Source organism: Dama dama, chromosome 30, assembly GCF_033118175.1.
Source record: "Dama dama isolate Ldn47 chromosome 30, ASM3311817v1, whole genome shotgun sequence".
Classification (NCBI taxonomy): domain Eukaryota; kingdom Metazoa; phylum Chordata; class Mammalia; order Artiodactyla; family Cervidae; genus Dama; species Dama dama.
Window position 1 is genome coordinate 31,518,763 of NC_083710.1, and position 72,089 is coordinate 31,590,851.

The 72,089-nt window shown below is 41.8% G+C and overlaps 1 protein-coding gene across 1 annotated transcript; it reads right to left on the reverse strand.

Moving 5' to 3' along the window:
• Positions 1-13,023: 13,023 nt before the first annotated feature.
• Positions 13,024-52,531, reverse strand: KL (klotho). Its single transcript, XM_061133192.1, has 5 exons — positions 51,710-52,531; positions 24,358-24,868; positions 23,092-23,360; positions 15,513-16,614; positions 13,024-14,967 (listed from the first exon to the last, which is right to left on the reverse strand). The coding sequence occupies exons 1-5, from the start codon at positions 52,529-52,531 to the stop codon at positions 14,630-14,632; spliced, it is 3,042 nt and encodes a 1,013-aa protein (XP_060989175.1). The 3' UTR covers positions 13,024-14,629.
• Positions 52,532-72,089: the final 19,558 nt, after the last annotated feature.

Consider the following 72,089-nt stretch of genomic DNA (forward strand, 5'->3'; position numbering starts at 1 on the left):
AAGTTCACTTTAAATGTGGATTTATCGTGTTGCTTTAATATCTCCTCTAACATTTCCTCCGACTTGTAGAGTTGCCTGTTGCCAGTTCTGCCGTTGTCCCTGTTATTGCCACTAAGTGGGCCCCTGTACTGACCTGGCCACTCCCTCGGGACCCTGAACTGCCCGAGTCACGCATGGGAGTCCTGAGCCAAACGTGCGGAGCCCAGACTGCTCACTGGACCCCAACTACCCACCTCTGTACGCTGCCGCCTGGCGCATCTCCATGACCTGTGTGGAGCACTGGCCCATCAGCCTCCTCACAAAACACAAGTTCAAAGATAAAATTATATTAGGGATTCCGAGACAGTCCCAGAAGAACATCAAACTAAGTGCTGGGCCCTTCTCAACACAGGCCCTGCCCAGGAATCCAGACACATAGCAATGGTGATTTCTGGTTTTCCACCCGCTGGTGGTTTGGATTGGAGTGTTTAATGCACTTTTTATTGCCAATCTAGTCAGTAATTTGTCTCATAAATCTGCCATTTACAGTCTGTCCTACTAGAGGCTTTCGGCAGCTCTCTAAGCCAGCAATCATCTCTCTTCTTGTAAATCAGTTGGCACCTCTTCTAGGAAACCAATGTGAACCCTAACTCTAAATAGTCACTAATGACTTAAATTAGTGGCTGTCTCTTTCTGAGCCCCTCATTTTCCCTGAGACTAATTAGCTCAGGCCTAGGGAAGTTCTGGATTCTTGCAGCCATTTACCACGTGATGGAAATAAATTCAGTCCATACCATAATTCAGTGTGCAAGTTCTGGAATAATCCTGCTTGTTCAAATCCTCCACCTTCCTGCTGTGAGCCTTAGGCAGGCGATTAACCTCTGCAAGCTCTGGTTCTTTCATTTATAAAATGGGGATAATGGCATGCTTTTAAAGATAAAGCTTGACAAATGTTTATTATTACTATTCAATTCTAGATAAGCGGGGCTCAGTCTCTTAGCTTACAGCAGGGATGTTCCTAAGAGGACAAAAGGGCTAGCTTTGACTAACAAATTTTTGGTAAAATATAGAGGATATTCACTACTACTTTCTGAAAGAGTCCACAGGGGAGCAGAGACAGAATCTAGTTTAGGAAGGTCGTTCAGAAAGTACAGCTGGGAGAAGCTACTGCAGAATCAGCTGAGGGTGTGGAGGGTGTGTGTGTGTGTGTGTGTGTGTGTGTGTGAGTGACCATGAGTTTGCATGTGATCAGCCCTGTGTTTACTTGAAAACAGGCTTTGAGTGTCCGTGTATACAACCAAGAAACACAGATGGCTTTTCTTTGATGTCTTCGATTGCTCCACTGGGTGATGTAGGCAGAGTTCCAAAGGGACGACACTCAGAAGTGATACACACAGAGACAGACGACAGGCATTTTCTGAAGTTGGCTTCTTTTTTTTTTTTTTAAACTGGGATGAGCCTTTCAAACACCTGATGTTTGGTCACGTATTCCAAGCACAAGCCAACAGCAGGGTTTGGTAAAAAGGAATTCTGAATTTAAAAAGAAATTCACAGTTAGGTGTTTTCAGCTTTACCACTACGTACTGAAAGGGTAACCATCATTAGATGGTAACTGGTAATATGCCAATAGATGTTGTTGTTGTTTAGTCACTTGGTCATGTCCGACTCTTTGTGACTGCATAGACTGTAGCCCGCCAGGCTCCTCAGTCCATGGGATTCTCCAGGCAAGAATACTAGGGTGGGTTGCCATTTCATTCTCCAGGGCATCTTCCCCACCCAGGAATCAAACCTGCGTCTCTTGCATCTCCTGCATTGTCAAGTGGATTCTTTACCACTAGTGCCACCTGGGAAGCCCCTAAAATACAGTTTTACAGAGTCATATTTTGTTTAATGGCTACCGAAAAAAGTGATTAGATATCGCACTGTGCATCAATTACAGCAAACCATTATCTAGCACAATGGAAGCACAAGGCATTTCCAATACACATAAACTGACTAAAGTAGAACCTCCTGCTTAATAACTCTATTAACGTGTACATATTTAGTGTGTGCTAATTATTTGTTGAATGAACTAATCATCAAAGGAAGATTAGTGTTCAGTGTGATATTATTATGAATTTTAATTGCATTTTAATTCTTTTTAAATGGATAATCCATGATGATACATATAATGAATCTGTTAACTAGAAACAAACATCTTAATATGATCTTCTTTTAAATAACTGAGAAGTCATTTCAAGATTTTGTACAGCCCTGGGGTAATCACTACAAACACCAATTATCATTATAAATATTACTAAAAAGAAGTCTGATTGGCAAAACTCCAGGTAATAGAGTTCAACTGAGCCTCAGTAACTGAGAAAAAAAGTGAACTCTTTTCAAATAACCATCTATAATGCATTCCCATCCCTTTTCATTAAGTATTTATTCATGTAAGAAGTATTTCTTAAGCAACTAATATACATGCTAGGGAATAACAAGTCAACTAAGATGCAGTCCCTTCCTCAGAGCATTTTATAATCTAATGGAAGTGATTAGACAACCACGCAAGTCCTGGTAAGAGGTGGTACGTGCTGATTCTAACCTTTAGCAAGGTTGAGGGTGAACAAGCCAGAGGACCCGAGAAGAGAGACTGGACAGCAAATGTCAGCTGACTGTGGGGAGTCATGACACACATTAAAAGTATTTAAAGAGAAAAGTGACCGAATCAAAGTGATGTACAGAATGGACACACGCCAGGAAACCATTTAAGGATTACTGGAAAAATCTAAGTGAAAAGTTCAAAGAGGACAATGGTAGCAAGTATCTAAATGAAGGTGGATGCTAGAAATATCAGAATGAAAAAAAATCCATAGAATTTCACACCTGAATATCTCCACTGGCTGACTGGAGAAAACGAAACAAAAGAGAGAGTTCATTGGAAGGAAAAGAAAATGAATAGAAGGCTACAGAGATATCCACCAAGAGACATCCACTACGGATGCATGGAGAACACTCACTGTTTGCAAAGTCATTTTATGATGTTGTTGACATTGTGTAACGGTATCCAGAAATAAAACATGCACTTGTCATTTGCATTAAAAATATTGTGGATAAAAATATAAATTCATGTTAGCATGATATTCTTAAAGACTTTTAAAGACATCAGTGCAAGTCATCTTTGTGTGTATGCTCAGTCACTCAGTCATATCCAACTGTTTGTGACTCCAAGGACTGCAGCCCACCAGGCTTCTCTGTCCATGGGATTCTCCAGGCAGGAATACTGTAGTGGGTTGCCATTTCCTCCTCCAGGGAATCTTCCCGATCCAAGGATCGAACCTGCATCTCCTGCTTGGCAGGCAGATTTTTTTACAACTGAGCCACCTGGACAGCCCACAAGTGATCTTTACATGCATCAAATATGCACAGTTCCCATTAACTTTAACAAAATCGCAAGGGTGAATCATGATGATGAATGTTGAAGAGAACCAGATCCAACTGCCCAGAAGTCCATCATACAAAGAGTTATGATCCTTGGTGGACTTTGTAGACTTGTGCTTTACTGCCAGGGTTGGAGAGATTGCTGAGATGTTCAGCTCAGTTCAGTCACTCAGTGGTGTAAAACTCTTGTGACCCCATAGACTGCAGCACGCCAGGCTTCCCTGTCCATCACCAACTCCCAGAGCTTACTCAAACTCATGTCCATTGAGTCAGTGAGGCCATCCAACCATCTCATCCTCTGTCCTCTCCTCCTGCCTTCAATCTTTCCCAGCATCAGGGTCTTTTCAAATGAGTCAGCTCTTCGCATCAGGTGGCCAAAGGATTGGAGTTTCAGCTTCAGCACCAGTCCATCCAATGAATATTCAGGACTGACTTCCTGTAGGACCGGTTTGATCTCCTTGCAGCCCAAGGGACTCTCAAGAGTCTTATCCAATACCACAGTTCAAAAGCATCAGTTCTTCAGTGCTCAACTTTCTTTATGGTCCAACTCTCACATCCATACATGACTACTGGAAAAACCATAGCTTTGAGTAAATGGACCTTTATTGGCAAAGTACTGTTTTCTGCTTTCTAATATGCTGTCTAGGTTGGTCATAGCTTTTCTTCCAAGGAGCAAGCGTCTTTTAATTTCATGGCTGCAGTTATCATCTGCTGTGATTTTGGAGTCCAAAAAAATAAAGTCTCTTACTGCTTCCATTGTTTCCCCATCTATTTGCCATGAAGTGATGGGACCGGATGCCATGATCTTAGTTTTCTGAATGCTGAGTTTTAAGCCAACTTTTTCACTCTTCTCTTTCACTTTCATCAAGAGGCTCTTTAGTTCTTCTTCACTTTCTGCCATACGGGTGGTATCATCTGCATATCTGAGGTTATTGATATTTCTTCTGGCAATCTTGATTCCAGCTTGCGCTTCATCCAGCCTGGCATTTTGTATGATATACTCTGCATAGAACTTAAATAAGCACGATGACAATATACAGCCTTGACATACTCCTTTCCCAATTTGTAACCAGTCTGTTGTTCCATGTCCAATTCTAAGTGTTGCTTCTTGACCTGCATACAGATTTCTCAGGAGGCAGGTAAGGTGGTCTGGTATTCTCAGCTCTTGAAGAATTTTCCACAATTTGTTGTGATCCACACAGTTAAAGTCTTTGACTTAGTCAATGAAGCAGAAGTAGATGTTTTTCTGGAATTCTCTTGCTTTTTCTGTGATCCAATGGATGTTGGCAATTTGATCTCTGGTTCCTCTGCCTTTTCTAAATCCAGCTTGAATACCCAGAAGTTCTCAGTTCACAGACTGTTGAAGTCTCACTTGGAGAATTTAAGCATTACTTTGCTATCATGTGAGAATGAATACAATTGTGTGGTAGTTTGAACATTCTTTGGTGTTGCCTTTGAGACCTGGGTTTGATCCCTTGGTTGGAAAGATCCCCTGGAGAAAGGAATGGCAACCCACTCCAGTATTCTTGCCTGGAGAGTTCCACGGACAGAGGAGCCTGGTGGGTTACAACTCATAGTGTTGCAGAGTCGGACATGACTGAGCAACTTTTTCACCTTTCACTTCCTTTAGGATTGGAATTAAAACTGACCTTTTCCAGTCCTGGGGCCACTGCTGAGTTTTCCAAATTTGCTGAGATATTGAGTGCGGCACTTTCACAGCACCATCTTTTAGGATTTAAAATAGCTCAGCTGGCATTCCATCACCTCCACTAGCTTTGTTCATAGTGATGCTTCCTAAGGCCCACTTGACCTCGCATTCCAGGATGTCTGGCTCTAGGTGAGTGATCACACCATCGTGGTTATCTGGGTCATGAAGATCTTTTTTGTACAGTTCCTCTGTGTATTCTTGCCGCCTCTTCTTAATACCTTCTGCGTCTGTTAGGTGCACACCGTTTCTGTCATTAGCCGTGCCCATCTTGCATGAATTGTGCCCACCTTTGCTGGGATGGTAGGGATTGTATTTTCCAACTGTACTGCAGTTGGGTTGACAATGGTCTCCCAGTTTGATTTATAAACTCTACAGCATTTCACGGACTCTTTCCTTTCTTTCTCTATCTCTTTAGTGATGATGGGCAGCAAGTCATTGCTCCATCCTAACAACAGGTAAAAAGCTGAACAGACTGAAAAATCAATAGTTGTTCTGGGGTCCATAAGACAGGGTAGGACATGGGGCACACTGCTGCCCCCAACTGGAGAGATAAGACAGACACACAAAGGACATCAAGGCTTCCCAGGAAGAGGCTCATAAATGGAAACCACCTCAGGAGTCAATACAGGGTAAGAAAACCTGAACTGTAATTCATGAATTGCCAGAGGTTCCGTGTGGACAACTCAGAGATAAAAACTTGCTGGTGGTCCGTAGTTAAGACTCCGTACCTCCACTGCAGGAACATGGCTTTGATCCTTGGTCGGGATCATGCCACACAATGCAGCCAAAAACTAACCAACCAAACAAAAAACTCCAGGCAGACCCAGTCATAGGAGAAAAGAAATCATTTTGAAACATGCCAGAGCACTCTGGCATATTAAATGTAAGACCAGATAACTATAAAACTTTTAGAGGAAAATATAGGCAGAACATTCCTTGACAGAAATAGAAAGAATGGATCCACTTTCTATTTTGAATCCACCTCCTAGAGTAATGAAAATAAAAACAAAAATAAACAAATGGGAGCTAATTAAACTTAAAATAATTCAAAAAATACATACACCCCAGTGTTCACTGCAGCATTATTTACAATAGCCAAGACATGGAAGCAACCTAAATGTCCATTAACAGAGGAATGGATAGAGAAGGTGTGGTAAATATATACAATGAAATATTACTCAGGCATAAAAACAAATAAAATAATGCCATTTGCAACAAAATGGATGACCCTAGAGATTTTCATACTAAGTAAAGTCAGCCAGAGAGAGACAAATATCATGTTATATCACTTTTATGTGGAATCTAAAAAAAATAATACAAATGAACTTCTTTATAAAACAGAAACAGACTCACAGATGTTAAGCAGAAACTTATGGTTACCAAAGGGGAAAGATTGGTCTGGGGGATAGATTAGGAGTTTGGGATTCTTACGAACTGGTTTAATAGATGTTGGAGGGGAGGTTCCCACATGGTGGTTTGAGGGATGGATATAGTTTGAGAGTAACACATACACACTACTGTGTATAAAATAGATAAGCAATAAGAACCTACTGTATAGCACAAGGAACTCTACTCAATATTCTGGAATAACTTACATGGGAAAAGAGTCTGGAAAAGAATGGATCTATGTCTCTGTATAGCTGAGTCACTTTGCTGTATCCCTGAAAATAACACAGCATTGTAAATCAACTATACCCCAATGTAATAGAAAAATTAAATTTAATAAAAACATAATTTGAAGAGCAAGTATCATTTGATTCATCATTTTAGATTCTTTCCTTAACTGTGTCCAGTCTACTTTACAGACAGGCTTAAAGCCCATCAAAGGCATTCTTCATTTCTGATACAGTGTTTTTGATCTCTAGCACTTCTTTTAGGTTCCTTCTGAGACTCCCATCTCGCTCCTTACCCTGCCCATTTGTCCTTGTATGTTGTCTTCTCTATTCGCTAGAGTCCTTAGAATATTAATCATAGCTGTTTTATATTCCTGATCTGATAATTCCAAAATTCCTGACCCCCTTCACTCTGCCTGATGACCATGACACCCTGCCTTCTTCACCTATTTGGAGCTGAGCCCAATCTCAATCCTCTATTGCAGTAATCATGACCCCTAGTCATTTGTCTTTAATAATAACGTTGGAGAGGTACTGTTGTTTTGTTCTGTTCCTGTTTGCTGGAGGTTTCTACTGAGATATTCTCAAGCTCAGAGATTTCTGGTTCATAGTTTTAACTTTCCATTTTAATCACCTGGGAGCTTTAAACAATACCACTGTCTGGATCCCACCTCAGGAGAATCGGATTTAATCAGTCTGGGGATATTTTAAAGCTCCCACATGACTCTAACGTGTAACCAAGGTTGAAATCTACGGGTGTTGATAACTCCTGCTCTATACATACAAGAACAATAAGACTCCACGGACTTGGCGGCTTGCTCCAGGTTATAAAGCAAATTGAAGAGCGGGACTAGAAACCGGAAAATCCCAATCTGGTTTGGGGCCGCCTCCACCCTCCTGGAGCCCTTTCCTTCCACATTGAGGCCTCTGTTCCCAGCTGAGGAGCTGGCGTGACCCTTGTTCCCCGGAGACATCTCCATTCACCTGCTCCTGTTTCTCATCTTAGGAATGTTCTGGTTTTCTTGCTCTTGTTCAGTTGCTGTCATGTCCAACTCTTTGCGACCTCCGTAGACTGCAGCACACGAGGCTTCCCTGTCCTTCACAAAGTTCCCAGAGTTAGCTCAAACTCATGCCAAATGAGTCTGTGACGTCATCCAAACATCTCATCCTCTGTCGCCCTCTTCTCCTTTTGCCCTCAATCTTTCCCAGCATCAGGGTTTTTTTCACTGAGTAGCTCTTTGCGCCCATGGCCAAAGTATTGGAGCTTCAGCTTCAGCATCAGTCCTTTCAATGAATATTCAGGGTTGATTTCCTTTAGGATTGACTGGTTGGATCTCCTTGCAGCCCACAGGACTCTCAAGAGTCTTCTCAAACAACACCGTTCAAAAGCACCAATTCTTTGGCGCTCAGCTTTCTTTATGGGCCAACTCTCACATCTGTACATGACTACTGGAAAAACCATAGCTTTGACTAGACGGACCTTTGTTGGTCTGGCTTTCTGGACACACCTTAATGCCTCTCTCACCATCGTTTTTGTTTTTGTTTTTGTAATTGAAGGATAATTGCTTTACAGTATTGTGTTGGTTTCTGCCAAACATTAACATGAATCAGCCTTAGGTACACATGTGCTCCCTCCCTCTTGATCACCCCTCCCACCTCCCTCCCTGCCCCACCCCCCTAGCTTGTTACAGAACCTCATTTGAGCTTCCTGAGTCTTACAGACAATTCCTACTGACTATCTATTTCACAAATAGTAATATATGTTTCCATGTTCCTCTCTCCATACATCCCACCCTCTCCTCCCCGTCACCCCACTCTGTATCCATAAGTCTATTCTCTATGTCTGTGTCTCCAATGCTGCCCTGCAAATAATTTCATCAGTACCATCTTTCTAGATTCCATATATATCTCTTAGAGGAAAACACAGGCAGAACACTCTATGATATAAACCACAGCAAAATCCTTTGTGGCCCACCTCTTAGAGTAATGGAAATAAAAACAAAAATAAACAAGTGGGATCTAATTAAACTTAAAAGCTTTTGCACAGCAAAAGAAGCTATAAACAAGGTGAAAAGACAAGTCTCGGAATTGGAGAAAATAACAGCTAATGAAATAACTGACAAAGGATTCACTTCCAAAGTATACAAGCAGCTCATACCAATCAATACCAGAAAAACAAACTACCCAATCAAAAACTGGGAAACAGACCTAAACAGATATTTCTCTAAAGAAGACATACAGATGGCTAATAAATACATGAAAAGATGCTCAACATCACTCATCACTAGAGAAACGCAAATCAAAACTACAATAAGATATCACCTCTCTCACAGTTTTCATCTTTGTTTTACGTCCCTCCCCTCCTTCACTGGGCCCACTCTCATAAGCACTGAAATCATTCTCAGACTTTCCAGCCTCTTTGTAAATAAATGCCCTTCCCTGTATCCTGGACTAACATTCTCTGGGCAACATCACCTCCAATGGCATTGCTTCTCCACATGACCCTCTTGATACGAACCCAAAACTCATCGTGAGTTCTGACATTCCAGGGACTGGCTCAGTCCCTTTCTCCTTCTGTCTCCCTCACCTTCTTGCACCCACTTCTCTCGAGGGAGCCCCTTTGCCAGACCACAGGTGCTGCAGCCATCTTCCCAAGGGCACTTCAGAGAGTGGGGACTGTAGTAAAAGTCATCTGCATTTTGAAATCACACCCCTTGATTCTGAGGCCCAGCTCCACCCACAGGCTCTCCCGAGTCCTGCAAGCCTTCCCAGGCTTCCTGGTTCCCTCACCTCAGCCCTTCCTGTCTATGAACCACCACCGCCCAGACCCCTGCACTGCCAGGAGCTTGCAGCTCTAACCTTGTCAGTCAGGTGGACCAGTAACCCCCACTGTGTTTGTTTTGTTGGTTCATTAAATCCAAGACAGTCACAGATAAAATAAGGACATTTTAGAATGGTACCACTTTGGAAGAAAATCTGGTCGTGTTGTCCTTTGCTAATGGAATATTTTCACCTGACTCGTCAATCTTTAGTTCTAATTATATCTCCATTTCACCGCTCCGTGGCTTACCACTACTGCCCCTGTCGATTGAAATGTTTTATTTTGAAGTCTTTGGACTACTTGCCAGAGACTTATAATACCCATAATTTAAAGAGGGAAAAAAAAAAAAAACTTACAAAGCCTTCATGTCTTAAATGAAACAGCAACAGCCTTGAAACACTATAGAAACTTCAAATCTAACAACTTGAAACTAAATTAGCTAAAGCTTTGATTCACATACAGATGGAGATCAAAACAGGCTGAAATGCTTTAGGCAACATTTATGCTTACAGCCATAATTAGACAACCACTATAATATTGAAAGAAAAACGAATTTTACAAACTAATCAATTGAGCCTTTCAAAAGAAAAAAAAATGTCAGCTTATTCCAGCAATTTATTAAGGGGTAATGTTTCAGTTGCAAATAATTTATATCAAATAAGTAAACACATTTAAAATTAATTAGCATTACCATAAATAAACATATTGAAGACTATACCAAAATCTGAAACTCACCAAACATTTTTGAATCACATAAAAATTTAGCTAATGGGCCTCCGATTATTACCAACTAAATAGCAAATAAACAAATTTCAGCATTTTGCCTGTGTCATTAGATTATTTCAAAAGAGCAGATGGCACAACAAACTGATATAGAAACATCTTTTGCCAAATTATCTTCAAGATTCTATCAATCCAACATTTGTAAAATTCAAATACAAGAAAAGAATCTAGTATTATTAAGTAAACGTGGGAACTGGTTTTTGTTTGTTTATTTAGTTTTACCAAGGACATTTTATGAAGATGTATATTCAAAGCCACAAATAAAATAACTAAAGGGCTTCTGGGTGTATCATTTGCCTGTAATAGGCCCTGGTTTTATGTTACTGAGCTCTAAAAATCTGATTAACAAGAAAACACACACACGTTAACAGTAAGTGAAATCAGTCTAGGAAAAATTACTTCTAGGGTAGGTGCTTTATTTACTGAATACTTACTATGTTCACCACTGTGCTACAGCAGGTTATTCCCATTTTACAGATGAGGAAACTGAAGCTCAGTGAATTTTGAACATGGGTCTTGCTGACTCTTTCCCCTATACTTTTCTGACTCCATTAATATGTAGGTTGAAGTGTTTTTTCTTCTCTAACCTATTTGATCAAAAAAGGAGCTGAATATCAATCACCATGTCACAGTCATGTTGTGAAATGGGATTTCACCATATTTTAGGTGTCTTGTCACTGGCATTTCCACTCTTTACTCAAGGTTCCTTGTAGTTCTTCTTGACTTCTTTCTACTTGATATCAAAGGGCATTTACCACAAAGGTATGAAACAAAAATGGTTTAGGAAATGCACTATAACAAACAAAGCTCCAACAATATTTAATGGTTATAAAAACTGATAAAGGTAATGGGTCTGAGCAAAAAGCTACATGTTCTAGGAGATTACAAGTATCCAGAGAGGATGTAAAGAGATTCCTTCCAAATGAGCTCCCTATTTTTATTTACAGATAAAGAATTTAACCTGATAACAAGTCTTACAAACAAAAAAGGTTACTGAGTAGTTGAGGGACAGTGTGAATGATGAAGAAAAGAGCTATAATCCTCTCACCTAGTTATTAGTCTAGAGGTGATGACAGGTTAGCTATTTACTGCCTTGCCACCTAGAAAGACAGGTTATCAAAGGTTATTACAAGTAAGTCATCATTCGCTCCTCTGGATACAAAGAACCGAGCTGTGTGTCACCTAATACACAGCAGTTTCTCTTTCTTGACAGATGGTTTCTACTAAATCAGTCTCTGGACAAAGGTGGTATCAGAGAGCTGATTCTATTCATTCATTAACTCCATCATTCCTTCCCACATCTTTTGAACTAATAGTGTCTTTTTATATTTTTAATGTGACTACTAGAAAATTTAAAATATGTGGCCTGTATTATATCTCCATTGGAGGGCTCTATAAAAAAATTAAAAAAAAAAAAGAAATGCTTCTGAGGCATTAGTAGATTCTAATTACTATCTGTGGAGTCAAAAAATAGAATGAAAAATGACCTTAAATGAATCTGAAAGTCCATCCTTCCAAACTAAGGCAAAATGAATGGGGCATAAGTGCAGGGCCCCCTACCTCCATTTCCTCCCCACCCCACTGTCAGTTCAAAGGAAGGAACCAGGGGGGCAATATGGAGGAAAAGTAAATACGACAGAAATTAGCCCAGAGACCTTGGAAGCCATAGCTTACCACTAATGCCCCTGCAGAGCTGACCCCAAAAAGTACTAAGGGATGCAGGACTTCCAGGAGAATGGTCTCTCTCTCTCTCTCTCTCTGTCTCCTCTCTCTCTGTCTCTGTCTCTGTCTCTCCCTCTCTCTCTCTCTCTCTCTATATATATATATATGTTTTAAAACACATGTAAAGTGGTGAAAAACCCAGTATTTATGAAAGTAAAGCATCAGTGAAGAATGTAAGGCCCAGAGAGGCTGGTGAAGAAATGAGGATTCTTCACCCCATTGGACCAGAAAGGCCTTCTAGCCCCTTCCACTGCCCCCAGTTTCCAGCCTCGTCCGGGAAGTGCCCTGTCTTCTTTACCGCCCGTGGGGAACCACCAATCTCCCACTGGGGACCAAAGGGTCTCAAAGTTAGCCTGATGCTCAGCTGATAACTTCGCTGAGTGGTGCTGAAGGATCATTTCCCTTTGGTTCTTTGGCATCTCTTTCAGGGTCTGAAATTCCCTCTCAGATCAGCCGTAGGGACTAGCCTGGGGCACCCTCTTCACCCTTACCTTATTCCAGCCTCGAAGTTCACTCCTCCTGTTTTCAGACCCCCCTTCTTCACGACTCAGATCATATTCTATGTGGTTTAAGTAACTCAAAAGAAAAACACTTAAGAAATTTATCTAGTCATTTGATCATGTAAGAAGACAAAGTTGAGAGTAGATTTATTATAAGACTTTATCAAGGGACAGGATTACTTCTCTCTACTCTCAAGGAAATTAAATATTGTAGCAGGAAAATTATTTTTAAACAACATCCATTATTTCACAGTAATTAACAATAAGAAACTGGTCCAACAAATAGGAATGATTAAATAAATTGTGATAAATTCACATAGTGGAGTTACTCTATAACTATTAAAAATCATGCTTTTGAAGACTAATGACAAAGGAAATGCACACAATGAAATTTAATAAAGACACATAACTATTTACAATAAGATCTGACTATACAAAATATCATACATACACTATGTTAACAGTGGCTATCTCAAGGTGGTGAAATTACAGGTAATTTTTTTTCTTTACATATAGTTTCTGTGATTTTAAATTTTTTACAATGAGCATATATTACTATTATAATCAGAAAAATATACACATAAAATAAACTATTATTCCCTAGTTTGTGATTTTAACAGTAAATCCATTTTTAAGAGTACCACCAAAAAGCTTATCTTTCATGGAAAAAAATCATATCACCTCTAAAGATGATATATAATACAGTACAGTTTTTTTTTAATTCACTAGAACCCTGTGTCAGCAAGATTAGTTATGCCAGATATGATATTGGTTTATCTTGCTTGATATCATTTTGGCTTATCTATAAAATCACCCTCAACTCCAGTGTAATAGACTTCCCTGTTTGAAAATCAGCAAGATTTATTTAAGGGGCATTAAAGGATAAGACCCAATTAGCCCTTTCTAAAAATCAGTAGCCAGTTTCAGTATAAAAGTTCAAAGCAAAACTCATGTAAAGCTAGCTCCACAGAAGTAGCAGCAAAAAATATAAATGGACCTCAGCAATTATAGAAACAAACCTTCCAGTGTTATTAGACCAAATGCTTTTGAACCTATTAAGAATTTTTAAAACTCAATTCAAAGAAATTATGGCACATTCTAAAGAACAGAAAGTTGAGTCACTCCTCATAAAATGAGTTATTGTTTCATTCTTATTCTTTCAGAAAAGGTCACCTCATTCATTCCAAGGTCTGCTCTAAATAAAAGAGTTTGTAATCAAATTAATTGCAATGTTGCTTATAACAAGGACTTTTTCCTCCTTTCTGTCCCCTCCAGCCACTGCGCTATAATGCATTTCACAGTCGGTTTATGCTTTCTTAAGGGCCCAATATTGCATAATTCATGCTTATTTTTCTGCACACATTTAGTAAAAGTCCCCTATGTGCAGGCCCTCAATAGTGACACAAATCCCTCAAGGGCCTGGGGCTTAGAGAGTGTCTCAAAATACAAAGAAATATATTTTATACTTATATAAGATACAGAATTCTGTAATTTGCTCTGCTAAGCATATCATTAAAAAGACATATAAATTAATATTAACAGTATTTGATAGAAACCTTGCTTTTAAAAGGAACATTCCAACCTAGGGCCCTTTGTCATCTATTCTATATTCTGCCATCTTCTTTTTCAAGGGAAACTTGGTTCCACAAAGACCATCAGGCATATCATGGTAGTTCAGAATGGTTATTCAGGACTTAACATTTGATTCCAATACTTGCAATTATAATTTAAAGGCAAACATTACACACAGGAATGGGCACAGATAAAAATAATCTTAATCTTAATGTATATAGAAATGTTACGAGATGGTTCCCATTCTTCATGCTTTGTTATAGAATGTGTGCAGAAATGATGGCCCTTATCAATCTTTTTTAACATACCTCCCCTGGAAATAGAACAAATTCAGGCACTATTCACATTATTCAATAGTTTACAATCACGCTCATTTCAAAACCTATCACATGCCATGAAAAGGTTTTCTAGAAGTCAGATATATAAAATCTACAGTTCACAACACTGAGAAGTGCAAATGTTAACAGCTGATGTGTGTGTACAATTATTTCAAATAAGAAAAGTATCAAGACTATTTGTAACCTCTTCTGCCTTTCTTAGAGTAGTAAAAAATCAGAGAAAGAGAAATAACAAAGGCAAAAAGTAGAAAAGCTATGAAAGCCAGTAAAGACTTTCGGGTATGAAAAAAGCTGCACTCTGCACACAGGGTGAATTCTTCTGGACAAAATCTTCCCAGAGTTTCAGGACCTGGAAAGCCATTGTTGTCTATAATTTTCCTGTAATATTTCATGGACGGTTTGGGCTCAAACTGATTTGCCGCATAACGATAGAGGCCAAACTTCGGAGCTGTGCGATCGTTAAATGAATAAGCAAAGTATCCACAAAGATTGATACCATCCAATATATAGGCTAGAAAAACAAAAGGACAGGAGAAAAGTTATTAAAATATTTTGCCCACAACATTTTGCCTTTACCGAGTCCTGGTGCATCAGATAAAGTGTCAATACCATTTCAAACAACTTCCGATTAAATTAGATTTCATCAGTAAAGCTCCTTTTATCCGAAGACAAAGTGACGACCATCAAGACAAATACTTAGCTACATTTAACATAGTAGGTTTTACATACTTTAAACCTACTTTGATGTACTTGGGTTCAATCTTTAAGTGCATGAAGTAGGCAAGACTGCTATGAAGCCATCTGATGTGGAGAAGAGATGGTCCGGGCTCTTAGCCACCTAGAATAGGTTTGAGGAATTTTTTTCATCTTCCACTTTTAGTCAAACTCCTCTTTCCTCAGGGAAACTAGCTAGCACTTGGGCTTTTTCAGTGTTATCAAGGAATGGATAGCACTTGCTCTGTGGGTGACAGTCTGTGTATATGTTTGAGAGTTTCTATGGATCAGGTTCTCAGGTGGCATAAACCCCAAGAGACCTCCGTACTGGGGGCGCCTTACCTTTCAGAGCTTCGTTCACATAATTCTGCATGTAATACACCCTCAGACTGTCCTGGGCTGCGTGCGGATCATCATCGATGCCGTTGGATATGATATACATGGGGAGGTCTCCGTACTTGGCCTTCAGCCAGTTCAGGACCTTGCGTAAGCCCCAGGGCACCACGGCCACCTGGCCGGGGGAGTTGAGCCAGGTGATGTCGGTCATTTCTTGCACGGCCAGGTAATCGTTGTATTTTATGGGATCTTCTTTCTCCCAGTCTACAAGGATCGTGGTGTAATGGCTCAACGCCAAAAAGTCAAAGGAACCCCGGATTAGCTTTTTTTCCTCGTCAGTGAAATAAGGGAGGAGGAAATTGTTTCTCTGGTTCAGCCAGTCTCTCATCACGCGTGGATAATCGCCGGAGCCGAAAATGGGCTCGGCCAGCCAGCCGATGTCAAATTCCAGAACTCGCTCGGCCACCTCGCGGTCCTCCGGGGAGAAAGGGCAGGCGGGTTCTATCCAGTCCGCCTGCAGGGCGATGGATATTTTTCCTTTCTGCGAGCGCCTGAACCTCTCATCGTAGGTGCGCCAGGCCAGCGCGTGCGCCTTCAGGAGGTTGTGCCCCGCGCTGTAGGTCATGTTCCGCGTGGACGGCTCGTGCATCGTGATCCAGAACTTGACGTGGCGGCCGAGGTCTTGAAAGCACAGGCTGGCGTACTCAGCAAAGGCCAGGGCGGTGTGGGGGTTCTCCCAGGCGCCGTGGCGGGCCAGGGGGGCCGGCAGTCCCTGGTGGGGGGCGGCCGGGCGCCACAGCGCCACCACCGGGGTGATGTTGGCGCGCACCAGCTCGCTGGCCACACAGCGGTAGAACCGCAGGACCGTGAGGTTGACCTGGGACCGGTTCCCCAGCGGCAGGATCAGCGCCCAGTCCAGCGAGAAGTGGAAGTGCGTCACGTGCATTTCCTGGAGTAAGGCGATCTGGGGTCGGATGGCGGCGAAGTCCACGCAGTAGGATTTCCTCGTCTTGGTCACAGCCCCGTCCACCTTGATGAGCCTCTTGCTGTGGTGCACGTCCCACAGGTAGACGTTGGGGTCGGTGAACTGAGACAGGGTGGTGTCCACCTGTCAGGAGGAGAGGAAGCGTTAGCCTCACCTGGTCAGTCCTGCAAAGTCGTCCAGTGCGGTTCTGGTTCTGTCAACAAAACCAGCCAGCACAGTGGGCAAAAATACTGTAGAAACCTTCCTAGCTGAATTTTTAAACTGTTTTTCATAAATAGTTAAGTTCCTGGGGAAGAAAATATTCCACTTTGCTCGGTGCACATTTGTTTCACCCACAGTTCTCTGTAAGCCTGGAACTGTTACTTTAAGAAATCTGAATTTTGGAGGTCACTTCAGATAACAAGCATTAATAATCCTCACACATCTCTGGTCTGTGTTAAGCAAGCAGAGTATTTTGGACATTTTTCTTTTAGAATAAGAAATCGCCAATGATATGAGACTTTCAAATTTTAAAAAAAAGACCAAAAAAATGATAAAGCTTAAAACCTGAGTGAGAGTCAGAAAATGAAATGATACTTAAAATTAAATTGTGTTTCTTAAAATCACATTCTAAATGGAGGTTTGCTAAAGGTCACGGACATGGGAAGTATGCAAAACTACTGCCTTTTATTGGCATTAGTGTCCATAACAGAATTTAGCAAATTCACTCTGACTGATGGTAGAAAAAGACAGAGAATGTGGAAATGATACTGTCATCCACGTATAATGGGATATTTTAACATCACTTTTAAAAATTTCTAAATTATTTTTCTGTGATGATCATGAGAATGATGATTCTCAATCTCTGATCTGTAAGACTACAAAATGAAAATAAGTATTTAGGAAACCTAGACAAACTGCAAAATCAAAATCACAAAATCCTCCCTCCACTTGCAAACAAAACTTTAAGTTTATCCCAAGGTGTGTCTGTGTGAAAGTCGCTCAGTCATGTCTGACTCTTTGCGACCCCATGGACTGTACATGGAATTCTCCAGGCCAGAATACTGGAGCGCGTAGCCTTTCCTTTCTCCAGGGGATCTTCCCAACCCAGGGATCGAACCCAGGTCTCCTGCATTGCAGGTGGATTCTTTACCAGTTGAGTCACAAGGGAAGCCCAAGAACACTGGAGTGGGTAGCCTACTCCTTCTCCAGGGGATCTTCCCAACCCAGGAATCAACCCAGGAATCGAACCGGGGTCTCCTGCATTGCAAGCAGACTCTTTACCAACTGAGCTATCAGGGAAGCTCTTAGTCCCAAGGACCCATCACCTAAGCCAGTTTTCTTCTCAGAAATAATCCTGTCAGAGTTGGTTCCTGGGTTTGACCCTCTGTATAAAAGCAAAGGTCAAACTCTGGTTTTGAATCTCTAGCAGAGGTTTCCTTGCACTTTTCAGGCCTGTTGCAAATAAGCTTCTGTTTCTCTAGCAGGGTCAGTGCTGTGTTTATAAAGGAAAGTAATAAAATATAGCATGTCAGAGGGAAATTGCTTTTTCTGGAGAATTGTCCCGTGTAGATCACCCACGCATACATTTCCTCTAATTTGTGGGAATGCTGTCAGAAGTATTTTTCCACTGTGATGCACCCACAAATCATGTTTCCTCAACTTCGCAAGAAAAATATTTGCATGCTCTTTGGAAGTGAAACTGTTCATAGCTTGAAGGAATTCTCTGGATTATTTTTATAGAGCTCTGAGTTGACAAAATTCATAACTTTTCTACCATAACAGTTCCAAAACAACAGCTCTTATTCAGTCCATCTGAAAACAAACATGAGAGACAAGGGTGTAATTTCTGAGCAAAAAGTCTATTTCTTAAAAATACAGGTCATTTATAAATGGGTGTTTAGGCAAAATTCTATAGAATCTCCATTAATTTGCTTGACTTATTTATTAATAAAAAAATAATTAAGTCGAACCTTTCAAAAGGGTATGATGTTATGTGTTTAGTATATTATGGAAGAAATGTCTCCCTAACAGTAGCCAATGTTAAAAAAAAAGCTGTCCGTCCCCAGTACATAGCAGATTCTGTGTTTACTATGAACATTAGTGATTATGGAAAAACAAACCTCTCAGCTGGGAAATTAGGTCCAAGGACAATGATAATCCATGTGAATAAGCCCAAGATCAGACTTCAGACAGGTCTGTCATCTCAGAGAGGTGAGATATAATTTAAAATTTTTTTCAGGTGAAATGCACGCCTCATTCATATTAAGAATTCTTGAAATACTAGCCAGAAGTGAAAAGATAAATTTCAATGGTTTAAAATTCACTTTTCAGAACTCTAATACAATGCATTAAAAGTATAGAGACTCACTTGTAAATTAAAACTTATCCATACACTTATAAGAACTTCCCTAAAAAAAACAAAAACAAAAACAAAACCTCATTTTTGCTCTGTCAATTAGGAAGTTAGCTTGGAAAGCACACTGCCAAAACAGTACAAAGCTCAAGGTGAAAAGCAGAGAGAATAAAATAGCAACTGCAGCCTTTTTCCACTGGCGAGCTCCTGGAGGAGTTCACGGTCGTGGTGGTTTGTGTCTGGCTGGGTCAGCGAAGGAGATGACTGTGCGGCTCTGCGAGGTGCAGGCGCCATGACCCTGAGCGGTGCAACCCGAGAGCAGAGCCCCCGGGCTGATGAGTGGCTGGCACTGGATCAAAGTCTAAACAACTGCTTCTAGGAAGCAGAAAAAGGAATTCTCTCCTCATCTCCCTTCCTCTTTGCTGCCATACTTGTTGCTTCTGATCAGTTTTCTTCTCTCTGGAGGAAACAGGATGTATTCTTAAAATGTTCTCACCGCTGACCAGTTCCCAAGACAAACACAATCCCTGGATGGGGAACAGAGCAGAAGTAAAAGACCTCCCCACAATATCCCCACTGCTCCCCGAGTTACACTGCCTGCACAGAAACACTGGCGGAGCCTTCTCTTCACGAAGGATGAAGCTGGGAATTATCAGCCCTGGCTGGGCTACTGTTGGAGATAGGACAGAGCACAAGCCCTAGGGTGGCCCAGGACCCAGCAGGAAGCAGGGCTCAGCAGAAGGTCGAGAGGCAGAACAGGGATGCGGGACCAACCAGGATGGACTGCGGGATCGCCTTCCTTCTCTCTCCTCCATCACTAGCACCTCTTCTGTCCCTTCAGATCCCACTTGAACCCCACCATGGATCCCACTTGCAGGAGAGAAGTTAGAATGGGGAGTTTCTAAATAGCAGTGGGTTAGCTTTATTGACTATGCCAAGGCCTTTGACTGTGTGGATCACAATAAACTGTGGAAAATTCTGAAAGAGATAGGCAGACCAGACCACCTGACCTGCCTCTTGAGAAACCTGTATGCAGGTCAGGAAGCAACAGTTAGAATTGGACATGGAACAACAGACTGGTTCCAAATAGGAAAAGGAGTACGTCAAGGCTGTATATTGTCACCCTGCTTATTTAACTTACTTGCAGAGTACATCATGAGAAACGCTGGGCTGGAAGAAGCACAAGCTGGAATCAAGATTGCCGGGAGAAATATCAATCACCTCAGATATGTAGATGACACCACCCTTATGGCAGAAAGTGAAGAGGAACTAAAAAGCCTCTTGATGAAAGTGAAAGAGGAGAGTGAAAAAGTTGGCTTAAAGCCCAACATTCAGAAAACTAAGATCATGGCATCCGGTCCCATCACTTCATGGGAAATAGATGGGGAAACAGTGGAAACAGTGTCAGACTTTATTTTTCTGGGCTCCAAAATCACTGCAGATGGTGATTGCAGCCATGAAATTAAAAGACGCTTACTCCCTGGAAGGAAAGTTATGACCAACCCAGACAGCATATTGAAAAGCAGAGACACTACTTTGCCAACAAAGGTCCGTCTGGTCAGGGCTATAGTTTTTCCAGTGGTCATGTATGGATGTGAGAGTTGGACTGTGAAGAAAGCTGAGAGCAGAATAATTGATGCATTTGAACTGTGGTGTTGGAGAAGACTCTTGAGAGTCCCTTGGACTGCAAGGAGATCCAACCAGTCCATCCTAAAGGAGATCAGTCCTGGGTGTTCACTGGAAGGACTGATGCTGAAGCTGAAACTCCAATACTTTGCCACCTCATGCGAAGAGTTGACTCATTGGAAAAGAGCCTGATGCTGGGAAGGATTGGGGGCAGGAGGAGAAGGGGATGACAGAGGATGAGATGGCTGGATGGTATCACTGACTCGATGGACATGAGTTTGAGTAAACTCCTGGAGTTGGAGATGGACAGGGAGGCCTGGCGTGCTGCGATTCATGGGGTTGCAAAGAGTCGGACACGACTGAGCAACTACTGAACTTAACTGAACTGAGGGAGATGGAGGAGCGAGAAAAACCCCAAACAGAACCAGGTAGAGCTATGAAGACAAGCTACTGGGCTCAGATATCCTTGAGAACATAGCGTTCTTGGTTGCCTTTGAAATGTAAGGTAGGGGGACTTCCCTGGCCATCCAGTAGTTAAGACTTCGCCTTCCAATACGAGGGGTGGGGCTTGATATATGGTCAGGGAGCTAAGATACCACATGTCTCATGGCCAAAAAAGCCAAAACATAAAACAGAAGCAATATTGTAACAAATTCATTGAAGATTTTTAAAATGCTTCATATTTTTTAAAATCTTAAACAATCATAAGGAAGGGATTATGATGGTTGGATAGCATCATCAACTCAAAGGAAATGAGTCTGAGCAAACTCTGAGAGATAGTGAAGGACAGGGAAGCTTGGCATGCTGCAATCCATGGGGTCACAGAGTCGGACATGATTTAGCTACTGAACAACAACAACAAAGGAAGGGATTAAAGTCAAGATTGTCCTTAAAACTAACTGGAGGTCTGAATAAGATGTAAGCATAATATGACTCAGCAGGGGAAAAAAAATTTTAAAAGGATCGTGTTGATTTATTTCCTAATGAATCAAAGATTTCAACTAGATATTTACCAGGAAACAGCAACTCATCTCAACTAGAAGGCCTTTCCCCAGATCCAAGCACTCTCTCCAAATACCTTTTTTGAACCAAAAAGTAACAGAATATGATGCCCCAAAATACAACTGTAGAAGTCAAGGCATGCCACCCCTAAAATGCCCCTTCAGTATATTATTTTGAGCTTCAGGCACTTGAAAAAATAGCAAATCCAAGGGAAGGGCCTTCTCTGAATTCCCCTTATCTGCCTAGAGATGAATCCTCCAAAAGAAACTCAAAAAGACTGTCATAAATCCCCTTTGTGGGAGTTTTGCCAATGAGGGAAGCCTGACTGTTATCACAGAGGAGGGCATTCGAAGTCAACATCACATTCAGGCAAACTTTGTCACAAGCTATCAGAGCTCTCATGTCTTCTTTTAAGGGCCTATTCATCTCTTCTAAAAATCACTTACTTTTCCCCTTTTCTAATTAAGGTGCTATTTAAGCCTGAAATTTTAAGCCACCTTGGTGAGTTACTCATTCTTCTCAGGGTATCTCCCATATATACATGAGGTATACATACTAATAAACTTCTGTTTGTTTTTCTCATGTGAATCTATCTCTTACTACTGGGGTCTCAGTTAAACACTCATAAGGGTACAGGGGAAGTTATTTTTCCTCCCCTGCAGAACCAACAAATTGTGTAGAAGCACCCAACGTGCTAAAAAAAGTTCTGTTTGTGGACACCAAACTTCGTTTCTATCTTGGTCTCTATTTTCACACACAGACTCTGTTCAGCAACACCTCCATCCCCTACCACCCTGCTCACTTGCCACCATGCTCTGTTCACACTCTTATACTATTTGTGACCCATCATTTCCCCTCAATAGACTCCTCTGAAAGCAGGAATCATATCTTACTCATCTCACTGTGTACTCCCCTCAACTGAGCCCTCTTCCCTCCAACAATTAACAATATACACACGAAGCTTCCAATAAGTGCTCACTAAAGTATTTAATCAAACCCTAGAAAACAGATTCTTTTGAAGCTGGAAAAATGAAGAAAGATGTTGAGGGCTAACTGCATATAGGATGCTCAATAAATACTTGGGTGACCATTTTGAAGAACTTCCTTACCATTTCAATTCGAAAACTGTTGTTAGAAATGGCATTCTGATCAGTGCATCACTGAGCAAGGGCTCTCATTCCGGAGATATTTCCACAATCTTGGGGGTTCCACAGTTATGGTCAAGAGGGCTCTGCCTAATGTCCCTGCCTCCACCTCAGCAGCTCCAGTGAGATCTCAGATAGTGTGGAATTCTGTATTACGTCTTGTTTATGGAAGAACTCAACAACTACTTTAAAAGGGATTGAAAACCATGGTATTAAAAGAGAGTGTTTTATCTTTTAGTATCTTATCAGATCTTAAAGATGGATATATTTTAAATCTGTTCCCTTTCGGAGCTGATTTAAAGTGCAAGATGAAGCCAGGAAGATTTTTGGAGAGAAGTGTGCAGCATTCCACATGATGCCTTTCGTGCACTTGCTGAGGAACCATGTTTGGCCTGAGGAATGGACCATGTGCCATGACAACCTAATAAGGAAGCACTACTTACTAGAGATAGGGCTGGTGAGACTGCGGATTGATTTTGTCAGCTGACTTACTTGAATGCAGTTGTCAACAACTCCCCAAGCAAAGTCACAGGGAAATGTCCCTTCTAGGGGTTGGTTTTCAGGTAAAGGAGGGAAGCCATTGTTCTCTATCAGCTTTTGGTAGAACAAGGCTGAAGACTTCGGCAACAACTTCTTGTCCTGGCTTAGAAAGTCGACGTAGAAGAGTCCACGTCTGATGCTGTAGCCCCGGTGCCACTCGAAGCCGTCCATGAGTGACCAGGCCGTGTACCCAATGACATCCACCCCGTCCAGCCTGATGGCTGCAAAGGAAAGAGGACAAGAGCATCGTGACCCTGTGATGGGCACTTGCTACATGATTCAAGAGCATTTGAGGATTTTACTATTTCAGGAAATAAATTTAGTATAATGTTTATTGTTTGGTAAACTGATGACCTTTCTCACAGATGAAAGGCTCTGATAGGACCTATTGCATGCATGCTCAGTCCTGTTCAGCTCTTTGCAACCCCCATGGGCTATAGTCCACCAGGCTCCTCTGTCCATGGGATTTCCCAGGCAAGAATACTAGCGTGGGTTGCTATTTCCTACTCCAGGGGATCTTCCTGACCCAGGGATCAAACACATGTCTCCTGCATTGGCAGACAGATTCTTTACCATTGTGCCACCCGGGAAGCCAATAGAACCTAGAGAACTCTGCAAATAAATGTCCTCAAAAATAGGCTTATCTCCAAAACTTTTTATTTGGATTTCCCTTCTTTCTAATGGACACTCTTTGGGCCAAGGTGTCTTGTTCTACTTTTCTATCCTAAGTACCTACCTTTGTGCTTGATGCAGTAAGTAAATTAAGTCTTTAAAGACATGAATTACTTACTCTTTGCCAGAAAGTATTGATATTCCTTTTTAAAAAAAAAAACAAATACAAAGTGTTTTATTCAGTACAAGCAATCTAAGCCAGAAAAATGTGTACAGGGATCTAGATATCTTGGGATTTACTTAATCTTTAATATAATGTAAAAATCTAGAGTAGTAACTCTGAAAGTCAAGTAATTTCAAACATTATAACCTTTATAATTGTATAAACATTATAACATTTCTCATTTATGAAACAAACTTAAAAAATTAAGCTCCTCAAGTCCCCAGATGAGAAAGGTGCTATATAAATGCATTCCTACTATTGCCAAAATGAATTTCTACATTCTGATTAAAAACTATAAATTCACACAGTTTATTAAGATCATCTTAAGGATTGTTTTTCCAGTGGATTTTGACAGGAAATTAGGATTTTATCTTCAATCCTACCTTTTAAGGTTTCCATTATGAATTTTTTGAGGTAATACATATATTTGGCATCATCTCTCTTGGTGGTCCCTGAAACAAACCAGCCATTCTCCACAATAAATATTTGAGGGTGGTTATACTCAAGGTCAATCCAGGAAAGGAGTTGCCTCAGGCTGGGAGATTCCAGTTGGCGGAATTTCATCTGAGGGTCCAACAGTTGAAAACTCAAGGTTGGGCCAAAGGAAAGAGCAAAAAAGTCGGCTGTTCCCTTGATGAACTTTTTCTCAGATTCAGTAAAATCAGGCAGAAGAGATGAAAGGTTATTCTTCATGCTCTCAGGATAGTCTCCATCAATAAATATGGGTTTGGCAAACCAGCCCAGGACAAAGTCAAGAGATTTTTGACATTCTTTGATGCTGTGTTCAGTCATTCTTCGAGGACTGATCCAGTGGGAGCTTAGGGCAATGGACACCTGGCCTCCCTGAGTGGGGCGGAAAGAAGTATCGTAGAGATGCCAGATTTTGGCATGAGCCTATAAAGAGAAAAACCATGGTGAATTTATCTCTGATTGTGAGCAGAAAAACAACACATATTTGAAAGTCCAGTTCTAGTCCTGTTTCTCATCAAGTCTAACTAATGACTAATCCCTCAATGTAAAAGTCACCTGAAACCAATAAAAAAATTCCAGCGGTAAGTCAGGTCACAGTGAGCTGCTACCATAACTGGAATCATTGTCATGTTTTTCAGAAGCCCATGGAAAAAATATGAATTTCTAGTATTGAATGTGTTATTATTCATACTTTGAAAAGTTAATGGAATAAGAATTTGTAATATCTTACTACTTAACTGACTTTGGATTATGTACTTTTTAATTAATAGGTTTCATGAAAAGAACCAATTCCACATCTGTGATTACATCAGGAATTTCTAAATAGGATTATATTTTTTTTTATCCTAAGAGACAGGGAGTTTTCAAGTTGACACAAGTTGCTGGAGTCAATTTAATATTTTGTATTCATCTCTCATAACAAAATTCTAACACGTGTTCTCACAATCTTTGTTCTTCTCTTTAAGAAGAATCAGTGCGTTAAATTAAAGAACCAACTCCAATATCTAACCTTGGCCCACTCTCCAGAACTCTGGGACACTGCTGGCTTATTGCCAACCCTCGCAGAGTATAAGACACAAGCCAAAATCAGAAAAAACTTAAATGCAGCTTCAAGGAAATCAGATGTCCACAGTCAGCACTCAGCTGGGAGTTTCCTACAGCAGTGAAATGGGCTTTGCTTCCATAAGATCAGCTGAAGACTCCCATAAGATCTTGCTGACTTCTGATATCTTATTTTCATTTGTTTCCTTTCTGTTTACAAAGAATAGTGTTTTTTTCCTTCCTTAAGTTTCTCTTACTTTTGAATTCCTGATCTACTCCCCCTGTTTGTATCTAAATACAAGAACTATTTATCAGCCTTTTGCTCTCCTAACATATTCTCTTAGAAAACTCCATTTTAATTCTGTTTGATTCACATTCTCCCAATGATCTTGCCAATTTTCATTCCACTCCCTGCCCCTGAAGAAGCTCTTGCACTCATATGCCAAATATCCTCTTCCTTGTCCTTTAATATTTTTCTCTTGGTTCATTTCAGTGCAAGTGTCCAAGAATGGCCTTATCCTCATTCTTATGGGTTCAGCCAAACATTTCAATGGAATAAAATAATGCATTCTTTCATTTTTATTTTCTTAGTAAATACCTGCTATTCTCCATTTAATGAAATATATTTTATTTATGACCTGAGGCAGCTATCTATATGCTAAGAAGAAAAAAGAGAATAAAATATTGATCAGAAGAATAATGGCCTTTGCCCATGTGATTCAAGGAACTAGGATTTGATTGTACTATGCTGCTGGATTTGTGAGGTGTCCCACCCTTCTCTGTCTTCCTCACCTCTATCATCCTAGCTCACCCTTCCCAGCTGAGAAGAAATCTCATCAGTTAAAGAGTTAAACAGAACAGAAAGGGAGAAATTCAGGCTACAGTAGGCAGAATATTAGACTAGAGGACTTTCCTAATTTGGCTGGTATGAAGCCTACAGAGAGTCATCTAAACCTAACAGACATACCTCCACAGAACAAGTGCTGTGATGGGGAAAGTCAGAAGGCCAGGGAGAAGTGTGAGTAGCCAAGAATTTCCCAATCTGGGTCCGTTTAGCAGGCAGCTGAGTCAGAGCCATACAGTAGAACATCTACAATCACATACCACTCTTCTAACCTTGAGTGCTTTGACATGGCTCAGAGGAGGTTTAGCAAGGAAACAAATGACCTTGGCTATAGGAAAGTGCATATGTGGTATTTGATGGCAGATAAAATTCCTGTGCCACCACTTTCTGTGTGTGCCTTTGACCATATACCTTAACTTGAGTAGGTAAGACTAACTTTCATGTGTCTCTCATAGGCTATGCATGCATGCTAAGTGTGCAACCCCGTAGACGGCAGTCCACCAGGCTCCTCTGTCCCTGGGATCCTCCAGGCAAGAATACTGGAGTGGGTTGCCATTTCCTTCTCCACTCATAGGCTATAATGAGGATTAAATGAAATACTTCATGTAAAACACCTAATAGAATTTCCATACGGTAGGGTCTCCATGAATGTTTATTCTTTCTTTCCCTAAAGGATCAACAGAACAAAAAGAAAAACACGTTAAGGCAAAGGAAAGTCCACCTGCTAAGGAATTCGGCCCATAGCAGTGGCATGATACGACCTGGAGTCTGGGTTAGAAGACTCTTAGGTTGGGCTCCCAAATCCTCTTCCCATTATCAGTATGAGCCTCAGGTATTTCTTTCTTTTTTTTTTTAAAATTAATTAATGTATTTTAATTGGAGGCTAATTACTTTACAATATTGTAGTGGTTTTTGCTATACATTGTCATGAATCAGCCATGGGTGTACATGTGTCCCCCATCCTGAACGCCCCCCCCACCTCGCTTCCCTTCCCATCCCTCAGGGTCATCCCAGCACGCCAGCCCTGAGCGCCCTGTCTCATGCTTCTTTGTACAAACGGGATCTTTGTACAAATGGGAATAGCATCTGTTCTCCTGCAGGAATGTGGCAAGGATTAAATTATATGATACAATTCCAAGTGTTTTTCTAGTGGTCAGTTATCTTAGAAAAGTGTAGTATAAATTTGTAACATTGGAAAGTGTGATGATTAGTTTTATGTGTTGATTGACTGGGCTAAGGGACCCAACCAGACTGCTGGTAAAATATGTGTCAAGAGTTTAACTAAGCTACTTCTTGGTGTTCTGCCTTGGCATCCCTTTTGTTGAACCTTGTGTCCTGCAGGTACCTTGTGTCCACTAGCCCCATCAAGGTAGCACATGCCCTGGATAACAGCCCACAGTCACAAATTACTATGAGTTCCTAATATGGCTTCCCCACCAGCCCCTGTGATCAACAGTTCTCCCCTGTCTCCCACCATCTACATGCCTTATGCACCCCTGAGGTGAGACTCCCCTGGGGCTTACCAAAAGCCCGCTTTTGATTTGAATTGACCCAGGAACCCCAAAGCACTCACACATGGACCCTCTTAAAGGCATGTGTCCAGGGTCCTGTCTCTCTGTCTCTCTCTCTGTCATCCTGTGTGGTCCCTCAAGGGGTCCACATACTTCCTCCAGGACCTGTCAGTAACAGACATCTCTATTTCAATTTCCCTTTTGATCTATTATTAAACCAAGGCTCAGCTTAGGCACCCTGTGTTCCACTTAACAAATTAGGTTCTGTTTAGGTCATGGGTTCATCTCAATGAAGATGCCTGGTTGGCAGCTGGGTAAATAAGTCTGAAGTTGGAGAAAACATGGGTGATATTAATCACTCAAATGTACTTCAGAGGTAATACTGAATGGGTCACTTTTAAAAATCATTTTTTAAATTTTAAAAAATTGAAATGGAATAATTCTTAAAAGATTAATTTAATCCTACAAATAATGTTAATTAAATGGACTGAGACCAATGGTGAAATAACTGAAATGCAGGCCATAAGCAGAAAATCATTCAGTTCAGTTGCTCAGTCATGTCCAACTCTTTGTGACCCCATGAACTGCAGCATGCCAGGCCTCCCTGTCCATCACCAACTCCCAGAGTTTACTCAAACTCATATCCATTGAGTTGGTGATGTCATCCAACCATCTCATTCTCTGTCATCCCCTTCTCCTGGCTTCAATCTTTCCCAGCATCAGGGGTCTTTTCAAATGAGTCAGTTCTTCACATCAGGTGGCCAAAGTAAATCATTCTGATGGCTAATTTGTGTCCACTCCCTACCCAGAAAGAGCCCTCAAGATGTTGTTTTGGTTCTAAAATAAAGGTGTACTCTTCTGAGAAAGGTCAAAGGAGCAGACAGATTTCAGAGAGCACTGGAGATTTTTTTTTCCCCCATTTGGCATCCTCTTACTACTAAGAACAGTATCACAATTACATAGCTAAGGACTTTTTCTTAAAAGTCATAGCTACCCTGCACTGTTATACAGGTACACCAACTAACCTAATATTCATGATTGTAGACCAAATTATTACTCTTACTTCTATCAGTACAGCCTCATGGATTGTAAACTGAAGTTTATAAAGATAGAATTTCAAGCAGCCTCCCCCCAAAAGAACCATTTAATAGTGCACATAAATAATTTCCAAAAAAAAGCCATCTATAGCTTTTATCCCCCCAAATAGCCAGTAGCTCTGTGTGCAGTTGTCAAAAGTTTCCTGGAACCTGCTTCTATCACCCAGGCCCTAACCTGTGCCCAGGGCCTCAGGGTGTCACCCTCCCTGACACCTTGTCACACAAATCATGGATATAAAAAGCATCTGAGCTGGCTTGACTTCATTTTGTACTTCATAGGCCATTCCCTTCTCCCAGGGATCAAACCTGGGTCTCCCACATTGCAGGCAGTCTTTACCATCTGAGCCACTTGAGAAGCCCTCTTAGGCAATTGAACAAGTAAAATTTCTAGCTCAGTCACCAAACCATACAGCCTCCCACAAATTAACACTTTCCTATCAACATATACCTCATCACTCCCCAACTCGGTTCTTTGGTTACAGTCAGGTCAGTTTCTCAGCACCCTTCATCCAGGCCTGTACCTAACTTGGATGACAATCTGTCAATCCTGAAACAACATTCTACTTTTTCCTCTACATCTATATCCCCTTCTGCCTTCTGTTTAGACTTGCCTCTTCCAAGAAGCAGTCCCTCATCAATCCTGATCACTCTTACTGCCGGGCTTCCCTGGTGGCTCAGTGGTAATGCATCTGCCTGATGCAGAGACCTGAGTTCAATCCCTGACTCAGGAAGATTCCCCAGAAAAGGAAATGGTAACCCACTCAAGTATTCTTGCCTGGGAAATTCCATGGACAGAGGAGCCTGGCAGCTACAGACCACAAGAAAGCAAGAGTTGGATGCAACTTAGCAACTAAACCACCATCACCACTACCACTCTACTGCTGCTTTCCCGTTATTACTTCTTTGATGGTAATGGTACTTTACAAGATCAATCTCCAAAGTCTTTGGAGCTCAGTTCTGTGACTCATCCCAGCATCTTTCTAATAAAGTTCCTTTGCCTCTTTAACCTAGTATTAGCTGGGCTTCAGTTCAGTTCAGTCGCTCAGTCATGTCCGACTCTTTGCGACCCCATGAACTGCAGCATGACAGGCCTCCCTGTCCAGCACCAACTCCCGGAGTTTATTCAAACTCATGTCCATCGAGTCGGTGATGCCATCCAGCCATCTCATCCTCTGTTGTCCCCTTCTCCTCCTGTCCCCAATCCCTCCCAGCATCAGAGTCTTTTCCAATGAGTCACCTCTTCGCATGAGGCGGCCAAAGTATTGCAGTTTCAGCTTCAGCATCAGTCCTTCCAGTGAACACCCAGGACTGATCTCCTTTAGGATGGACTGGTTGGATCTAGTTGGGCTTAGTCATTTGCAAATATAGAAGTCCTTAATATACATGTAACCAAATGAGAGTCTATAAGAACTCACTCAAAGGCATGCTTTTACATCTAGACAAGATAGAGATCAAGGTAGATTTTTTAAAACCATGATGTAGTTTTGGAGTTTTGTTACTTATGATCAATTTGTCTGGATTTTTCCAAAGTAGGTTACAGAAAAGACCTTATTCATTTGTTTTACTTCAAATGAAGTTAAAAATTATTTCATAGCTCACTCTGGGAAAATATGTCAATAAATCAGAGATTAGGTTTTTTGCCTCATTAATTTATCTGTACAGAACCAATCAACACCAGTTAAATCATTCTATTTAATACTAAATCATGCTGCTACCAAATCCTTCTAAATCACTGATACTAGGTTGTTAACAAAATATCCGGCTTATGACCAGAATCTGTCTGGTCCATTAATCACAGCATTATCAGAGACACAGAGGAGTTTCAGTTCCTGGTGTTTGCATCTGTTTTTCTAACAGCAACAAAATGAGAGCTGAGAAAGGAACAGGTAGGGGAGACATTAGGCTAGATGAGAAAAAGCGACAAGAAAATCAAGGACCCAGATAAGGGATATATTCACAAGATCAGCAAAAGCATCAGAAGTTCCATCAGTCAACCAGGTTCTTTTCAATAAACATCTATCACTATAATCACCAAAGTAATCCTATAATACCCTCATGAAACAGCTACTCTCTGATTTCAACAAAGTTGAGAAAAATGGTTTTTTTTCCATAACAGTCACCTTTACTTTATAAATGTTTACCTCTGCCTGCTCCTCTAATTCTCCTTCTTCGACTTATCAACAGCAGGTGCCAACCAACTGACTCTCTCTGAGACTTTAAGATCATTTCTCAGCTCCCAGGCTCATTTCTAGCTCTTTGCTTTGGAAATAACTCAATCTTTATTGCAGGAGAGAACACTTTTCACCTAAAGAAAAAGTGACATGTGGATGTGTCACGAGGGCTTCTATACTGTGAGACAGGATAAGATTACAGAAATAGGAAATATTTAGCTAATAATGAAAGTAATCTGCCTGCCCCCCTTCCCCTCTTTTTCCCATCTGCCTTACGTGGCTACAGTTTCTACACGGTTTTAAGTTAAAGTTTTTCATACTACTGATTCCAGTTGTGAAATTAAGTTCTGTGTAGCCACAATGATTTTCAAAATGAAAATAAAATAGAACTAATTTGAAAACATCAGGGGTCCAGTGGCTAAGACTCTGCACTCCCAATGCAGGGGGCCTGGTTTTGATCCCTAGATCCCAAGTGCCACAACTAAGAATTCAAATGCCACAATTAAAGATCCTAGATGCTGCAATGAAAGATCCCACAGGCCTCAACAAAGATTGAAAATCCCATGTACTACAACTAAGACTCAGCGCAGCCAAAATAAACAAATATTAAAAAAACAAAAACAAAAAAGAAAATAAAGCGCACCACATGTCATAAGGCTAAGTATTGCTTTGTGAAACTTCTCTGTTGTGTATGTGTCAACATGTGAAATGCCTTTCTTACTGTTGGGGGTCAAGGTCAAAAGAGTTTGAAAGTCACTGATCTACATTAAGGAATATTTTCCTTCCACAAGTATTTATTAAGCACCTACTATTTGGCAACCCACTCCAATATTCTTGCCTGGGAAATCCCAAGGACAGAGGAGCCTAGCAGACTACAGTCCATGAGTTGGACACTGGGCGAAAGCGTCTTGGTGACTAACCAGCAACAACTACAGGCTTGGCCCAGTTCTGGTGTTAGGGATCCGACAGTGAACAAGTCAGAGAAAAACATTTGCCCTCACGGAGCTTCCCTCTCAGGAGGAGGAAGGACAACAAACCACAAACATAACAAATGCGAACTAAAAAGAATGTTAAAGGGTGATAAGTGGGGAGTTGCCTGATGGTTCAGTGGTTGTGGGGTCCACCTGCCTATTAAGGGATGTGGGTTTGATCCCTGGTCCAGGAAGATCCAGTGCCACGGAGCAGCTGGGCCTGTGGCCACAACTACTGAGCCCGCGCTCTAGAGCCGTGCCCACAACCCAAGAGGCCATCGCAATGAGAGACTGCTGCTGCTGCTAAGTTGCTCCAGTCGTGTCCGACTCTGTGTGACCCCATAGACGGCAGCCCACCAGGCTCCCCCGTCCCTGGGATTCTCCAGGCAAGAACACTGGAGTGGGTTGCCGTTTTCTCCAATGCATGAAAGTGAAAAGTGAAAGTGAAGTCTTTCAGTCGTGACCAACTCGTAGCGACCCCATGGACTGCAGCCCACCAGGCTCCTCCGTCCATGGGATTTTCCAGGCAAGAGTACTGGAGTGGGGTGCCATTGCCTTCTCCTCAATGAGAGACTAGCACACCGCAATAAAGAGTATCACCTGCTTGCAGCAACTAGAGAAAGCCTGCGTGCAGCAATGAAGACCCCGCATAGCCAAAAACAAGTAGATATTTTTTTTTAAACAGGTGATAAATGGTATGAAAACAAGGGAGGCCTGGTGCCAAGGAGAGGAGATGCAATTGTTTTTAGTGACACTCACAAAAGTATTCCTTTTACTTTCATTGACTATGCCATCGTTTTGATCTTTTCATTTTCCATTTCAATAAGACAAAATCCATATATGGATTGCCTATGAGGCAAGAATCCTTTCCATAAACCTCTACCCTTATAGAATCTAAAATACCCTGATCCACAGTAAACAGCACACCTAACAAAGGTCCACTCTCTTCTTTACCCGCAGAGTCAGAGAATGGGATTAACCTGGGCAGGCGCTCAGAAGGACACCAGTAATCCTTCTGCCCCATTTCCAAGTCTAGGAAAAATGTTCCTTACAGTCTCCCTTTGTGATCATAAATAATCCCCAAAGATTATTCTTTATCACACACAAAAAAAGCGGGTCCACTCGGGCTTTCGTCAGATTCATTTACCAATGTTCATCAAGGGTGTTAATTAACACACATAAGCCTCTTGCCCCTGCAGTGTTGCTCACCTACTAAATGCAAAGAATGAGCTTCTGTCTGGGGGCTGCATAAGGAATCGCAGGCTGCCTTCTTAATAGCCACTATGATGCCAGAGGCCTTGCATTCGTTTTTGTTTTGTTTTTAATTGCTCTTCTAGGGTCTTCTATTCTGAAGCTAAAAACCAAACCCAAGAAATTCATATTCACACATTTTATCTGCCGTACCTACGAAGCTGATGAACTCCTCTCCTCCAGGTTCCCAGGAAGTGCTTCTTGAGCCAGGAAGGGGTCCCCGTTAAGTCTGGGGTGCTGGGAGAAGCATTTTAAATAGAGTGTTCAGGATATACCACATTTGAGAAAGTGGTTTCTGAGCACAGGCTTACAGGAGGTGAGGGAGCTATGGATCTGGAGGTGGGGTGATGGGGAAGAACATTCCAGGCAGAGAGAAGAACCAGATAAAAGGGCCCCAAGGCACAGAAGCAAGTCCTTCCTGCTGCTGGAAAGCAGTGGGTGAAGGGACAGGGGACTGAGCTGAGGCCAGATATGTTAAACAGCTGTGAAGTGAGGATGCTTCCAGCACAGGGAACTGGAATCCTAACTGCTTGATCTGTCTTCCTCTATGACGAAAGGGAAAATTCAAAACCACAGGGCTTAAACATGAAAGGAAAAGAGAAAAAAAGAAGAAGAAAATCTTTTTAATCAAATTGTAAATGACATGGTTTTCATTCCCCCATCTTCTTTATTTCTCACAGAGTAGCAATAAACACCAGGAAACAGCCACATTCGGTTCCTGCTGTAACTCCTCCTGAGAGACTGGTTTCTTTCCATTTTCAGAAATGAGAATGGTGGGGGAAGAAAAGAGTTCTGAATTGAAATGCACTTTTTCATGACTATTATTTGAATTATCATGGAATCATTATCTCACTAAGCAAATATTTGCACAACAGGCAAGTTATGATGCAGGGAATATGCAGAGACCGCAGCACAGGTATACAACGTGATGATGACGACACCAGAATTAAAGTGTCATAAGAAGGATTTTTTTAAAAAAACAGTATTTGGGAACTGCCATATGACCCAGCAATCCCACTTCTGGGCATACACACTGAGGAAACCAGATCTGAAAGAGACACGTGCACCCCAATGTTCATCGCAGCACTGTTTATAATAGCCAGGACATGGAAGCAACCTAGATGCCCATCAGCAGATGAATGGATAAGGAAGCTGTGGTACATATACACCATGGAATATTACTCAGCCATTAAAAAGAATTCATTTGAACCAGTCCTAATGAGATGGATGAAGCTGGAGCCCCTTATACAGAGTGAAGTAAGCCAGAAAGATAAAGAACATTACAGCATACTAACACATATATATGGAATTTAGAAAGATGGTAACGATAACAATATATGCAAAACAGAAAAAGAGACACAGAAATACAGAACAGACTTTTGAACTCTGTGGGAGAATGTGAGGGTGGGATATTTCAAAAGAACAGCATGTATACTATCTATGGTGAAACAGATCACCAGCCCAGGTGGGATGCATGAGACAAGTGCTCAGGCCTGGTGCACTGGGAAGACCCAGAGGAATCGGGTGGAGAGGGAGGTGGGAGCGGGGATCGGGATGGGGAATACGTGTAAATCCATGGCTGATTCATATCAATGTATGAAAAAACCCACTGAAAAAAAAAAATAAAATAAAAAAACAGTATTTGGGAAGGACTTCCCTGGTGGATCAGTGCAGGAGGTGTGGGTTCAATTCCTGGTCAGGGAGCTAAGATTCCCTGTGCCCCATGGCCAAAAACACCGAAACATAAAACAGAAACAATATTGTAACAAATTTAATGGAGACTTTAAAAATGGTCTACATCAAAAAAAAAATTTAAAAATTAAAAATACAACAGGGATTCAGAGAAAATAAAAAGTGCTTCTTGTTGAGGGACATCATAGAAGTCTCCGTGGAGGAGGAAGTTTCTAAACCACATATTGAAAGATGTGTAGGTCCTGGGGAGATGGAAAAAAGGCATTCCCCGCAGATCACAGTGAGCTAGAAAGCCTGAGATGCTGTGCCAAAATGTTTTTTCTGAAGATAACACATCCCCCTTGGCTTTCAACATTGTGACCTTGCCACTCCTCACAGGGGGTGGGGGGTTATGGGGGGAGGGGGGTGTTATGACTTCTCTGCCAGAAGCTGACACTGCATGACATCGAGGCTAATCAAAAGTCAGCACTACGTCCTCCTAGTTCTCTTGGGATGCTTGCTGGGGGAAGCCAGCTGCCGCACAGTAAGTCTAAACTAACCTGAGACCACCGTGTTGGTAAGGCTCTGCAACGTCTGGTCATTTTGGATGCCCAGCCTGGTCAAACCCTAAATGACTTGCAGCCCACTGAAAAACTGCCCAGATGCGCCTTTCCCCAATTCTGATCCACAAAATTAAATGTTTTCTTAAAGCCAAGAAGTTTGGGCATATTACACAGCAATAGTAAGAACAACAGTTGTCTATGGGTTAGTAGTGTTGTTTTGTTATTAGCAGTGATGAGTCTCCAGAAGTTAATGAAGGTTAAAGACATTGATGACTCGGAACTTCCCTGGTGGTCCCATGGTTAAGACTCCATGTTTTCACTGAAGAGGGCACAGGTTCGATCCCCGGTTGGAGATTTAAGATCCCACATGATGCCCAGCAAGCCAAAAAATACACAAACAACCAAATAAATGAAGGCATTGGTGACGCCTCCATTTCTGAGCACTGCATGTGAGGACAAGGAGGGAACTCAGTCTTGGAGTAAGGCAGTGAGCACTGGAAACAGGAGTTCAGAAAACCTGGGTTCTGATTCCAATTCAATCCCTTGGTAGTTTAGATCCCTAACCTCTGAGCCTCTCAACTCATTTACCTACCTGCCCCCCTAAAAAAAATACACAAAAGCATTTCAGAAACTTTAAAGCATTATTCAGTGGTACAGGTTTTTTCAAAATTATTTTAATAAATCCATTCATGTAGTTTAAAAATCAGAGGCTTATGAAAAACAGGAAACATCTTTCCTACCCCATCTCAAACTCCCACTTCTGCTCCCTGCAGACAACTACATTTAACTTTTTGCTGTTTCTTTTAGTAATTACTGCCATATTTCTAAATAATATGCTTCTTCCAACATTTAATAATTCATCATAGTAATCGAAAAGCCAACTTTCACACCTCTCAATTTTCTTCCGTCATTCTTCCAAATGTTTGCTCTTATTCAAATCATTAATCAATAGCCATACCCAGGATCTCATATTATTGTTCACTGCAGAGCCAGATAGGAGTCTATAGCATTTCCCTTTCTTTTGTACAGCTTCTTGTTTTCCCTTGAATAAATAATCACCTCATTATTAAATCTGTGTAATATTTCCTATGTGTTTTAATGTTTTTGTGATTCTCCATCATATTCACTACCACACCCTCTATTCTACTGATTCTGCTTTTTCACTTAGAGTTCTTCCTTCTCTTGTATCCTTTTGGTTCCACCTGGACTAGATGCTGTCTAGAACTGCTCTCATCCTAGGATTTTTCTTTATTTCTTACTGATGATAGTCATAGTTTTCTAGATCCGATTTCTCCCCATTTACTCTGTAATTTTGTTGATACATGCCTTAGCTTCTTGAGATAGATTACACAGAAGACAAGCTTTCTAAACCCCTAACAGAACTGTGCATCCATTGTGCAAGGAATTCAGAAGGATCTTTAAAGCTAAAGTCTTGTGTTCTTCAGTTCTGGAGGATTTTCCTGTATTAGTTCTTAATTTCCTGCTCTCCATTGCCTTAGTTTCTTCCTGGAACTCCTATTACTTTGACGTTGGACTTGTGTGTTTAATATTTTAAATCTTTTCCCCTTTCTTTAATATTTCCAGCTCTTGGTCATTTTGTACTACTTTGGAGGCATTTCTTTTCCTCTATCTTTCGATCTTTTTACTAAACATTTTATGTCAGCAATCACCTTGTTGATGTTCAAGAATGTTTTAATATTCTCTGATTCTTCCTCTTTCAGTCTGTGTGTATTCAATTTCCTGCATAATGTGTTTTTTCCTGGTTTGTTTTTCTGGGTATTTATTTTATTCTCACTGTTTCATGTTGAGCACTTTCCTTAAATATCTTTTGATGACTTGCCATCCATTCATATTTAAGAGAAAAATACTTAAAAACTGGTCAAAATTATAGGCATGGGAACACCTTATGCGGAACAAGCTATCCCCTATGTTGATTTACCAGGAAGTCAGTCACTTCATTAGGGACTTGTGTATGTGCTCAGTTGCTCGACCCCATGGACTGCAGCCCACTAGGTTCCTCTGTCCATGGGATTTGGGCAAGCATACTAGAGTGGGTTGCCATTTCCTGCTCCAGAATATCTTCCCGACCCAGAGATCGAACCCGAGTCACTTGCATCTCCTGCACTGGCAGGCAGATTCTTTACCACTGTGTCACCTGGGAAACCCATATCAGGCTTACTTTTATTTTTTTGAGATGGCCTTTAAAAATCAAGAAACTTCACTCCAAATTCTAAGTTTCTAGCTTCTTTTACAATCAGAGAATCTCACAGGACCATCCCTCCTCCCTCCTGACAGAGGTTTACTTGAGGTACGTGCTCCCCAAGGGCCACAACTTCCCCCACATCAGCCCACTTCACTCAAGTGAAACAACCTCTTTACCCTGTTAGGCATTACACTTCTCAGCAGGTCACCCAGCCAGGCATGAATTCATCAAGATATCATCCCCCATGTTACTCTGAGCTTGCTCAGCAGAACTGTATCTATGTGAAATAAAATCTAGGGCTACAAGCTGCGTATACAGTGCATGACGTGTACAACAGGCACAAACATTCAATGATATTCAAGTGGTTGAGCTTATTTGCACAAAAGACATCTATTTCTAAAAATCAGTTTATTACCCTCAATGTAATAAAGTTGATTTGACCATCAGCACTGCGTTGGGAGATTGACTGATCATTTTAATTATCTAACTTCCTTAATCCACTGCCTTTGTTGTGTCTCCTGAAGACCACCAGGCCTGCTCTAATCTTCCAGATCTTTCTTAGATTGTCTTTATCTATCCTGGAGAGTCCTTTTAACTACTGTTTGCATGTTTGACTCTGTTGCCTCTTGCCCTTCTATCGTATCTATCCTCAGACTATGTTCTAGACTTGGATTCCTAATCACAGCAGGAGGAAAGCACTCCAGGAGACTACATGCCATTCCAAATTCATCATCTCCAAAAAGGACCTACCAAAAGGATTTGCAGTTATAATTATGAAACGGCCATCCAGTACTTTGAGGGATCACCGAACATAAGGTGCTTGAAGATTGAAAAAGTTCTTAATTTTTAACAGGGAATAAAATATGCATTTCAGAAACAACAGACCCATGAGCAAAATTACATAGCAGTTTAATAAAAATACATCAGTACAGGAAGAGAGGAAAATGAGGAAGCAACATGGATTCATGAAATAAGTGCCAAACCAGCACCCAATTAATTTTTTTTACAGTTTTATAGCTTGTCTGGAAACACAATAGACTCTCAATGTAACAGTTTTGACAACTGTCAGTTCTTCTTGGAATATTCTTGGGGTCAAGAAGAAGAAAAGTCAGACATATGCAAGGATACTATTGTAGATATATGAATAATGCTTGAAGGGCCATATTTTAAGAGTGTTTATTGATTAAACAAAAATTTACTGATTTGTTGTTAGGTGTCAAACACTGATAGATGTTTGAAACATGATTAGTGGGAGACAGTCCACTTGGGAGAATGTGACTAACAATACCCTATAGAGTTTACTCATGGCCCTGTTTCTTTTCAACATTTTTATTTTATCGAAAGGATGAAGACTCAGACAGCATTAATCTGAAAATTGGGAAATACCTCAAAGCTTGATTCAAAAATAATTCTCCAGGCTGAAATGCTGCAAATATGTGCTATAACAACAAAATTAAGTGATGGTAAAATATATTTCTTTTTTTAATTTTTGGGCAACTTAAAATAATAATCATAGTTTCCTGCCCTACTCCCCACCTCCATTGTCCCCAGTTACCTCCCCAGAGGTAGCCATCTATGACTTTTATGACATTTTCTTTTGATATCTACACATTTCCCAGGGGCTTCCCAGGTGGCTCAGTGGTAAAGAACCCACCTGCCAATGCGAGACACATGGCTTCGATCCCTGCGTCGGGAAGATCCCCTGGAGGAGGAAACGGCAACTCACTCCAGTATTCTTGCCTGGAGAATTACATGGACAGAGGAGCCTGGCGGGCTACAGTCCACGGGGTTGCAAAAAGTTGGACATGACTAAGCACATAGCACATTTCCACACTTCCCTACTTTAGACAGGATGCGTTGACTTCCTGACAGGGTAGATGAGGATTTAGCTCTCTCACCCAGGCAATGTCGTTATACAGCAGAATCTGGCTGAATAATATTCAGTACTGACATTACTCTGCCAACACGACTATGACTCACAGCTGGGCATTCTAATGTGGTAATTAAGGCTAAGTTTCCATTCTCATTTTTGTTTTCCTTGAAGTTAATCATTGCATTGCTTTTTTACTTCCTTGGTTTTCTTTGCACCTATGGCTAATTCTTCTTACACTTTCCAATAGCACAAACTTCTGCAAGGTCACATCAGCCTCCAATATTTTCCCTGGAGACACACTTCTGGAATCGTCCCCTCTTCCAGACTGGTTGCTCTTAGGTCTGCTGCACAGCAGATTTTCAATTCATCATCATGCCCCCAAGTTATATCTACTGTTCTGAACATTCTATGTCTTCTTCCGTCTCATCTATATCATGCTACATGGAGTTCTTCCTCCAATAACTTCTCTATAAGGCGTTCAAGATGTATTTTCTGAGACTGGATGTCTTGAAATCTCATTATTCTACACTCATGAATGACTGATAGTAGAGGTAAATACATTCTGGTTGGAAGTAATTTTCATTCCTTTCTTCTAAATGGCATAACTCGCTGGTGTTTTTGGTAGCAGTGAAAATGTGTCACTCAGTTTTCCTGCTGTGAGAAGCATAACTGACGGATTGCACCAGTTGCTACCCCCGTCACCCTCCACTGCACCGGCCCTGAGGCCATGCTTCTCAATGGCTACTCCCTTATGAATGAAACAAGCCAGGGGTACTAAGCAGACCTGTTCCTGCAAGCCATGGACTCCTCCAACGGGAATGATGACTCAGAACTCCTCATTGGCCTGGTTGGATCGTTCTCAGCCCTATACTGCCATCTGAGACTCTTCTCGTCCCATGCCCCCTCCTTCCCACGCTCATGTGTCAGACAGCCATCATGTCCTAAAGGCTCATCTGCCTTCTCTGGCTCCTCGCCCTTTTCACTCTACTGTTGTTGGCCATTAATAAATGTCCTGCACATCTAATGCTGTTTTGACATCTGCTTCTGAAGACCAACTAAACCCAACTGAGGCTTGATTTCCCAGAAGGCAAAGCAAATGCCATTCTGAGTGATATTCAGGGGGGCAGACTGACCTCTGTCACAAGATGGTGCCCTAATTGCTAATTATTTCACCAGCAGTAACCAGGGGGAATGTCTTAGTTGGGAGGAATGCTGCTACAGATGCAATGATTCAAGCATTCCAATTCCTATGAAAAGAGAAGCATGAACTGGTTCCTGCTATATTGTATTGGGTCTTTACGGAGAGAAATGAGAGCCAGAAGGTCGGATTGGTGGCCTACAGAGAGGCCCTTATCTCTGGTACGTTCAAGAGAGAGTTATCCAGAAAGAGAAAATTTCCTGCATGAAAGTAGTTATCAAGTTTTTGCTTGCATCACACTTGTTACTGTCCCATTGAACAAAACAAGTCACATGTTCTAGCCCATAGACTATGTGGGATGCAAGTATACAGAACTGAGAAGCATAGTTCAATGAGGTCCCCAGACACACTATTGCACCCTTCTCTTTCCACTCCTGTTATCTCAATGTTGGACCTCTGGATGGTTCACTAATTTTCTTACTTTTATTCTACAATTGTCCATCTTCTTGCCTTCTTGCCCTATTCTTACAGAGATTTTATCACCTGTATTTTCCAATCTATTAAATTTTTCAATTCTGCTATATTTAATTTCCATGTGTTCTTTCCCCCTACCTATTTTATTGTATCATCCTATTCCTATTTTCTAGATGCCACATATTCTCTTAACTCTTTAAGAGTTTACTGAGGTTTCTTAAAATGTATTTTTCTTTATTGAGATATAATTCACATATAATGTTATATTAGCTTCAGGTACACAACATAGATTGTATATATTATGAAATGACCATCACCATAAGTCTAGTTAACATTTATCACCAAACACAGTTACAGTTTTTTTTTCTTGCAAGAACTTTTAAGATCAACCTCCCTTAGCATTCTCAAATACACAATACAGTACTAGCTATAATCACAAAGCTGTACATTACATCCTGTGACTTCCTTATTTGTATAACTAGAACTTTATCTTTTGACTGTCCTTTTTTTTTCTATCTTTTTTTCTCCACATATATTCTCAGTTTCCTCCAAGTTTTCTCCCCCAAAAGTTGCTTTTTTTCCTCTCTATTTAAGTGGGTCTCAGTCTTTCACACTAGACACTTTCCTCAGATCCTGTTGATTCCTTATTGTCTACTCATGTTTAAGAATGAGAAATAACAACCCTGACTGGAAGATCTGAGCATGTGGGTGGGGTGTGTTGACTTCAAGCTTCACTGTGGAGTGATCTGTCTCCGCCTTTTTGTTGTGGAAACTTTAGGACCAGCGTCTTAGGTCTTTCTGCATGAGCTCATAGATTCCCAGGAGAAGATACTTCCAGTCCCTACCTGGAGAGCAGAAGTCACATGGCCAACATTCCAAGAGCCTGTTGGGCAAGAAGAGCTGGGGGTGGAATAAAAGGAGGGGCTGGGAAAAGGGGTGCGGGTCTCCACTCCCAGGCTATATGCTCACTTAGTCCCTCCTTTCAGCATGGTGCTCATGCCCTCAAAGATGCCTGAGGTCCCTCAGTCCAGACACTGTCCATTTTATATGCTCCAGAAAATTCACTTTGAGTTTTCTCCTTGAGTGGAGAGGTGGCATACGCCCAACAGTGGGGATGATGGGGAAGAGATCCAGAAATCTAGTTTCTTACACAGCTTTCAAGCAGTTCTCACTTTAGTACCCACGCCCTTCAGCACCCATTCCAGAGTACCTGGTCTTGCTATTCTCTGGGGTTCTGCAATCGGAGGATTGGTTCTTGGCTTCTCCCACAGCCAATCTAGTAGTCAGCTTGCTTGGATCCAATGAGTCAGGCATACACCACCATCTGCTTCTCAGCTTTTAAAGTTTTGTTTCCACCCTCTTCTCTCCACTCTGGGTCTTCCTCCATTTCCCTTCCCTCCTTCCCTCCCCTTGCCCATTCCCCTTTCTTTAACTGTTTCTTTGCTAATGGTTACCTTATTAAAGGGTTTCCCTCATGGTTCAGATGGTAAAGAATCTGCCTACAATGCAGGAGACCCAAGTTCTGTCCTTGGATCAGGAACATCCCCTGGAGAAGGGAATGGCTACCCACTTCAGTATTCTTGCCTGGAGAATCCCATGGACAGAGGAGCCTGGCAGGCTACAGTCCATGGGGTCACAAAGAGTTGGACACAACTGAGAAAGTAACAGTTACTGAAGTTTAATGGGGTTTCAAGAGAGAAAAATTCGATGGGTAAATTCAATCTGCCATCTTTTCCCAGAAACACTACTTACGACTTCTCCACCACAAAAGTATCACATTTTGCTTATAGAACAATTAGAAAAAATCCAGACAACCAGAGGAAAAAAAAACAAATTACCCGTAACACTATTATCTAGAAATACCCCCAAATGGCAAGTGATATAAACATGACTCCTGGCATCACAAAGCTGAGATCTTTGCAGGAGGAAGACCAAGAAAAAAAATCATTTCAATAAAATGTGCAAAATATTATAAGACGGGCAGGACAGAATTTTATGAAGCAGAAAGCAGGGATAGCAAATCTAGGCTTGGTATGTCAGGGAAAAAGCTGGGGGAAAGGGCAGCATCTGGAGAATGCTCTCTACTCATTCACACTCACTCACACAGCTAAGATATGTAAGAAGCATAATACAGCAAATGGCATTTTTCTCTTAATAACATACCATGTGCAACTTTTTAATCACCATACATTAACTTAATGGCCAAACACTATTCCACTATGCCTGTGCACTGATACTCCTTTAACTGCTCACCCTAATATATTTAGGTGATGTTCAATTTTTAAGAAGTATTCACCATCTGTCATATCCTCTTCTCACCTTTACATATTGAGGATGAAATTTAATAAGATTAAAAGTTTAAAAATAAAAAACAAAAGGACATGACAGGGAAAATCTGGTTTAAGAACAATTCACACACGGAAAAATGTTAAAGCCTGAGAGGTTTTAGCTGACCTCAAACCAACCCGAGTCCGCAGGAAGGTGACAGCCAAAGCCATCAATGCAGTCTTGGATGGCAGGGCCATGATCCAGTGTCCAGAATAAGAAATATGTGCTGAATCCTGGGGGCAGCTGAAACTTGGTTTGCACATCGAATCTTAAGAGAAGCCTCCACGTCCTTCTCTTTGCCCCTTCAGCCACTGATCCTGTGAACTGGGCATTGCTTCACCCTGTGTGACTGCACAGCTGGACCCCAGGACACAGAACCCAGAACACCCTTCCAACCCGGGTGTCCTCAGTCATCTCCGCCATCCGCAGCCCCTTGGTAAGGATGATGGCCACGGGCAGGTCCCACAGACAGCCAACTCTCTTCTGCACTGTTCAAAGCCACACCCCCCTGGGGAGATATTAACAGAGAGGTCAACTGTTCCTTCTCCCTCCCCACCTTCTCCTCAAGGGTGAGAAGATAAACAGGCCTCTCAAGGGTCACATTTGCTTTCTCAGAATTCAACTATCTTCCTATCTGCCCCACTGTATCTCCCCAAGAAGGAGACCTGACTAACTGGCAGCTCCCTCTAATTCTTCTTGGAGGCGTGACCCTGAATGTGAATAAAGGAGAAAATACTTAAGAAGAACATAGTGGCCTTTTCAGATATTTGAAAAGCTGTCTCCACAAAAAGCAATTTATTTTTTGACACGAGGAAGGCAGAGACAACCAGGGGTGAGTCCTCTATAGAGGCAGGTTTCTAACCAATATAAAAGATAAAATCAAGTGGGCTACTTGAGAGAAGCTGGGTTGCTCTTGCTAGAAATCGTCAAGCAGAAGGCAGAGGATCCCAGGACAACTGCAAGGAGTTGGTCCAGAGAAGAAATCTGACCTAAGATTCCTCTGTTGCCTTTTTATTCTAATTATCAAATAATAGTGCATTTACAGACATGGAAATAATATCTCTTCAACCATTATATTTAAAGCATTAGCCACTCAGTTGTGCCTGACTCTTTATGACCCCATGGGCTATAGCCCGCCAGGCTCCTCTGTCCATGGGATTCTCCAGGCAAGAATACTGAAGCAGGTTGCCATTCCCTCCTCCAGGGAATTTTCCCAACCCAGGGATTGCATTGCAATCTCTGCATTGCAGCCAGATTCTTTGCCATCTGAGCCACCAAGGAAGGCTTAATGTATAAAACTGGCTTCACTTTATCTTGACTATTTTATCAAACTATAAATGATACTGGTTCATGGCTGATGTTCTGACATCCATACTGCAAACAGTAATGTTATTAATAAAAAAATATCTATTCAGACTGGGGCCATGCAAGTTAACTAAACATTTAAGTTGATATACCAAATTATACCAGCCATAAATTTTAGTAAATTTAGTAAATTTCCTTTAAACATCAAGAAAAGGTACTTGGTAATAGGTTTTATGTAAAACAGGTCATCTCAGACTGATTTGAAAATCTAGCCAAATGCTGCTGAAATAACTGCAAAGACTGTCCCACTGAATGCTGAGGGTTACGAATGAAGTTAAGTGAGGCAACAATTTCTAACGCATTTGTCTAATTTCTTTCATCTAAACAGCTCAAGAGGATCACTTCTCAAGTTCTTTTGCTTTTATTGACTATAAAGATTCATACCTCACCCTTGTAGAGCTCTTTACATTTTTCAGAACATGATGACATACCTGATTTTGTTTTAATTCTCACAATGTATCTGAGAGGTGGACAGTGTGGGGGAGATCCCTGCTTGTCCTTCATGACCTGTTCCCGATTGATTTGCTGAGCACACAGCTCCGCAGCTGCAGTATGCCTCCGCGCCTTGCACCACGTGACTGAATTCTGTCAATGGGAGGTGAGTGCAAGAGATCGTGCAGCCTTCAGGTGAAGCTCCCACAGGGTCACATACTCCTCCTTCCCTATCACCCCGTCCACTGGATGAAAATGGAGCTATCATCTGCCTTGGAAATGCACAAAGGTCACATTCCTGTCTGGGTAGAAATTGTTTCCCTTGTTCTTCCTAGCTTTTTAAAACTCCTTCCCAGATACTGGGTGAGAAAGCAGATTGCAGATATTCAGTTTACAAAAAAGAAAAGAAGGACATACTGAATTAAGTAAAGATTATTTTACATCTGTGTTTATTCATTCATTAAAACTGGTATCAGTATTTCCTCTGCTCCAAGGACTGAGATAAGTGCTAAAAATTTAAAAATAAATATGATATACAGTCTGTGGCCTCAAAGAGCTACAAATGAGTAAATGATTCTCTGCCTCTTGTTACTGCAAAAGGGGAGTACTTGAGTTAAGTCTTTGAAGGATAAATAAGAGTTTATCCCAAGATAGAAGAGCTATAGTGATACTTTAGTTTATCTCTGTACCCAGACTATATCAAGATAGAGCATATAAAAGGTAGATTAAGCTTATCTATTTAAATATATTATGCTTATCTGTTTAAATATATGCTTAAATTATTTTTAAGCACATAAATACATAATTATATAAATAAAGCATAATTATATATTTAAATTATGCTTATCTGTTTAAATATAGATCACTGACTTGATGGACATGAGTTTGAGCAAGCTCGGAGAGTTGGTGATGGACAGGGAAGCCTACCGTGCCGCAGTCCATGGTGTCGCAAAGAGCTGGACACAACTGAGCAACTGAGATTACACGTATCACTTTGTAGTTTCCTAAGATGTGGATCTTGAAGGATTCAGAAACCATATGCATTTTTACTTACCCTCTCTTTATTTCTTGTCCTCCCAATTTTGTTTTTTATTCTCTTCCTAGACCTAAAATTTCCTTTATGCCTTAAAAAGATAACATTCCTTTTAAACATCCAGAAAAGGTATTCGGTAATATGCTTTATGTAAAGTAGATGATTTCAAAACTGATTTGAAAATCTAGTCAAATGCTGCTGAAATAATTACAAAGAAACATACTTCTTGTACAAATTAATTTTAAAATTCTGGCTTGGAACATCATATTGTTTGAAAAATTAAGATAACTCAGAAGACTTCTGTGTGCAAACTTCATGACTAACTACTATATTCAGGTAAAACGGTTATGCATTTGGTTATTTTGCACTTGAGAAATGCACATTGACATTATTTGAATGCTTTGTATTCCCTCTTCAACTCAAAAGAATTGACATTGTTAAATACTACTTTGATTTTGAAATTATTTTATTAGTTTTTTTCCTATTCTTAAATTTTTTCTTGGACTTGACTGTGACCTTCAAAAAACATTATGTTCAATCAGATATTCAAAGAAGAGTGAGTCAAGCTCTTCAGGAGATATTTTAACCATTTCTGATTAAATACACTATTGAATTCAGTAGTCTATAAAATACATTAACATTCAACTCAGTTGATTATTCCAGCAATGTTCCAAAAAATTTTAATGAGTGAAAAATTGGTAAAGTGCTTCACAAAAGTACATAGCCTTATAATTCGAACATGTATCTAATAAATAAATTGCCTCCACTATTACTTGGGGAAGGACAGCTCAACCAGATAACAAAGCCACTTTCAATACATCCCCTAAAACCAGCCAGGAGCATTCCCCCATCTCCCATTCTGAAAACTTTGTCATAATGTTTCATAGTGATTATAGACAGTTTTCAGTTGTTTGGAAACTTTTACAATGGAATCATACATGTGATGATGAACCTTAAATTTTTACTGAAAATGTCAGATTCTGCACCATTATAGTTACTGATCTTACTCTCTGATTAGGATTTAATACTCCCTGTCCCATAAGAAAGTGGCTAGAAAATTGATGAAGAGAACAGATCCTAGGAACATGAGTTTATAAGGGCAAAGTCAGGCTGTTAAATAGCCAGAAGTCACTTACTGAGCACTTACCAAGGGCAAGATGGCATTTTAGGATAGAGGAAATGAACATGTTTTCCTCACTTAAGGAACTACCCGGCTAGTGAAGCAAATGATTAAATGAAAGAAAAAGTGTGGTAGGGGGCATCAGAGTGAAGCACTGTGGGTTCCACAGAAGGAACAGATGGCATTTGAGTGTAGGGCCAAAGGGAGCATGTGAGCTAGTTCTTAAAGAAAAAATGTGATTTTAATAAACAGGGGATTTTATCCTGTTCATACATAATGATATCCTTGGGAATATCCGCCATGGCAAACGGCAAGAAGCAAGGGCAGAAGCAAGGACATCAGTCATTAGGCTGTTCCAGTGATCCAGGCAGAAAGTGATGGGCCTTGGACCTGGAGTTTTAGATAAAGAGAGAAGTGGCTGGATTCTGTATACATTTTGAAGGTAAGTAGAGCTATAGGATTGGTTGATGGATTGAATATAAGATTTAAAAGAAAGGAAGAAGTTAAGCTTTGGTGTCCAACCAACTGAAAGAACAAAACTACCATGATGGAAATGGAGAAGACAGGAATTTGCTTTTGGATGTTAAATGTGACATGTCTATTTGACATCAAAGAGGATAAGTTCTACACTCTCTCTGAGTATAGAGCTCAGGGCAGAAGTTCTGGTTGGAGACTCAAAATTTGGAGTCATCAGGATATAGAGTCTTCAAAGAACTCATTTGGAGTGAATCTAGAGCAGAGGCCCCAAGAGGGAGCACCCGGCACTCCAACATTTAGAGACATGATAGGGAGGAATAAGCAAAGGGAACTGGGAAGAAGTTGCCAGTGAGCTGAGAGGAGAAGGGAGAGACAGTGGGGTTCTGGAAGCCAAGCTAAGAAAGTGTGTCAAGAAAGAGAATTGGACAGATGCTGTGGACAGATCAGCTGACAGGAGCACTGATGGTCAGCACAAGTCAGGTCTGCACTATATGTAATGCGCAAAGTAATATCTCCCAGCCCCACCTCTTTAAGCAAAAGAAGCTGTCTTTTGGGACTTCCTTGTGGTCCAGAGGCTAAGACTCTGTGCTTCCAAGGCAGGGGGCCCAGGTTCAACCTCTGGTTGGGGACCTAGATCCCACAAGCCATAACTAAGAGTCCACGTGCTGCAATTAAGACCCAACACTGTCAAATAAATAAATATCCCCTCTGCCCCCCAAAAAAGAAGTTGTCTTTTTGTCACAGGTTCCCTGAACAAACATGGGCAAGACTCCCTGGGAGTCCCCTGTGTATCTTCATCTTGGTCCTGGTCCTCCCCAGAATCCCATGGGCAGAACAAAAACTCCCAGGCACCGTTGGAGCTGGACTCCAACTACCGGCCTTAACACTAGTTCTTCAGCAGCCATTAAGACCCGTCTTTCTAGAGCTGTGAAGGCACAGCAGTCCCTCTTCAAGCCAGAGAGAAGAAGTTATGTCTTCTTTCCGGGTTATAATTGGATGAGCAAAGCAGTCTGGATTCCATGGGCTCTGCAGGGAAATCCTTCTGTCAGTTCTGGCTCTGTCAGGCTCCGTCTCTGTCTCTCATACATACACACAGAGAGGCTATTTTTATCAAGGGGACCTCAGTACCAAAACCCCACACAAAACAGGAAGACCTCCATTCTGAGCAAAGCTTCCCCATCCCACTATTCATCCTGCAGTTTGTCTGGTCTGCCTCTGTCTTCCAGGCCATCAGACAATGATTCTTAAGTATCTGGTGCCAGAGGATGGGGGTGGAGGGTGGTGCAGAATGTCAAATTTCCAGTCTCCCTAAGGTGTCTTCTTAGTCTACTTGTAAATTAATGGAAACACAGAAAGGGGGAGGAGAGGGGTGCTGGCCAGACTGATCCTTCACCAATATTAGATCCCCAAATGTAAATAAATGTGCTAAGGGCTCAGTAGCCCCTACCAGGAATACCTAAAACCTGGCTGAAAAGTTCTACTACCATCACCAAAATGTTCCATTACCAAAATCTGAGAATATGATTTATCTTTTCAAATAAGATCAAGACTTCCATAATCCCCTCCCTGTAACACAAATACCAAGAAAGAATATTAACATCAGAATGAAAATATCTCATAGGAAATAATTAAAGATATCATATTTGATCATAACAACTGACTTCTTCATAAGATCCAAGAATGACTACACTCTGAACCAAAGATATGTGAAAGCAAAATTAATTTTTTACCGCAACTGTAATTATGTTTGCAGCGTCAGCAAAAGCAACTGTCCACTTGTTACTAATTTCTTATGAACACAAAGTCCACTGGGAAGGATGGTGAGTGTTTGGCAAGTTTTTGGGTAAGGAGACAAAAATGTAACTGGGGAGTTAATTGGGAGGCAAAAAGTGGGCACAAGAGTCAAAAGCATGTTGACTATTTAATCTACCAGAGTACCAGAAAGCTCCTGCAGTCCCAGTTCCTTATCTTATGTATGAAATGAATGGGTAAGTGGTTATAATAGCAATTGATGAGTTTTGTATTCATACAGAGTTTATTACATGCATCCTAAAAATAGAACTCATATGATTTAAATCTACAATAGTAATTTTGCAGGAATGGTCTATTTGGTCCTTCAGTTGGCCCACAAATCTCTTGTTTCTGGTATGAACTGAAATTTGCTTATGTTTTCTTCAAAAGAGGGACCAGTTTTTTCCATTGTTTTCTATCACCAATCATGAACAGGTGCTGTTTGGGTCTTCTGATTACTTAAAAGAATTGACAGACTGAACAAGTTTATTACCACTGCTCCAAAGTATCTTACTGAGATATAGATAGATAGATAGAGATATAGATATATCTTACTCAGATATATATATATATATATATATATATATATATATATCTCAATATGGAATCACTGAAATCACAAGTTTTGGTCAAACAAACTCAACATTCTTTTATGACCTGCAGTAGCAAGCAGGGTTTTTTGGAGCTGACACACTATCTAATTAGCCCTTATTACAACACAATCAGCAGCTCTGAGTGGTAAGTCAACTCAATGACCTAGGAACTGTTCTGCCTCAATTACCTATGGCTTCGAATAAAAGTGTGTAGAAACAAGTCTTCATCTTGACTTTGTTCAAAATATGTGGCTTAATTCTAAATTTAAAAATAGGTCTTCCAGTAGATGCATAAGTCACCAAAATACTTTGCCAAATGTTATACATTTAAATCTATTTATTAAAATGTTTGCACATATACATTTAAAATATTCTCTCATGATACAAAACTACGAAGTGTATGAACAACTGATGTTATAAAGGAACCCTCAAATTGATGAACCTAAACTTGAGTAAAGGAGAAAAGGGTGAAAGAATTCTTTGGAAGACAACTTCATCATGGCACATTAATTCCTCCTCTGTCAAAATGTATTAAGCCTTTTGCACAAGGGTGTTAAAATCAATTTTGTCAGGCTAATAATCTCATCCCTGAGGAATCCTTCCAGTTGGAGACAGCATCACAGACATACAGTTGTTGTAGGACACAATCTATATCGCCCTTTAGCAGTTTCTGTATCTTAGGTAGCTTTGTTTAAGACTATACAAGGGGTCCTCACACTCCTGCTGATTAAGTAAGGTTGGCTGATGTAGTTCTCAATCCTGCCACAGAAAGAACTTCCAAAGACAGTTGAACCTCCGCTCTGCAGGAGATGCGATTTTAACATCTTCGAGTTTGCTGCAGTGTGAACTTGTGCCACAAGCAAGACAGATCTTATTGGATTAAAACTGAACTCGTGACATCTCCACAAACTCTAGCAGAGAGCAATGCTGTCTGTGTGGCTTCCGAGCAAACTTCTTTCCTCGTGCTCTGGCGGCCGTTCCTAGACCTATTTCACCTCTAAGAATCCTCTACCCTCAAGAGAAAGGCGCTCCCATTTCTCATGGGAGAAACGAATCCCCATTTCTTTTTGGCGTTGGCCTCAAAAAAGGCAGTCCCCTGGCGCGCCCACGGCGGGGTTTCCCTCCCATTCCAGACTCCAGGATTTCCTGGGAAGCCCAAGAAGCTCAGCGCCCCCCACCCTCCCTGGGCGTGAACCCCAGGAAACCGCACAGGTGTGCTCCAATGGAGCCTCCTCTGACTGGCACCCCCTCTTGCCCCTGGCGTCTCCAGGGGCCCTCTCCCCGGCGTGGCCCTCCGCCTGGCCCCCTCGCACTCACCAGGAGGAGGTTGTGCGCCACCAGGTACCCGAGTCGCGGGCTGCCCCGGACGCCGGGGGCGAGGCGCCCGGTGGCATAGCCGTGCCAGGCCACCACGTAGGGGTTGTCGATGGTGATCCAGTACTTGACCTGGCCGCCGAAGTGGCGGAAGCAGAGCTCGGCGTAATCCCTGAAGTGGTCGGCCAGGGCGCGGTTGGCCCAGCCGCCGTAGGCGTCCTGCAGGCGCTGGGGCAGGTCCCAGTGGTACAGGGTGACCACGGGCTGCACGCCCAGCTCCCGCAGCCGCTCCAGCAGACGCCGGTAGTAGCGCAGCCCCTCCCGGTTGGGGGCGCTGGCGCTGCCATTGGGGAGCACCCGCGCCCAGGAGATGGAGAAGCGGTAATGGGTGACCCCGAGCTCGCGCAGCCCCTCCGTGTCTCGGAAGACATTGTTGTAGCCGTCGCTGGCCACGTCCCCGGTGGCGGGCGGGGGCGGCGACGGGGCGCCCGACGGCCAGCCGGCCGCCGAGGGGTCGCCTGGAGGCGCCGGGGGGCGGTGGGTGAACGTGTCCCAGATGGAGGCGCCTTTGCCGTGCTGCTGCCAGCCGCCCTCCGTCTGGTAGGCGGCGCTGCCCACGGCCCAGAGGAAGCCGTCGGGGAAGGTGTCGTGGAGTAGCCCCGCGGCCTCGGGGGTCGGAGGGCGCGCGAAGCGGGCCCAGGTCTGCGCGCCGTCGCCGGGCTCGGCGCTCAGGGGGCGGCCGCCCAGGGCCAGCAGCAGCAGCCACAGCGGCGGCGGCGGCGGCGGCAACGCCCGCAGGCGGCGCGGCGGGGCGCGGGCGGGCATGCTGCGCGGGAGCCGGGCGCACGGGCGCCGCGCCGTGCCCCTTTATGCCCGCGCCCCGCCGCGCCGCCCTCCCCCGCTTCCCCCCGCGGGCCCCGCTGGCAATGATTACCTGTGGCCCCGCGCCTCCCCCCGCCTCCCTGGATGAGGGGAGGGCGGGGGCGACGGGGGCGCAAAGGGCGAGCGGGAGCCCGCGCAGGGGGCGCGATGGTGGACCCCGCGCAGCGGGCGCGGCTCTCGGACGTCGGAGAAAATGCACCTGTGCCTCTCTGCGCCCAGGGGCAGCCAGGGATGTTTCCGCCGCAGGACTTTCCCTGTGAGCTTCTACACCCCATCCGCGCCCCTCCTGGAAGAAGCCTCCGAGCCCGGGAAGGGAGGCAGCCACCCCAACTTTCCGGATCTGGGGGAGCGGGCTGCGCCCACAAGAAAAGCACCTGCTTTTCTCCCTACTCGAGGCCGAGAAGAGCGACTGACGAGACTGGAGTCGATTAGGAACTGGCCGAAATTGTATTGGGAGGGCAGGGTGGGGAGAGCTAGGTTGGAACTTGAAATGTTGGGAGAGAAGGACCCGAGGTGGACTTTCCATTGCGGTCTCTAAGGAAGATGCTCGCGTGAAGAGCCGCCCCACGCGCGCAGCCCGAGTGGCGCTTCCCGCAGGCCCCAGTCTAGGACGCCTTCGAGGAAGACAAGAGAGACGCATGGGTTCCCTTGAACTTTGCTTTCATCTCCCTCTTACGGTTATCTTTTAACCATTTCAATCCTGTACTTGTTCTTTAATTGGATCGTGCAGAATGACTTGGTGAATGTCTAACGACAGCTGTTGGTTGTTCTTCCAGAAGAAAGAGAAACGCCAAGGTTTGGACTTTGAATAGTTCTCATTCACCTCTGTTGTCCTTTTGCATCTGTTTTTTGAATAGTCACATGTTTTAGCTTTCAGCTCTGGCTTGGCAAGTAATTTATCTGAACAAACCGTGCACGCAGCTGCCGCTGGAGTGGGCGGACTCTGGATCCCTGATCAGTGAAGAGAAAAGGGAGGAGGGGTTTAGCCCAAGCACCTTCTACGACAAAATACAATCATGACGCCTTTCCGGTCACCAAAGAGCCCTTTTGACAAATTGTGGAGACACTGTGAGTGTGCGTAGATCTGATCTGTGACTAACTGGGGACTGGACACTCTGGGCTCCACCTCCTGTGCGATCTTGGGCGGGACAGTCTCTCCAAGCCTTAGGATTCTTATTTATAAAATGGAGATGGTCATGTCTGCCCTGCCACCTTAGACACTTGTGAAGCTCAAATGAAAAAAATGTGCACGCAGAGCAGGTGTGCCTCCATCACGTCACACCTGCTCCTATGATCAACAACTAACATCCTCATAGAGGTACATCTGTCCCTACCTAGTTATCACCCCTGCACTGCTGTTTCATACAAACTTAAAATCAATAAAGTTTTAAATTTTGCAGATGAAGGTGCTTCTGTTAACTTCCTTAAAATGTAAGCACAACAAATTTATTCCAGTGTTTTATTAAATATTCCCAACTCTAGCCAGCATATATTATCGTGGTTTAGTAAGATTAAGCCATCAGGTCGGAACAAGACATTACTATTCTGTTACATGTGGCATCTACATTTTTCAATAAATGTGAAATAACAAACAATGACACTCCAGCAATTAAAAAAAATTATACCATGCAAGCATACAGTCACACTCTCTTCCAGATAAATTAAAAAGCTTCTATGTTCGCACCCAGGCTCACATTTCCCTTCTAGAACTGATGATTAGAGTGTCTGCTTCTTGTAGCTTGTTAAGTTTCAATTAGAAATGCTTCATGGATCTCATGGAAAATAGCTTAGGCTAAGTGTTCACTTATTGATGTATGGTCTGTTTGCTCAGGGCAGATTGTATTTATTGCTACTTTCATTTAACCAACAGTGAGAGAAAGAGAGAGAGAGATTTAAAGAGATGGATTTTTAAAGCAGTGATTAAAAAATAGAACCAAGGTGACTAATAAATGCTTCACATTTGAAGTCTTCTGAGGGATACACAAAGTCTATGTATCTCCAGTTGAACATCATAGCTTTCAGTATTTGCAAGGATGTTTCCAGGTGATAGTTAATTCAACCCAATGATAAAGATTGCATGATAATTAAACTTTATTTCCAGAACTTGCTGTTTATCAAGGTTCTGTTCATGGTTATTAAATTCTGGATTCCTGGAGTGTAAATAATTGCTGCTGCTGCTTTGCATTTGTTCAGTTTTATTTTTATTCTTTCACATCTAAAATGTGGGTTTCATTCAATGCTTTGTTCTCCCACAAATAAGAGATTAATTACTTGCTGTGCTTTGAATATGAAGGTAAAGTTATTGATGCATCAAAGGAAAGGAGATTTTTTTTTTTTTGAGGTACAGAGGACAGATTGGAGGAGATTTTTAAATTTACTTACTTTTGTCGTGATGATGATTTTCAACAGCCTAAAGGGAGTCGTCAAGGTGACCAACATCCTTCATCCCATCCCTTCTCCTGGCTGCTCCTGGGACCAGCAGAGCCCTTGCCTGTGAAGAGAGCAGAAAGGGGTTCACTGACTCACATGGGCCTAAACAAAACATCAACCCGATGGGGGGCTCCCAGCTCACCAGTCACAGACACTAGCTTCTCTGCGGAGATACTGAGATCATTAAAACAATCTCTGTCAGCAACCACCATGGGCAAAGCAACCACAAGGAGTTCAAGCCTTCAAAACAGGTGACAAACCCCATCCTCAGAAACAGTAGTGATGGGGACTTCCCTAGCAGTCCAGTGGTTAAGACTTCACCTTCCAATGCAAAGGATGTAGGTTCGATCCCTGGTCAGGGAGCTAAGATCTCACATGCCTCACAGCCAAAAACTCAAAATATAAAACAAGCAGTATTGTGACAAATTCAATAAAGTCTTTATAAATGGTCCACATCAAAAAAAATCTTAAAAAGAACAGTAGTGATTGGAAGAAACAGGACAAAGAAAGTTGGTAATAATGTTGTTCAGTTTATTACATTGAGTGCTAACAAATGACACCCATGACAGGTATTTGAAGAATTCAGAAGGAGAAATTATTCTATTTTGAGCTGGTTGGAAAAGTTTCACAGATAAGACATGGTACTATCTGGGGTTACATAGTAAAATTTGCAAAAAGTCTGGGATGTAAGGATATGGGGAAGCAAACTATGGAAGAAAAAAGTGTCCTCAGTGTATTCATGGTAAAAAAAAAAAAAAAAAAAAAAAAGTCTATTTGACAGTGCAAGGAAATAGTGGGCTGAAAATGTAGGTACGGATAAAGAGTCTTTAATAGGTTTTATTATTATATCACATCAGAGCTGCTTTTACTCATTAAATAAATATTTGTTTTGGGCTGAGCACTATTCTAGACACTGGGAATGCAACAGTTAACAGTTAACAAAACAGACCAGCAACCCTTGCCTTTTTGTCATACCACTCTTTACTCTGTTCCAGCCACACACACCTCCTGCTTGTCCTTGGAACTAGCCAAACTGGCTCCCAACCTCAAGGCAATTTCTCTCTGGAATGCTTTTCAGAACCACCTGCTTCTCCTCAGTCAGGTCTTAGAACAAGAGTCACATTCTGAGAGCAGCCTTCTTTAACTCTCTGTCCAGAGTAGTTACCCCCAGTCACTCTCAATTACATTGTCCTGTTTTATGTTTCCTATCGAGCTCAGGACTAACCCAGATTATCTTGTTGGCTTACTTTTTTCCTTTATCTTCAACTAGAATGTAAGCCCAATGAGAAAAGGCATGGGGCTCTTTCTTTGCAGTACCTGGAACACCTAGAATAATGTCTATCCATTATAGCTGCTACACTAATATTTATGGAATGGAATGAATGAAACTATTAGTAACAGAGAGGGCTGAAGCACATGCTGAGAATTCTGGAGCCACATCCCAGTTTACAAAAGAGCCTTGATTAGTAATGTCTACTAATCAATCAAGTTGATTAGTAATGTCTGTCTTAGCACAGGCAGCAGAAGTGGTAACAGCAAAGGTGTATTTGACATCCTGCATCTAGGTGTATTTCAGGGGGCAATAGCCCAGGCCCACTCCACTAAAACTGCAGATAAGTCTGATGCTACAACAGGAAAAAGAACACAAAACAATGTCACTGTGGAATAGTTTAACTGCCAACATCCCCACTTCCCCTGGTACACCTCTGACAAGCTCCAAAAGATTGAAAAGGCACTGAGCCTAGGGCTCTGAGCTTCTCTGACCTGGTAAGGTAAGTTCTTCATTTCACAGAGGTTTTCAGAGCCACTAAGTATCAGATGCACCTTCCTAAAGAACTAGGAATGCAACAAGGCTCTGTTCCCACCTGCTTTATCCTTGTTCTGCTTATTTGTCATTGAAACAAAGCTAAAGTTGATTTACAATCCAGTAGCTTAATTTCAAATCTGTAAGGGCTTTTGTGGTCAGCCAACTCAGGAGCCACAGAAAGTTTTTGTAGTGGAGCTACAAGGGCAAACAGCAAGATGCCTCAATTTATTTTAAGAAAGGGGACAATATTAGTCAATTGATTTGTCAGTAAATTGAGGGGGAAATACTAGAACCTGAAAGATCGCTTTAAAAGCAACTGTAGTAAAGTACATAATGAGTTAAGGAAGGCTTCTGCCTAGCATGGTAAAAAAAATGCAAAAAAAAAAAAAAGAGAGAGAGAGAGAGATGAGCGACAATACCAAAAATGAAAACTGATTGCATGTGACAGGTAGGTGAGAGGGAAAAGTAAATGATGATTTAAATGTTTTGAGATGAGCTGAAAATAAAAACGACAGCACCATTGATGTTCCTGAGTACATCAGGAGGTATAATTAATATCTGATGAAAGATGACTTCAGTGCTAAATATGTTAAATTTGAAGTGTCAGTCAAATTTGTAAGCCAGATATTAAGCAAATAATTGGAGTTATCACTTTGAAGCTCAGAAGGCAGTTACAGATTAGAGATTAGGATCAGAAATTTTGATCCCAGGATAGTGAATGAGGACATTCAAAAATCAAAATTGTGATTTCCCTGATGGTCCAGTGGTTAAGACTTCCCACTGCAGAGAGTGCTAAGATCCCACATGCCTCCTGACCAAGAAAACCAAAACATAAAGCAAAAGCAATATTGTAACAGATTCAATAAAGACTTTTAAAAAATGGTCCACATCAAAATATATATATATATATATATAGAAAAAAAAAATCCAAGGACAACTAAAAGCCAAGGGCTAGCCTTATCTCCATTTGTAGGGAGTGGATAAGGTGGAATTAAAAGAAAAAATAAAAAGAACCCACAGGGTGGGCCAGAAGTCTAGGGTAATGTGTTTTTCAAGCTAAGGAGGTAAGCATTTCAAAAAGGAAAGATGATCAAACTTGGTGAGAAAAGACAACTGACCTAGAAATTAGATCATTTGGAGATTTTGGAGACAGATGTTTTAGATTGTAACAGGGCTTAAGCCAGATTACAGTGTAAGGCATTAAGTGAGAGTCTGTGTGAGATGAAAAAATAAAGGCCACGAGCACATTATCTTCTGACAAGCTGGCCAGGAGAGCAAATGAGAAACGATGGTCACTTAAAGGGTTCTCAGAGTTCAGAGAAAGTATTTTCAAGATGAGAAACCCTGCACACCTTTGTACACAGAAGAGGAAAGGCAAAGGAGAAGGAGAATTGGAAGTTTCGGGAAAAAGATGACGTAAGCCTACAGTCACAGCTGTGATCTAAGGCAGCTGACTGTGGGCTTTTAAGCCATGAAATTAAAAGATGCTTACTCCTTGGAAGGAAAGTTATGACCAACCTAGATAGCATATTAAAAAGCAGAGACATTACTCTGCCAACAAAAGTCCATCTGGTCAAGGCTATGGTTTTTCCAGTGGTCATGTATGGATGTGAGAGTTGGACTGTGAAGAAAGTTGAACGCCGAAAAATTGATGCTTTTGAACTGTGGTGTTGGAGAAGACTCTTGAGAGTCCCTTGGACTGCAAGAGATCCAACCAGTCCATCCTAAAGGAGATCAGTCCTGGGTGTTCATTGGAAGAACTGATGCTGAGGCTGAAACTCCAGTACTTTGGCCACCTCATGCGAAGAGTTGACTCATTGGAAAAGACCTTGATGCTGGGAAGGATTGGGGGCAGGAGGAGAAGGGGACGAGAGAGGATGAGATGGATGGCATCACTGACTCGATGGACATGGGTTTGAGTAAACTCCAGGAGTTGGTGATGGACAGGGAGGCCTGGCGTGCTGCGATTCATGGGGCCGCAGAGTCGGACATGACTGAGCGACTGAACTGAACTGAACTGAAGGTCCCAAAATATTAAACATGAAGACGTTAAGAAGAGCAGAAAAACAAGATTGTGCAGCTAGAATGCTGGAATGGTGGGGAAGGAGCAAAAGACAAGGAATGGTAGACAAAAAAAATCACTAAAAAAAAAGGCAACAAAAAGGAGCTCTGTGAAGTCTTTTTTTTTTTTGCAAAAAATATGCATATTTAAAAATGCTATTGAAGTATATTTGATTTACAATGTTAATTTCTGCTGTACAGCACGGTGACTCAGTTATACATATTTATACACTCTTCTTCATAACTCTTTTTCATTATGGTTTATCACAGGATATTGAATACAGTCCCCTGTGCTATACAGGAGGATCCTGTTGTTGTAATGTCAAGACAACAGCAAACGTGTTCCCAGGAAGCTGCAGCTCTACTGAGCTCCCTGAGGCTCAAGTAGACCTTGGAGACACTATTTTGGGCTCTGTGTGCTTCTGACGTATCTACGCTTTCAACTCTTCTGAGTGGAGCAGGGAGTCCGAAGGCTCAGATCCTCCCCTTATCCTCCTAAGTAACACCACTCACTGCCTCTCTAGCCTGGAACTATCTTGCTACACCAACTAAACACGTGCTGACACCAGGTTCATGTCTAACAGCAAAGAGCATGGCCATTAGGGACTTAGGGCATTGCCCTGCTAGAGTGAAAATGTTTCTACTTCCTTTTTTTCCTCAACTCCCCCCACCCCAATACAACAAGGAGAGGCACAGCCATCTCTGTAAAATTGAGAGAGGTTAGTGTACATGAAGGAAATGAAGATGAAGGGCTGGTGAGTGAGTTAACTGAGGGAGAGGTGCATGAGAAGCAAGATGGTGTACCTAACATGCTCCAGAAAAGATCAAGATCGGGGATACTGTGCAAAGAGAGGGGCAGCTGGAGGGCTGGAAATGGAGCCAGTAGATCCCAGCTTTCCATTCTAAGTACAGACTGGCTCTACGCATCTGCTAGCTCCACAGGAAACTTATTCTCTCTGGAGAAATGGATCCAGAGAGCCTACTGCCTTGGGAACAGCATGCATGGAGAAGAATGTGGGTGAAACAGGAAACTAAAAATTAACTAAGTAAATCAAATTCTGTATAGCCAGCAGTGGGACCCCCAGTGTTCTCCCAGGCTAGTTCCCGACCCCATCAGGGTAACTGGTAGTAACACTCCATCTGTTACAAGCTCTGCCTGTGCACATAAAGATTCCAGACAGCTTCTTAGTGATTTATTCTTTTATATATATATATAATATATAAATATATTTATATTAAGATATATTTATTCTATATAATATATAAATATAAATGTTTATAAATATACAAATATATTTATATATAAATATATAAATCTTATTTTATATTAAATATAAAATATATTTAATATATATTTATGTTTAATATATAATATATATTTAATATATATAATATATTTAATATATTAATGTAAATAATATCTTCCTTTTTTATTGGAGGATAATTGCTGTCCAATGTTGTGTTGGTTTCTACCGTACATCAGTGCAAGTCAACCATAATTATACCCATACCCCCTCCCTCTCGAGCCTCCCTCTGGCCCCATCCCACCCTTTGAGGTCATTTCAGAGCTCCAGGCTGGGCTCCCTGTACACTAGTTATCTGTTTTATACAGGATAGTGTGTATATGTCAATGCTACTTTCTTAATTTGTCCTACCCTCCCTGTCCCCTGCTGTGTCCACTAGTCCATTCTCTATGTCTGCATCTCCATCTCTTCTCTGTAAATAGGTTCATCATTATTGTTTTTCTGGATTCCATATATATGCATTAATATACAATGTTCTCTTTCTGACTTACTTCACTCTGAATAACATCCACCTCACTATAGCTAACTCAAATTCATTCCTTTCTATGGCTGAGTAATATTCCATAGTATATACATACCACAACTTCTTTATCCATTCATCTGCTGATGGACATCTAGGTTGCTTCCATGTCCTAGGTGTAGTGATTCACTCTTAAATATAAAGAACACAGCCAGGAAGCACCAGATAGGTGAAGGGGACCTCCTCATGGAAGAGTCCAAAAGCCATCATTAATAATTTCAATCAAGAGAAAACATTGCATCTATGATACAAGAAAAAGATAAGGATAAATATTGGAACAATTCATTTCAGTTCAGTGGTTCAGTCGTGTTTGACTCTTTGCAACCCCATGGACTGCAGCACACCAGGCCTCCCTGTCTATCACCAACGCCCGGAACAATGGAGAGCCAAAAAAAGAACCCTTGAAAATTAAGAATATGCTAACAAGTAAAAATAAAATTTTTAAATTGGCAAAAGTATTGGAAAATAAGAAAATCTCTCAGAAACCAGTACAATAAATAAATAAATAAATAAAGCATTGGAAAAGAAGAAAGAAAAAATTAGGAAAATTTAGGAAATCAAACATCCAACTTTTAGGTGTTCAAGTGAGAGAATGGAGAAAATGTAAAATGTCTTGGTGTTTAAGGACATGCATTTCTACTTAAATAGGTCTGAGAAGCACAATAATGATTTTTTTTTAAAAAAAAGCCAAAGTAAGGCACACCATTGCAGAACTTCAGAATCCCAAATATAAAGATAAGATTTTCTAGTAGCCTTGGACTTCTCAAAAGAAACATTGAAAATTAGAGAACAGTGGAGCCACACCTTCAATATTCTGAAGGAAAATTATTTTCAACCTAGAATTCTGTACCCCACCAAACTAATAATCACAAGTGACAGCAAAATAGACATTTCAGACATTAAAGGTCTTTTTAAAAGTGCTTTCCAGGCACCTGAAGTTATAAAAATGTGTTCCATGAAAACAAGGAAGTAAATCCCAAAAAAGAGAAAATGTAGATTGCATGAAACAGAGGATAGAAGGCAGGATAAATACAAAGGGAATTTGTAGGATTATAGCGAAAGGAAATCTCAGGATGCAGCCAATTTAGGGCAGAGCATTCCAGATTAGGGCAGGGGTGGGGGACTTCCCTGGTGGCTCAGACGGTAAAGAATCTGCCTGCAATGCAGGAGACCTGGGTTTGATCCCTGGGTGTGGAAGATCCCTTGGAGAAGGATATGGCAATCCACTCCAGTACTTCCGCCTGGAAAATTCCACAAAGGAGCCTGGTGGGCTACAGTCCATGGGATCACAAAGAGTCAGACACGACTGAGCAACTAACACACACTCCCTCATTCCAGATGGGAGAAGGAGGAGAGACGGCTTCAGGAGAAATGTCTCCAGGAAACAAATAAAACACAAAAGGGACAGGGGAATATCCAATATGCTTTATTGAGAGAGATTTTATAGGGTTTTAAGAGTCAATAAGAAAACTTAGAGATTTGAGATAAAGGGTTTGAGAACATATTGTATAGCACAGGGAACTCTACTAAATGCATTGTGGTGATGGAAGTCGAAAGGGAGGGTATATATGTACATGGAGGGCTGACTCATTTTACTGTAAAGCAGAATCTAACACAACTTTGTAAAGCAACTCTATCCAATAAAACTTAATTAATAACTAAATAAAATGCACTCTCTAAATAAAATCACTCTCTGTCCTCGTCAGCAAGACTTGCCCTCAAGGGAAACTGTTGTTCCGGAGCCTGGTCAACCTGTATAAATCTTCCAACTTTGGGAAAGGGTAATTTATCATCATCTATAAAAAATACACATACCCAGGCCATCTGATCCAGAAATTCCACTTCACGGACTCTATCTTATAGCAATAATAGCAACAAATGCATAAAGATATACATGCACACACACCCATTGCAGTGATGTTTGCAACAGCAGACAATAGGGAAATCCCCAACCAGAGAATGTTACATAAATTATGTTGCAATATTAGATTTAAAAAAAAAAAATCTCGTGTGATTGAAAATACTTATCTTTGAGACATGGAATCAGAGGAGGGAATTTTCTTCCTTTTGTCTTTACTTTATAAATACTAACTCTCCATCCCTTACCCCAGAAGAGAAAGAAAAAGGGCAGGAAGAGAGAAAAAAGGGAACATGTCAGCTAAATAACTGCATTAGGATTAACTCAGTTTTGAAGTACCTGTGGGTGCAGTGATCAACAAGGATTGATGCTATGTGAATGGAAATGACCTCTGATTTAAGTGTTTTCTTCTCCCTAATTCTTTTCTTTCTCAACTATATCTTCCAGGGGGGCAGGGGGTGGGGGGAGAAGCTGTGCTATAACATAAAAGGAAATTCCAAACAAGTAACCCATATTCTGATGAAGGCTACATCAAAAAAAGAAAGAGCTGCATCTTGAGGAGCAGATGGTAATGACAGAGAAAGGGCAGTGAAGGAAGGAAGGAAGGACAGGGAGGCCAGGTCTCAGCAATCATTCTTGTGGTCATCTACTGATCACCCCCTGGTGACCTCCCAGCGCTTGGCGGCAACAAGAGTGGGAGTGGTTTCCTTTCCTGGAAGCACAGCCTCCACCATGTTTTGAAAAGCATCCCAACCATTGTGTGAGTGACTTAACATCCTTTCATAAACAAATCCTTTTTCTGCTTAAACCAGCCAGAGTGGGTTCTGACGTTTGATGCTGACCATGACCTATATACCTAATCTTATGGCTTTATCCAGGCTGGGACTCCACCCTAACAGAAAAATAAAATTGAAATCTTAGAAGGAAGCTTGGATTCATATGATCTAAACTCCCACTGGTGGAGGAGTCTCCTCCAATCCTGTCAGTCTTCTGCCTAAACATTCCCTGTGACTGTGACGGGGAGATCGCTACCTGGTGAAGACACAACAAATCAAATATCTCCCCTCCCACAGAGTCTGCCTTGCTGCACCTCCTACCGAAGAGTCTGGCTCTGTCCCCAGGAGCCACACACCGCTGGTGTAGGGCAGCAGCATCTTTGTGGTTTTGAGGGAACACATGTCTCTTTCTCTCTCTCTGTACTCCTGCGGCATTTTCTCTGGTGGACTTCTCAAGGGCAGAGCCTGGTCCCCTGCTGCCTTGCAAAGTGCTCAGTAAACACTGGTGGAATGAATAAACAAATGAGCAGCAGATTAATATCTCCCCTTAGGCGCTGTAGCAGCTACAGTATAGTTGAGCTTGTGACCAATCGTTCTTACAAAACTCCAACCTATGGCCACTGAAGTACTGGCCCCCCAATCCTGCTCCCCATGGCGGGAGGAAGGGAGAGACCCCCAGCACCCTTGTAGGAAGTGTGACCTGGGAATGGTGTTAGAGGAGATGAACCGGAAGTGCTGAGAGGGCAATACTGTGGCACGGGCTACAGCACATTCTGAGGCTTGAGAAACCTGGAAAGCAGAAACAGGAATGAAATGGGAGCCGTTACCAGTTTGCACTATCCAACGAGCTGACTGAGCCTCCACGGGAGGAGAGCTGAAGCAAGAGTTCAGGGGAACTGACCCGGGGCTGTGTCACCAGAATGGGGGTGGTGAGCTTCCACCACCGAGATCCTCTGGGAACAACCAGTAGAATGCCAGAGGCGAGGTCAGTCTGGCCTGATCTAAAATTAAATGTACAGCAACCAGACCAAAACCTGAAACTTATTTACTATTCCAAGGAGTTTATTCACTCATTCAACAAGAAAGAGAGTTCTCTCCCCTGAACCCATCCCTGTGCAGTGCTGTGATCAGTCAGGTCCAACTCTTGGCGACCCCATGGGCTGCAGCCCCCCAGGCTCCTCTGTCCATGGGATTTCCCAGGCAAGAATATTGGAGTAGTTTGTCATTTCCTCTTCCATCAGATCTTCCCCTCCCAGGGATCGAATCCACATCTCCTGCACTGGCAGGTGGATTCTTTACCACTGAGCCACCAGGGAAGCCCCCAAACCCAACCCAGCCTGTACCCTAATCTCAGACTTCCAGCCTCCAGACCTGGGAGAAAATTCATTTATGTTGTTGAAGCCACCCAGTTTAGGTATTTGGTTACTCAGTTCAGTTCAACTCAGTCGCTCAGTCGTGTCCAACTCTTTGCAACCCCATGAATCGCAGCACGCCAGGCCTCCCTGTCCATCACAAACTCCCGGAGTTTACTCAAACTCGTGTCCATCAAGTCGGTGATGCCATCCAGCCATCTCATCCTCTGTCGTCCCCTTCTCCTCCTGCCCCCAATCTTTCCCAGCATCAGGATCTTTTCCAGTGAGTCAACTCTTCACATGAGGTGGCCAAAATATTGGAGTTTCAGCTTCAGCATCAGTCCTTCCAATGAACACCCAGGACTGATCTCCTTTAGGATGGACTGGTTGGATCTCCTTGCAGTCCAAGGGACTCTCAAGAGTCTTCTCCAACATCACAGTTCAAAAGCATCAATTTTTTGGCGCTCAGCTTTCTTCACAGTCCAACTCTCACATCCATACATGACCACTGGAAAAACCATAGCCTTGACCAGACAGACCTTTGTTGACAAAGTAATGTCTCTGCTTTTTAATATGCTGTCTAGGTTGGTCATAACTTTCCTTTCAAGGAGTAAAATAGTAAGCCCAAACTAATATACCAGGTGGGCCCAATGTAATCACATGTCCTTATAAGGGAAATAAGGAGGAAAACAATAGAAGATGTCCATTACATCATCAGAGAAGATGTAATGATGGAAGCAGGGGTTGTCATGAAGCACAGCCATGAGGCAAGGAATGTCAGCAGCCTTTTGAAGGGACAAAAGCAAGGGAACATATTTTCCCTAGAACCTCCAGAGGGAGGAACACAATTCTGGTGACAAGTTAACATTAGAGTTGTAAGATAATTAATGTGTTGTTTTAAGCCACCAAATTTGGGGTAATTTGTTACAGCAATGATGAGAAACACAAACACCTACTATGTGCCAGGTGTTGGCCTATGCACTTCACATAGAGCAGCAATAAAGTCCTTATTCTCATGCCATGTATATCCTAGTGAAAGGAGACAGAAAATAAACAACAAGCTTATTAAGTAAATGTTTTTTAGTATTTAGTATATTCAGAGAAGGTACCTGCTATAGGGAAATAAACAGGGAAGAGAACAGGACTGCCAGGCTGACAAGACTGCTTGCAGTTTTAAACAGTGTGGTCAGGATGAGCTTCGTTGAGGCAGCATTTCAGCAGAGATCTGGAGGAGGTGAGAGTGAGCCATGAATATATCTGGTCAGAGAATAAATGACAGAGGGAAGAGCCAGTGCAAAGGGCTTTGTTCAGGGTGTGCCTGACCCATTCAGGATGAGCAAGGAGGCCGTTGAGGTCACAGCAGAGAATGCTGGCTCTTGCTCTGGGTGCGATGGGAAGCAGGAAGGTTTGAGCAGAGACATGACACGAACTCGTGTTCCTTCTACAGGATCCCACCTTGCCTGCTCTTTTGGGAAAAGATGGGAGAGGTAAGGGGGCTGGGAACAGGATGGCTGGTAGCCGTGGAAGTAAGGAGTCAGATTTCTGGATCTATTTGGAAAGTAAAGACAAAACATTTCTTGAAGGTTAGAAGTGACTTTGAGAAAGAGAAGTAAAGGGTGACTCCAGAGTTAAATTAGGTTGAAAAAGTGAAAATGTTATTCACTCAGTCATGTCTGCCTCTTTGAGACCCCATAAACTATAGCCTACTAGGCTCCTCTGTCCATGGGATTTTCCAGGCAAGGATACTAGAGTGGGTTGCTATTTCCTTATTCAGGGTAAATTAGGTTAAATTGGGTTAAATTAGAAGCAAAACGTGGAACAGCTTGTTAAACTTCCAATTAACAAATCCAAACTAATTCTATTACCATTAAACATGTAAATAAAAGAAGATAGAATTTGGGCTGTCATTAAAGAAATACAAATTAAGAGAGAGAAGAGTTTGGGTCTTAGGTTGCAAAGTGTTGGTGAGGATTTAGCGGGGAGATTCTCCTAAATGCTGCTTATATGAACTGGGTGCAGGTTTAGCTACACTGCGTATATGTGCTTAGTCACTCAGTCGTGTCCGACTCTTTGAGACCCCATGGACTGTAGCCCACCAGGCTTCTCTGTCCATGGGGGTTCTTCAGGCTAGAATACTGCAGTGGGTTGCCATGCCTTCCTCCAGGGGATCTTCCCAACCCAGGGATCAAACCCAGGTCCCCTGCATTGCAGGCAGATTCTTTACCATCTGAGCCACGAGGTAATAACAACAAAAATAGTGGGTTGGCCAAAAAGTTCATTCAGATTTCTCCATAATAAGTCATGCGAACCCAAGCAAACTTTTTGGCCAACCCAATACATGTGTAAAAACAGTATGGAAGTTTATTTCTCACTCCCGTGACAATCTAGGAGACGATACCCCAGAGTCTGTCCTGGCTCTGCCATCCCCAGCATGTTTCCCAGGTTCTCCTGTTATCACTATTTCTCAGCCATCAACAAGGGAATTAACAGGAGGATGTCCAGAGTACAGATCTATCAAGGACCCAGAGTTGCAAACACATCCTTCCCTGCACATCCCACTTGCCAGAACAAATCTTACAGCCATACCTAGTCACCAGGATGCTAGGAAATTAATCTGCAGCTGGAACGCTAGGTGCCAGCTGCAACTTGGGGAGATCTATCACCCTGAGACAGGGGGAAGCATGGACATCAGAAGAGACTCGGCAACCTCTGCTGTACCATCACCAGGGGCAAAACTGATGATGCGTTTCCCATGAGCAACTGGGCAAGATGGATCGAAAACTTTGAAATGTTGAATCACAACTTCACTTCTAAAAATTAACCTAAGGAAGTCATCATGATATTTTACCCAGTGTTGAGGACATACATTTTAAATTAAATTCTAAACTATACAACATTCTAGGGAATCAGAGAATTAGAGTCTAACACTTGCCTCATAAGTTTAAGCCTATTTACTTGTCTGTTTCCCTGCCCTAAAATGTGTGAATCTTGAGGATTGGGGTGGTTTCATATTTGGTTTTGATCCTATGGGTTCAACACACAATATGTATTTGAAAAATAAATGAATAAAGAAAAAATCATGAATATGAACAAATATTTAGCTACAAGAATAGCTATTACAAAATAATTGAATGTAGCCAAAAAACTGAAACAACCTTAATATTCAACAAGAGACGGTTGGTACAATAAATTATACGCATGATGGACTTTAATGTGGTTATTCAAAATGTCACTGTAGTAGGCCATGCAATGACCTAGAAGGTTTACCACATATTGTGAAGTGTTAAAAGAGCAGGTTATACAATTTTAGGTAAATTATGATACAATTCATACTTCAAAACACACATATTGATACTAATCAGGAAAATGTATACGAAAAATTTACCTCTAATTATTTTTTCTTTTTATTTCCCAGTATTTTATCATACAAGGACACAATGACTATGTGTTGCTTTAAACTCTATCTTTAAAAATGAGAAAATTATCTTGCTTTCAAATTGAACCCTCCTGCTCATTTCTCTTTCTCTCGGTGGTGATGATATCGGATACTCTCTCATCTCCAGGCTTAAAACCCTGGAGTCAGCTTTCATTTCTCTTTTCCCTTGCCTCTGATGCACAGTGTTCAGATAGAATGGGTTGGTTTTTTCTTCAAAACAGTTCTTGCTTTTGTTCCTTCCCCCTTTCCTTCCACACTGCTGCTCTGTTCAGGCATTTAGTTATTTCTCTGAAAAGCAGAAGTTGAGTTTCAAAGAATGAACATGTCTCAAATCATTACTGCAAAATGTGAAAGGAGACACTCCAGGAGAGAAATGGAAAGGAACACAGACAAGCAACATGACAGGAAAGCAGAGGCCAGGCAGGAGCCTCCTTGACCCTCTTCATTTCCTCGGGACATTGGTTTCTGCATTTTCCCTGTAGACCCCAGGACTTTAAAAGGTGTTCCATCAGACTACAGACATCCACTAGTTGTGAGATATCAGTTTTTAAGGCGATACATACAACATGAAGATAACAGTTACTGAGTGGTGTGTGTGATTACATTAAAGAAAGTCTATTGGGACTAAGTACATAGCATGTTAATAAGCTAAAAATACAGTGCTGTGAATGGTTGATAAAACTACACACCTGGCTTCATTCTGAACCTGGGTTTGTCTCTCTGGGATATGAGAGCCTTCTCGTGAGAAGTGGGGGCAGTGATTGCAGAGAAATTTTAAGGCAACAAGGGGACCACTGAACATCAATCTAATTCAAGCCAGTGGTGCCAGCAGCGTCCGGGCTGGGGCAGGTGGGTGTGTTGGCTATTAGCCTGGTGGCTTTGAATAGCCCCACCCCCAGCTCTTTATAGCAGCTTCAGGACCCACCATGTCTCCCTGAGGGGGTCTACCCCAGGTTCAAGTCAGCCCTCAGGTATTCTAAATTCTTTTTTGCTTGAAAGTTCTGTCCAAAGAGTATAAAATTGGGGGGGGGGGGACCTCCAATGGCTTCTTAAATTATTTTCCAGAACTTCCTGAAAATGAGAAATTTCTCAAGAAACTTAATGTACTATTCCTCTTCTGAATGGACCTCTGGGGAAAATTAAGCAAAGCATTGCATTGAACAGAGCCTCCCTGCTCCTTCGGCTACAGCAGTTACTAGGTCACACCATTCTTGGTCATGTTGTCAGTTACAGCCCTTCCTCATATATTCCAATGTCAAGGAGTGGAACCTTCTCCGTCAGCTGACCTCCCACTCCAGCTGCAAAACACCCCCTAGAAAGCTCAGCTGATGAACCGCAGTAGGCTTCTCCCCCCTCTCCGTCTACCAATGGGAGGGCCAGGCTGGGGGTACCTTCCCATATTCATCCAGCAAAGGGCGTCCCTTACACTGCTCCGTGTGTCCTCTGAGGACTGGAAAAGCAGTTCCTTGATCAGGAAAATAGGATCTCAGGTGCCACAGGGCATCTAAGCCTGTGTGCCACAACAAAAGATCCGATATGCTGCAAAAGCACCCACATGCTACAACTGAGACTCGATGCAGACAAATAAATCAATAAATTTTTTCAAAAAATCTTCAAAGTCTCAAAAAATTGTTCTGATGATGTAAATTAAATTGATAAACAATGAAATATGAAATAAATTAAAAGATAAAAGAAAGATAGGGTTTTTAAATGAATCTAGCAATGCAGGAGGCCTGGGTTCAAGCCTTGTGTCGGGAAGATCCCCTGGAGGAGAATATGGCAACCCACTCCAGTATTCTTGCCTGGAGAATCCCATGGACAGAGGAACCTGGTGGACTACAGTCCATTGGGTCACAAAGAGTTGGACACGAATGAGCAACTAACTTATTCCCAGTAGTAGAACTTATTCCTAGTAGTAGACTAGGAATAAGACTAGAAATATATACCAGCTAGATTTATATAGTGACTAGAAAGATCCACAAGAATTCACTAATTTCCCCAATAAAATTCAATTGACACCTGATGGATGGTGTTTTGAACGTGACAGCTCATGCTCTTCCCTCTTTCCCAGAGCTCCTGTCTTCTTTGGCCCATCTTCATTCACTGATCACATATTATTGGAATGCACTGTGGAGTACAAAGATGTACCTGACACATTCAGTTTCATTTCATTGCCACAAACTTTACTTGAGCACTCAAATGAATTTTTCCCCTTACAAAGAAGACTTAACCTGTGGCAATAGCCCAGGTAAAGCCCTTAACCCCAAGGGCCTGAGAGAATGGGTGAGTCATAGATAACAGAGGAGGCAGACAGACAAACAACTACCAAACCTGTTGTGTGTACCAACTTAGAGACACAAATGAGAAATTTGGGTGACATGATTCCAAAGGTTCTTTCCAGCAATGATTATATTATGACTCACTATTGTCTGCATTATGGATTAGCATGTGATTTCCTGTAAAATATTTCATGCTACTATTAAACTACTGTATTATTTAATTTTTCTTAAGTTTGAATGTTGTATCCCAAAATAGACTTTAAATAGACTTGAAGTTTTTTAAGACAGTCTGTTCTTACCTTTTTTCACTTCCTTTACACCAGTGCCTATGGAGTGGGAACTCAGTGACTACGTGTTTGTTGAAATTAAATGTCAATTACTTTCAAATAAACAAACATCCAAGCTCTATCTGCTTCCTAGTTTACCTTCCTTATATACTAAATATTGGTGATGCAGCATATTTATGTCTAGAGAGGCTGCTGACCTCAGAGGAAACACAGCCCCACCCATCAACAAAAAATTGGATTAAAGATTTATTGAGCATGGCCCTGTCCATCAGAACAAGACCCAGTTTCCCCCACAGTTGATCTCTCCCATCAGGAAGCTTCCATAGGCCTCTTATCCTTATCCTTCAGAGGGCAGACAGAATGAAAACCACAGTGACAGAAAACTAATCAAACTGATCACATGGACCACAGCCTTGTCTAACTCAGTGAAACTATGAGCCATGCCATGTAGGGCCACCCAAGAGGACGGGTCATGGTGGAGAGTTCTGACAAAAGGTGGTCCACTGGAGAAGGGAATGGCAAACCACTTCAGTATTCTTGCCTTGAGAACCCATCAACAGTATGAAAAGGCAAAAAGGAATGACAATGAAAGATGAACTCCCCAGGTCGGTAGGTGCACAATATGCTACCAGAGAAGAGTGGAGAAATAACTCCAGAAAGAAGGAAGAGATGGAGCCAAAGTGAAAACAATGTCCAGCTGTGGATGTGACTGCTGATGAAAGTGAAGTCCGATGCTGTAATGAACAATATTGTATAGGAACCTGAATGTTAGGTCCATGAATCAAGGCAAATTGGAAGAGGTCAAACAGGAGGTGGCAAGAGTGAACATCAACATTTTAGGAATCAGCAAACTAAAAATGGACTGGAATGGGTGAATTTAACTCAGATGACCATTATATCTACTACTGTGGGCAAGAATCCCTTAGAAAAATTGGAGTAGCCATCATAGCCAACAAAAGAGTCCGAAATGCAGTACTTGGATGCAATCTCAAAAATGACAGAATGATCTCTGTTCATTTCCAAGGCAAACCATTCAATATCACAGTAATCCAAGTCTAAGCCCCAACCAGTAACGCTGAAGAAGTTGAAGTTGAAAGGTTCTATGAAGACCTAAAGACCTTCTAGAACTAACACCCAAAAAGAATGTCCTTTTCATTATAGGGGACTGGAATGCAAAAGTTCAAAGTCAAGAAATACCTGAAGTAAAAGGCAAATTTGGCCTTGGAGTACAAAATGAAGCAGGGAAAAGGCTAGCAGAGTTTTGCTAAGAGAATGCACTAGTCATAGCAAACACCCTCTTCCAACAACACAAGAGAAGACTCTACACATGGACATGACCAGATGGTCAACACTGAAATCAGATTGATTATATTCTTTGCAGCCAAAGATGG

Coding starts and splice junctions, on each gene's coding strand:
- KL (XM_061133192.1), bottom strand. CDS start 52,531: ATGCCCGCCCGCGCCCCGCCGCGCCGCCTGCGGGCGTTGCCGCCGCCG. Junction 24,869..51,709: donor TGGCGCACAACCTCCTCCTG/GTGAGTGCGAGG, acceptor TTCTCTTTATAG/GCTCATGCCAAAATCTGGCA. Junction 23,361..24,357: donor CATAATGGAAACCTTAAAAG/GTAGGATTGAAG, acceptor TTTCCTTTGCAG/CCATCAGGCTGGACGGGGTG.